The following is a 72,089-nucleotide window of genomic DNA, read 5'->3' on the forward strand; positions in this document are numbered from 1 at the left end:
CGTGCTCGTTCGGCCACATTGATAGAACGACTCTGTGACACCGTGCTCGTTCGGCAACATTGATAGAACGACTCTGTGAAACCGTGCTTGTTCGGCAACATTGACAGAACGACTCTGTGAAACCGTGCTCGTTCGGCAACATTGACAGAACGACTCTGTGAAACCGTGCTCGTTCGGCTACATTGACAGAACGGCTCTGTGAAACCGTGCTCGTTCGGCAACATTGACAGAATGACTCTGTGAAACCGTGCTCGTTCGGCCACATGGACAGAACGACTCTGTGACACCGTGCTCGTTCGGCAACATTGACAGAAGGACTCTGTGACACCGTGCTCGTTCGGCCACATTGACAGAAGGACTCTGTGACACCGTGCTCGTTCGGCAACATTGACAGAATGACATTGTGACATCGTGCTCGTTCGGCCACATTGACAGAATGACTCTGTGACACCGTGCTCGTTCGGCCACATTGATAGAATGACTCTGTGACACCGTGCTCGTTCGGCCACATTGACAGAATGACTCTGTGACACCGTGCTCGTTCGGCCACATTGATAGAATGACTCTGTGACATCGTGCTCGTTCGGCCACATTGATAGAATGACTCTGTGACACCGTGCTCGTTCGGCCACATTGACAGAATGACTCTGTGACACCGTGCTCGTTCGGCCACATTGACAGAACGACTCTGTGACACCGTGCTCGTTCGGCCACATTGACAGAACGACTCTGTGATACCGTGCTCGTTCGGCCACATTGACAGAACGACTCTGTGATACCGTGCTCGTTCGGCCACATTGACAGAACGACTCTGTGATACCGTGCTCGTTCGGCCACATTGATAGAATGACTCTGTGATACCGTGCTCGTTCGGCCACATTGATAGAATGACTCTGTGACACCGTGCTCGTTCGGCCACATTGATAAAATGACTGTGACACCGTGCTCGTTCGGCCACATTGACAGAATGACTCTGTGACACCGTGCTCGTTCGGCCACATTGATAGAACGACTCTGTGACACCGTGCTCGTTCGGCCACATTGATAGAACGACTCTGTGACACCGTGCTCGTTCGGCCACATTGACAGAATGACTCTGTGACACCGTGCTCGTTCGGCCACATTGACAGAATGACTCTGTGACACCGTGCTCGTTCGGCCACATTGATAGAACGACTCTGTGACACCGTGCTCGTTCGGCCACATTGACAGAATGACTCTGTGACACCGTGCTCGTTCGGCCACATTGAGCTCGTTCGGCCACATTGAGAGAAGGACTCTGTGAGATCGTGCTCGTTCGGCCACATTGACAGAATGACTCTGTGACACCGTGCTCGTTCGGCCACATTGACAGAAGGACTCTGTGACATCGTGCTCGTTCGGCCACATTGACAGAACGACTTTGTGACACCGTGCTCGTTCGGCCACATTGACAGAACGACTCTGTGACACCGTGCTTGGTCGACCACATTGACAGAACGACTCTGTCAAACCGTGCTCGTTCGGCAACATTGATAGAACGACTCTGTCAAACCGTGCTCGTTCGGCAACATTGACAGAACGACTCTGTGAAACCGTGCTCGTTCGGCCACATGGACAGGACGACTCTGTGAAACCGTGCTCGGTCGGCAATATTGACAGGACGACTCTGTGACACCGTGCTCGGTCGGCCACATTGACAGAATGACTCTGTGACACCGTGCTCGTTCGGCCACATTGACAAAATGACTCTATGACACCGTGCTCGTTCGGCCACATTGACAGAACGACTCTGTGACACCGTGCTCGTTCGGCCAGATTGACAGAACGACTCTGTGACACCGTGCTCGTTCGGCCAGATTGACAGAACGACTCTGTGACACCGTGCTCGTTCGGCCACATTGATAGAACGACTCTGTGACACCGTGCTCGTTCGGCCACATTGATAGAACGACTCTGTGACACCGTGCTCGTTCGGCCACATTGATAGAACGACTCTGTGACACCGTGCTCGTTCGGCCACATTGATAGAACGACTCTGTGACACCGTGCTCGTTCGGCCACATTGATAGAACGACTCTGTGACACCGTGCTCGTTCGGCCACATTGATAGAACGACTCTGTGACACCGTGCTCGTTCGGCCACATTGACAGAATGACTCTGTGACACCGTGCTCGTTCGGCCACATTGATAGAACGACTCTGTGACACCGTGCTCGTTCGGCCACATTGACAGAAGGACTCTGTGACACCGTGCTCGTTCGGCCACATTGACAGAAGGACTCTGTGACATCGTGCTCGTTCGGCCACATTGACAGAACGACTCTGTGACACCGTGCTCGTTCGGCCACATTGACAGAACGACTCTGTGACACCGTGCTCGTTCGGCAACATTGACAGAACGACTCTGTGAAACCGTGCTCGTTCGGCAACATTGACAGAACGACTCTGTGAAACCGTGCTCGTTCGGCAACATTGACAGAACGGCTCTGTGAAACCGTGCTCGTTCGGCAACATTGACAGAACGACTCTGTGAAACCGTGCTCGTTCGGCCACATGGACAGAACGACTCTGTGACACCGTGCTCGTTCGGCAACATTGACAGAACGACTCTGTGACACCGTGCTCGTTCGGCCACATTGACAGAAGGACTCTGTGACACCGTGCTCGTTCGGCCACATTGACAGAAGGACTCTGTGACACCGTGCTCGTTCGGCCACATTGACAGAAGGACTCTGTGACACCGTGCTCGTTCGGCCACATTGACAGAAGGACTCTGTGACACCGTGCTCGTTCGGCCACATTGACAGAAGGACTCTGTGACACCGTGCTCGTTCGGCAACATTGACAGAATGACACTGTGACACCGTGCTCGTTCGGCCACATTGACAGAATGACTCTGTGGCACCGTGCTCGTTCGGCCACATTGATAGAATGACTCTGTGACACCGTGCTCGTTCGGCCACATTGACAGAATGACTCTGTGACACCGTGCTCGTTCGGCCACATTGACAGAATGACTCTGTGACATCGTGCTCGTTCGGCCACATTGATAGAATGACTCTGTGACACCGTGCTCGTTCGGCCACATTGACAGAATGACTCTGTGACACCGTGCTCGTTCGGCCACATTGACAGAACGACTCTGTGACACCGTGCTCGTTCGGCCACATTGACAGAACGACTCTGTGACATCGTGCTCGTTCGGCCACATTGACAGAACGACTCTGTGACACCGTGCTCGTTCGGCCAGATTGACAGAACGACTCTGTGACACCGTGCTCGTTCGGCCAGATTGACAGAACGACTCTGTGACACCGTGCTCGTTCGGCCACATTGATAGAACGACTCTGTGACACCGTGCTCGTTCGGCCACATTGATAGAACGACTTTGTGACACCGTGCTCGTTCGGCCACATTGATAGAACGACTCTGTGACACCGTGCTCGTTCGGCCACATTGATAGAACGACTCTGTGACACCGTGCTCGTTCGGCCACATTGACAGAATGACTCTGTGACACCGTGCTCGTTCGGCCACATTGACAGAATGACTCTGTGACACCGTGCTCGTTCGGCCACATTGAGCTCGTTCGGCCACATTGACAGAAGGACTCTGTGACACCGTGCTCGTTCGGCCACATTGACAGAAGGACTCTGTGACATCGTGCTCGTTCGGCCACATTGACAGAACGACTTTGTGACACCGTGCTCGTTCGGCCACATTGACAGAACGACTCTGTGACACCGTGCTTGGTCGACCACATTGACAGAACGACTCTGTCAAACCGTGCTCGTTCGGCAACATTGATAGAACGACTCTGTCAAACCGTGCTCGTTCGGCAACATTGACAGAACGACTCTGTGAAACCGTGCTCGTTCGGCCACATGGACAGAACGACTCTGTGAAACCGTGCTCGTTCGGCAACATTGACAGGACGACTCTGTGACACCGTGCTCGGTCGGCCACATTGACAGAACGACTCTGTGACACCGTGCTCGTTCGGCCACATTGATAGAACGACTCTGTGACACCGTGCTCGTTCGGCCACATTGATAGAACGACTCTGTGACACCGTGCTCGTTCGGCCACATTGATAGAACGACTCTGTGACACCGTGCTCGTTCGGCCACATTGACAGAATGACTCTGTGACACCGTGCTCGTTCGGCCACATTGATAGAACGACTCTGTGACACCGTGCTCGTTCGGCGACATTGACAGAATGACTCTGTGACACCGTGCTCGTTCGGCCACATTGAGCTCGTTCGGCCACATTGAGAGAAGGACTCTGTGAGATCGTGCTCGTTCGGCCACATTGACAGAATGACTCTGTGACACCGTGCTCGTTCGGCCACATTGACAGAAGGACTCTGTGACATCGTGCTCGTTCGGCCACATTGACAGAACGACTTTGTGACACCGTGCTCGTTCGGCCACATTGACAGAACGACTCTGTGACACCGTGCTTGGTCGACCACATTGACAGAACGACTCTGTCAAACCGTGCTCGTTCGGCAACATTGATAGAACGACTCTGTCAAACCGTGCTCGTTCGGCAACATTGACAGAACGACTCTGTGAAACCGTGCTCGTTCGGCCACATGGACAGAACGACTCTGTGAAACCGTGCTCGTTCGGCAACATTGACAGGACGACTCTGTGACACCGTGCTCGGTCGGCCACATTGACAGAACGACTCTGTGACACCGTGCTCGTTCGGCCACATTGACAGAACGACTCTGTGACACCGTGCTCGTTCGGCCACATTGACAGAACGACTCTGTGACACCGTGCTCGTTCGGCCACATTGACAGAACGACTCTAAGACACCGTGCTCGTTCGGCAACATTGATAGAACGACTCTGTCAAACCGTGTTCGTTCGGCAACATTGATAGAAGGAATCTGTGAAACTGTGCTCGTTCGGCAACATTGACAGAACGACTCAGTGAAACCGTGCTCGTTCGGCCACATGGACAGAACGACTCTGTGAAACCGTGCTCGTTCGGCAACATTGACAGAACGACTCTATGACACCGTGCTCAGTCGGCCACATTGACAGAACGACTCTGTGACACCGTGCTCGTTCGGCCACATTGACAGAACGACTCTGTGACACCGTGCTCGTTCGGCCACATTGACAGAACGACTCTGTGACACCGTGCTCGGTCGGCCACATTGACAGAACGACTCTGTGACACCGTGCTCGTTCGGCAACATTGATAGAACGACTCTGTCAAACCGTGCTCGTTCGGCAACATTGATAGAAGGAATCTGTGACACCGTGCTCGTTCGGCAACATTGATAGAAGGAATCTGTCAAACCGTGCTCGTTCGGCAATATTGATAGAAGGAATCTGTGAAACCGTGCTCGTTCGGCAACATTGACAGAACGACTCAGTGAAACCGTGCTCGTTCGGCAACATTGACAGAACGACTCTGTGAAACCGTGCTCGTTCGGCAACATTGACAGAACGACTCTGTGACACCGTGCTCGTTCGGCAACATTGACAGAACGACTCTGTGAAACCGTGCTCGTTCGGCAACATTGACAGAACGACTCTGTGACACCGTGCTCGTTCGGCAACATTGATAGAATGACTCTGTGACACCGTGCTCGTTCGGCCATGACGTCTGGTCCGTTCTTGACTGGATACTCACGTAATTATGTATGATTCTGGATATAAATGGTCAAACCCGTACTGAGTGACACGGAACTAGCTTCAAGTCTTAATACACAATCATATATTTAATGTTGACTCATCTCTATATCCGCTTGCACCGGGATGAAATCGGTTTTGTCGTAATTCCATCTACTGATATATATCTCTAAATCACAAAATATAAACGCTAGGCGGCTGAGTGAGACAGATACCGAGCCAAGGTACTGTGCACGAGAACTAGTGCACGAGAACAATATTCCCGCCAAAACAAAACCTGTTCTTTATTCAACAATGATAAATAGAAACAATTAAGAAATAATTTTATTTCACCGTACATATACAACCACTTTGCTGAAAGCACACACTTAAGGTGTTATTGTTTATGCATTATCATGTTAAACTCATTTGACTTTAATAATAAAACAGAAAAGAGCATTTGATAAACAAATATTCACGATATTTTTGCGTTTATTTCACTGGGGAAGTTGTGGCCACGTAGCTATAAAGAATCCAGGTAGATATTTTTATCAGTTCCTAAATCATATGTCTGTTTTGTTTGTTATTATTACAGTCAAATGAGTTAACATAAAAAATGCATTAAATTAAAAAAACAACAATGTTTTGCATCAACCTATTATTGTGCGCCTATCATGCGCCAGCAACTTTCACTGAGCAACTCGAATGTCCTCAAATTGTGTTGATACACTTTGTAATTAGTAAGGACCTGGTTATTTAATAAAACTTCATAATCTTAGTCTTGCAAAGTGAACTGACATGCATTTCACTTCTAACACAGTGTAAAATCCTGTTTTTTTTTACCACAGTGTAAAATCCTGTTTTTTTTTACAAAATAGTTTATTAAGACTTGAAATAAAAGTTGTCGAAGGTGAACGCGGTTCGTTGCATGAAACGTTTAATTTAACACTATAGCACATACATACATGTAGTAGAATACAGCAGAAGATATTCCTGACAATTGTTCTGAACCTACAACATACGACAAGATGTGTGTGTGTGTCGCTATGCGTTCCTGTAGTGAACATTACTGTGATGTGTGTGTCCCTATGCGTTCCCGTAGTAAACATTACTGTGATGTATGTGTGTCTCTATGCGTTCACGCAGTGAACATCACTGTGATGTGTGTGTCGCTATGCGTTCACGCAGCGAACATCACTGTGATGTGTCAGTCGCTATGCGTTCACGCAGCGAACATCACTGTGATGTGTGTGTCGCTATGCGTTCAAGCAGCGAACATCACTGTGATGTGTGTGTCGCTATGCGTTCAATCAGAGAACATCACTGTGATGTGTGTTTGTCGCTATGCGTTCACGCAGCAAACATCACTGTGATGTGTGTGTCGCTATTCGTTCACGCAGCCAACATAACTGTGATGTATGTGTGTCGCTATGCGTTCCTGTAGTGAACATCACTGTGATGTGTGTGTCGCTATGTGTTCCCGTAGTGAACATTACTGTGATGTGTGTGTCGCTATGTGTTCCCTTAGTAAACATTACTGTGATATGTGTGTCGCTTTGTGTTCCTGTAGTGAACATTACTGCAATGTTCATGTCGCTATGTGTTCCTGTAGTGAACATTACTTTGTTATGTGTCGCTATGCGTTCCTGTAGTGAACATTACAGTGATGTGTGTGTCCCTATGCGTTCCCGTAGTGAACATTACTGTGATGTATGTGTGTCTCTATGCGTTCACGCAGTGAACATCACTGTGATGTGTGTGTCGCTATGCGTTCACGCAGCGAACATCACTGTGATGTGTCAGTCGCTATGCGTTCACGCAGCGAACATCACTGTGATGTGTGTGTCGCTATGCGTTCAAGCAGCGAACATCACTGTGATGTGTGTGTCGCTATGCGTTCAAGCAGAGAACATCACTGTGATGTGTGTTTGTCGCTATGCGTTCACGCAGCAAACATCACTGTGATGTGTGTGTCGCTATTCGTTCACGCAGCCAACATAACTGTGATGTATGTGTGTCGCTATGCGTTCCTGTAGTGAACATCACTGTGATGTGTGTGTCGCTATGTGTTCCCGTAGTGAACATTACTGTGATGTGTGTGTCGCTATGTGTTCCCTTAGTGAACATTACTGTGATATGTGTGTCGCTTTGTGTTCCTGTAGTGAACATTACTGTAATGTTCATGTCGCTATGTGTTCCTGTAGTGAACATTACTTTGTTATGTGTCGCTATGTGTTCCCGTAGTGAACATTACTGTGATGTGTTTGCCGCTATGTGTTCCTGTAGTGAACATTACTGTGATGTGTGTGTGTCGCTATGTTCTCCTGTAGTGAGCATTACTGTGATGTTTGTGTCGCTATATGTTCCTGTAGTGAGCATAACTGTGATGTGTGTTTCGCTATATGTTCCTCTAGTGAACATTACTGTTATGTGTGTGTCACTATGCGTAACCGTAGAGAACATTACTGTGATATGTGTTACGCTATGTGTCTCCGTAGTGAACATTACTGTGATGTGTGTGTCGCTATGGGGTCCTGTAGTGAACATCACTGTGATGTGTATGTCGCTATGGGGTCCTGTAGTGAACACTACTGTGATGTGTGTGTGTCGCTATGTGTTCCTGTATTGTACATTGCTGTGATGTGTGTTGCTATGCATTCCTGTAGTGAACATTACTGTGATGTGTGTGTTGCTATGCATTTTTGTAGTGAACATTACTGTGATGTGTGTGTTGCTATGCGTTCCTGTACTGAACATTACTGTGATGTGTGTGTCGCTATATATTCCTGTAGTGAACATTACTGTGATGTGTGTGTCGCTATGTGTTCCTGTAGTGAACATTACTGTGATGTGTGTGTCGCTTTTTGTTCTAGTAGTAAACATTACTGTGATGTGTGTATCGCTTTGTGTTCCTGTAGTGAAAATTACTGTGATGTGTGTGTCGCTTTGTGCTCTAGTAGTGATCATTACTGTGATGTGTGTGTCGCTTTGTGTTCTAGTAGTGATCATTACTGTGATGTGTGTGTCGCTATGTGTTCCTGTAGTGATCATTACTGTGATGTGTGTGTCGCTTTGTGTTCTAGTAGTGAACATTACTGTTATGTGTGTGTCGCTTTGTGTTCTAGTAGTGAACATTACTGTGATGTGTGTGTTGCTTTGTGTTCCTGCAGTGAACATTACTGTGATGTGTGTGTTGCTATGTGTTCCTGTAGTGATCATTACTGTGATGTGTGTGTCGCTTTGTGTTCTAGTAGCGAACATTACTGTGATGTGTGTGTCGCTTTGTGTTCCTGTAGTGAACATTACTGTGATGTGTGTGTTGCTATGTGTTCCTGTAGGGAACATTACTATGATGTGTGTATTGCTTTGGGGTCCTGTAGTGAACATTACTGTGATGTGTGTATTGCTATGGGGTCCTGTAGTGAGCATTACTGTGATGTGTGTGTGTCGCTATGTGTTCCTGTAATAAACATTAATGTGATGTGTGTGTCGCTATGCATTTCTGTAGTGAACATCACTTTGATGTGTTTGTCGCTATGTGTTCCGGTATTGAACATCACTGTGATGTGTGTGTCGCTATGTGTTCCTGTAGTAAACATCACTGTGTTGTGTGTGTGGCTATGCATTCCTGTAGTGAGCATTACTGTGATGTGTGTGTGTCGCTATGCGTTCCTGTAGTGATCATCACTTTGATGTGTGTGTCGCTATGTGTTCCCTTCGTGAACATTACTGTGATGTGTGTGTCTCTATGTGTTCCTGTAATGAACATTAATGTGATGTTTGTGTCACTTTGCGTTCCTATAGTGAACATCACTGTGATATGTGTGTCCCTATGTGTTCCCGTTGTAAACATTACTGTAATATGTGTGTCGCTATGTGTTCCAGTAGTGAACATTACTGTGATCTGTGTCGCTTTGCGTTCCTGTGTTGAACATAACTTTGATGTGTGTTTCGCTATGCGTTCATGTAGTGAACATTACTGTGATGTTTGTGTCTCTATGTGTTCCCGTAGTGAACATTACTTTGATATGTGTGTCTCTACGTGTTCCCGTAGTGAACATTACTTTGAAATGTGTGTCGCTATGTGTTCTGTAGAGAACATTATTGTGACGTGTGTGTAGCTTTGTGTTCCCATATGAACATTAATATAATGTGTGTGTCGCTATGCGTTTCTGTAGTGAACATTACTGTGATGTGTGTTTTGCTATGCGTTCCTGTACTGAACATTACTGTGATGTGTGTGTTGCTATGCGTTCCTGTAATAAACATTACTGTGATGTGTGTGTTGCTATGCGTTTCTGTAATAAACTTTACTGTGAAGCGTGTGTTGCTATGCGTTCCTGTAATAAACATAACTGTGATGTGTGTGTTCCTATGCGTTTCTGTAATAAACATTACTGTGATGTGTGTGTTGCTATGCGTTCCTGTAATAAACATTACTGTGATGTGTGTGTTGCTATGCATTCCTGTAATAAACATTACTGTGATGTGTGTGTTGCTATGCGTTCCTGTAATAAACTTTACTGTAATGTGTGTGTTGCTATGCATTCCTGTAGTGAACATTACTGTGATGTGTGTGTTGCTATGCATTCCTGTAGTGAACATTACTGTGATGTGTGTGTTGCTATGCGTTCCTGTACTGAACATTACTGTGATGTGTGTATTGCTATGCGTTCCTGTGGTTAACATTACTGTGATGTGTGTGTCGCTATGCGTTCCTATAGTGAACATTACTTTGATGTGTGTGTCGCTTTGCGTTACCGTAGCGAACATTACTGTGATGTGTGTGTCGCTATGTGTTCCTGTAATGAATATTACTATGCTGTGTGTATCGCTATGTGTTCCTGTAGTTAACATTACTATGATGTGTGTGTCGCTGTGTGTTCCTGAAGTGAACATTTCTGTGATGTGTGTGTCACTATGTGTTCGTGTAGTGAACATTACTGTGATGTGTGTGTATCGTTAGGTGTTCCTATAGTGAACATTCCTGTGATGTGTGTGTCGCTATGTGTTCCTGTAATGAATATTACTATGCTGTGTGTGTCTCTATGTGTTCCTGTAGTTAACATTACTATGATGTGTTTGTCGCTGTGTGTTCCTGAAGTGAACATTTCTGTGATGTGTGTGTCACTATGTGTTCGTGTAGTGAACATTACTGTGATGTGTGTGTGTGTCGTTAGGTGTTCCTGTAGTGAACATTACTATGTTGTGTGTGTCGCTATGTGTCCTGTAGTGAACATTACTGTGATGTGTGTGTCGCTATGTGTTCCTGTTGTGAACATTGCTGTGATGTGTGTGTCACTATGTGTTCGTGTAGTGAACATTACTGTGATGTGTGTGTGTGTCGTTAGGTGTTCCTGTAGTGAACATTACTATGTTGTGTGTGTCGCTATGTGTCCTGTAGTGAACATTACTGTGATGTGTGTGTCGCTATGTGTTCCTGTTGTGAACATTGCTGTGATGTGTGTGTCGTTAGGTGTTCCTGTAGTGAACATTACTATGATGGGTGTGTCACTATGTGTTCCTGTAGTGAACATTACTGTGATGTGTGTGTCGCTATGTGTTCCTTTTGTGAACATTACTGTGATGTGTGTGTCGTTAGGTGTTCCTGTAGTGAACATTACTATGATGTGTGTGTCACTATGTGTTCCTGTAGTGAACATTACTGTGATGTTTGTGTCGTTATGTGTTCCTATAGTGAACATTACTGTGATGTGTGTGTCCCTATGTGTTCTGTAGTGAACATCACTGTTATACACTTTCGTTATGCCTTCCCGTGGTGAACATTACTGTGTTGTGTGTGTCGCTATGTGTTCTGTAGTGAACATTCCTGTGATTTGTGTGTGGTCTGTGTTCCTGTAGTGAACATTACTGTGATGTGTGTGTCGCTATGTGGTCCTGTAGTGAACATAACTGTGATGTTTGTGGCTCTATGTGTTCATGTAGTGAACATTACTGTGATGTGTGTGTCGCGTTGTGTTCCTGTAGTGAACATTACTGTGATGTGTGTGTCGCTTTGTGTTCCTGTAGTGATCATTACTGTGATGTGTGTGTCGCTTTGTGTTCTAGTAGTGATCATTACTGTGATGTGTGTGTCGCTTTGTGTTCCTGTAATGAACATCACTGTGATGTGTGTGTCGCTTTGTGTTCCTGTAGTGATCATTACTGTGGTATGTGTGTTGCTTTGTGTTCCTGTATTGAACATTACTGTGATGTGTGTTTCGCTATATGTTCTTGTAGTGAAAATCGCTGTGATGTGTGTGTCCCTATGTGTTCCTGTAGTGAACATTACTGTTATGTGTGTGTCGCTATGCGTAACCGTAGAGAACTTACTGTGATGTGTGTTACGCTATGTGTTTCCGTAGTGAACATTACTGTGATGTGTGTGTCGCTATATGTTCCTGTAGTAAACATTACTGTGATGTGTGTGTGTCTATGCATTCCTGTAGTAAACATAATTTGATGTGTGTGTCTTTATGCGTTTCCGTAATGAACATTACTGTGATGTGTGTATCGCCATTCGTTCCCGAAGTGAACATTACTATGATGTGATGTGTGTGTCGCTATGTGTTCCTGTAATGAACATTACTGTGATGTGTGTGTCGCTCTTCGTTCCCGAAGTGAACATTACTATGATGTGATGTGTGTGTCGCTATGTGTTCCCGTAGTGAACATTACTGTGACGTGTGTGTCGCTATTCGTTCATGAAGTTAACATTACTGTGATGTTTGTGTGTCGCTATGTGTTCCTGTAGTAAACATCACTGTGATGCGTGTGTGTTACTACGTGTTCCTGTAGTAAACATCACTGTGATGTGTGTGTCGCTATGTGTTCCTGTAGTTAACATCACTATGGTGTGTGTGTGTGTACGTGTGCGTGCGTGCGTGCGTGCGTGCGTGCGTGCGTGCGTGCGTGCGTGCGTGTGTGTGTGTGTGTGTGTGTGTGTTCCTGTAGTAAACATCACTGTGATGTGTGTTTCGCTATGTGTTCCTGTAGTGAACATTACTGTAATGTGTATATTGCTATGTGTTCCTGTAGGGAATAATAATGTGATGTGGGTGTCGCTATGTGTTCCTGTAGTGAACATTACTGTGATGTGTGTGTGTGTCGCTATTTTTGTTCTTGTAGTGAACAGTACTGTGATGTGTGTGTCGCCATGGGGTCCTGTTGTGAACATTACTGTGATGTGTGTGTCTCTATGTGTTCCTGTAGTGAACATCACTGTGATGTGTGTGTCGCTATATGTTCCTGTAGTGAATATTACTGTGATGTGTGTGTTGCTATGTGGTCCTGTAGTGAACATTACTGTGATGTGTGTGTCGCTATATGTTCCTGTAGTGAACATTACTGTGATGTGTGTGTTGCTATGCGTTCCTGTAGTGAACATCACTGTGATGTGTGTGTCGCTATGTGTTCCTGTAGTGAACATTACTGTGATGTTTGTGTCTCTATGTGTTCCTGTAGTGAACATTACTGTGATGTTTGTGTCTGTATGTGTTCCTGTAGTGAACATAACTGTGATGTGTGTGTCGCTATGGGGTCCTGTAGTGAACATAACTGTGATGTGTGTGTCGCTATGGGGTCCTCTAGTGAACATAACTGTGATGTGTGTGTCACTATGCTGTCCTGTAGTGAACATAACTGTGATGTGTGTGTCGCTATGGGTCCTGTAGTGAACATAACTCTGATGTGTGTGCCGTTATGGGGTCCTGTAGTGAACATTACCGTGATGTGTGTGTGTGTTGCTATGCGTTCCTGTAGTGAACATTACCTTGATGTGTGTGTCGCTATATGTTCATGTAGTGAACATTACTGTGATGTGTGTGTCGCTATGTGTTCCTGTAGTGAACATTACTTTACTGTTTGTGTCTCTATGTGTTCCTGTAGTGAACATTACTGTGATGTTTGTGTCTCTCTGTTTTCCTGAAGTGAACATAACTGTGATGTTTGTGTCTCTATGTGTTCCTGAAGTGAACATAACTGTGATGTTTGTGTTGCTATGCGTTCCTGTAGTGAACATTACTGTGATGTGTGTGTCGCTATGTGTTCCTGTAGTGAACATTACTTTACTGTTTGTGTCTCTCTGTGTTCCTGTAGTGAACATTACTGTGATGTGTGTGTCTCTATGTGTTCCTGTAGTGAACATAACTGTGATGTTTGTGTCTCTATGTGTTCCTGTAGTGAACATAACTGTGATGTTTGTGTCTCTATGTATTCCTGTAGTTAACATTACTGTGATGTTTGTGTCTCTATGTGTTCGTGTAGTGAACATTACTGTGATGTTTGTGTCTATATGTGTTCCTGTAGTGAACATTACTGTGATGTTTGTGTCTCTATGTGTTCGTGTAGTTAACATTACTGTGATGTTTGTGTCGCTATGTGTTCCTGTAGTGAACATTACTTTACTGTTTGTGTCTCTATGTGTTCCTGTAGTGAACATTACTGTGATGTTTGTGTCTCTATGCGTTCCTGTAGTGAACTTTACTGTGATGTTTGTGTCTCTATGTGTTCCTGAAGTGAACATAACTGTGATGTTTGTGTCTCTATGTGTTCCTGAAGTGAACATAACTGTGATGTGTGTGTTGCTATGCGTTCCTGTAGTGAACATAACTGTGATGTTTGTGTCTCTATGTGTTCCTGAAGTGAACATAACTGTGATGTGTGTGTTGCTATGCGTTCCTGTAGGGAACATTACTGTGATGTGTGTGTTGTTATGCGTTCCTGTACTCTTTACAGGCAGAATTATGAACATTAAGTGGTAATTTTACGAATGGCATAGTCATGGGTGAAACATACGGTTTTATTGTTCACGAGGTGATATCATTGCGAACTTACAGTAAAACGAAATATTATTTTTAGTATATACCTTGTGTTATTAATTATTGATTTTTAGAATAGCGCGCGCGCCAAATTCGATGCAAACATTGTGTTATTTCAGAAATGACGTCGGTGAATTTGTGTCCTAGCCCCGTACGATTTGTGTGAGCCGGCACAATTTTTAAAGCAATGAAAAATATATAATAATGTTCATGTGTATTTGAAACAGTGAAATATCATTTTTGTTTCAATGATAACTTTTTTATAAACCACCGAAAGTAATGTAATAAATCATGATCTTACATTAAAACAAACAATCATCCTCTATGTAGTTTCTTCCACAGATTTTGTAAAAAGATAGCAAACGAAAGACATATAGTTATCAAGTGTGTGTTAGTGCGTCTTCCACTCTGACAATTGAGAATGTTTTTAATCTAACCCGTGACTGTAGTAGGAAGTAGGAAGTTAGAATGCATTTAGTTGAGCATCAAGTAACTGTTTCGAAAACGAATGCATGAATAGTTTTATGCTTGCGAAACAAATGTTTATATCGGATTTATATTCAATATTTGATACAATATGTGTGCATTATTACTGGTACTATGTCTCTGCTTTTCAAGCATAGAAGGACAAAAATTAGAACTACGGAAATCTGAAGCAGAGGTCAATGAGTTTGAGCCGTTGACACTGATGTGTGATACGGACTTTTCATTTTTCAATGAAATAGACTGGATCCGAAACAATAAATCTGAATTGTATACACATTATTGGTGTAAACAGAAGATAGAGTCTGTGCACTATAACATCAGTTGCTTACCGCACCAGCAATATGATATGACCATCAACAACGTAACACGGTTCAATCATGGTGATCGTTGGCATTGCCGTGGAGACAATCATTTTCAAAGCAACGATGTACAAGTGCTCGTCAAAGGTTTGTCTTATACGAATACTCTGAAATAGAATAAAACGCAAAATATTCCTTCAATACTTTAACACCTTCTTTAAAAAAAGACTTTTACAAACTTAAAATTACTAGTATGTTATGGCATTCAAATTAAAATGTGTTAAGCACAAATCTGTGTTACTTTGGTGTGTGTTTTATATCGAAATAAAGGAAAACAAATATTGACAACATGTATAATTGGCGTCAATTGCCACCATAGTAGTAAGGAGGAATAATTATGCAATGACGTTTATGTTTTGCCTTTGAAAACGCAATTGTTATTTTTCTTGAAAACGTATATTCGGTTGTGACTGAACAGCAAAAAGATATTTATTTAAATTCTGTGTACTTAATTTATAAATAATTTTGAAAATGCCTTACTTATTTGGAAACCAGCTTGAGTTTACGTCTGTTATTAATTTAACACGAAACGAGTATAATGTACATGACGCTTGTTTGAACAACTTCAACAGTCCTATCACACATAATTGTTCTCATAATTTGTCATTTTGCTAAATAAAAAATCTATTAAATTTTCTATTTTTCAGTACCTATAACGTCTGTTGAATTGACGCAGCCACTCTCTAAGTTTGTGACTGTTTCTGAAGAAGACAAAGTGTACTTCGAATGTGTTACGTCACCTGGATACCCTGCATCAGTTATCACGTGGTGCAAGGTGACCAATGGGAGTGAAGTTATTATAAGCGCAGACGGTTCTTCAATTGGAGAGTTGAATGACAAGACAATCGTAACAACAAGTTGGTTGGCACTGAACTTCAGAATTTCAGACGATTGGACATTCGTGTACTGCACAGCAAATAACTCTGCGAGAATTTTAACTTCGAGAAATCGTGCTGCTGTTCATGTTCACAAACATAATAAAGAAACAGGTAGGCGTAAAGCATTGTATAAACCTATAAAACAGCTTATACTAATCAGAGAGCGGATTGTTTTATGTTTTATACCAGGGTCGGTTCCAGGATTTGACGTTAGAGGATGGCGTAACTTAGGGGCGTAATCTTTTGACTTGCGCCCTTCCCTCAGCACTGAGTTTATTTGGTTTAACTTGTTTGCAGTGGGGTTTGTAAGTTCTTCCCCAAGACATCTTTAACACTTTTTAGTCCGAAATGGTGCATTTTGTGCGCATTTTATTACTTTGTTCGTATATAATGAAATAAAAAGTAAACTTGGTCGATGATAGGGAGGGCACGCGCTATGTGCCCCCGCACACACTCAACGGCGTACCATGATGAAAATAGTGTGAATACAAATGACTTTTCAGTATTAACCTTTTGGTTTTCAGACAACGTGAAAATGGACAACAGCCGTGACGATCCTACCTTAGCAAAGGCTGCGATTACGTTGTCGACTATAACTGGGACAACATTAGTCTTTTTAATTGTTGGCTATTTTGTTATCAAGAAACTGCGTTCGTCAAAAGGTAGGGACAAAACCTTATCATCAACGATGTAGTGGGATAATTAATGTAAGTCTACAACTAGTGTCGGTTTTCTATTATTGCTATATTTCATTCTCATTTTTTCGTCCGTTTAGTTGTGTATGTTATTTTACAAACGCCATTCAGTTATACCAGTAAAGGTTTACATACAACCTTCTTTTTAGTTTATGAATGTTAGCGTGCACGCATCTTTTAAAAGAGGCACAATTTATGTTACTCTTGATAGATGGAATTTGTTTTGTTTTAATGCATTATTATTTTCGCGGTTATACTAGTAAACGTTAGATTAGATATAAACGTAAATTTCAGCCAATCAACGAGAGAATGTACATACCTCAGAAAGCGTGACTCAAGCAAACGGTAACGAATAGCATAGTTTTTGTACATGTTTTCTGATTCCGCATATGATTCCTAGTGGTTTCTAAAATTTAAACCTTGTTATAAATGCACAGTTAATTACATCCCAAAAGTGATGTTTAAATAGTGTGTGTAACATAATAAATGATATTCAACTTGATTAAAACAATGCGTTGTTGCTGTTAATCTTTTATTCTTACTTGTTTGATACAGTTTTGTTGTGGGGGGTTTTCAGACCAACAAACAGACAACACCAAGAGCACAGTGAATTTGAAGTAACCATTTATCTTTTGTTGTTGTTCATATTTATAAATGTATTGATGCCTTTTCTTCGATGCTTTTCTTCCGATTACTCACGTGACATAAAAAATGGAAATCTTTTATTGATGTTCATTTTAGGGCCAGCACAGAAAAACAGCAGCTACACCACGTCACAAGTGTATGAAAACACAACGCAAAGCGAGCCATGCGAAGATAACAACATGGCGGAAGAATCTTAGAAATGTAATTTGTCATACATTGCCTTTGTTGTTCAACTGCGCTCTTAACGTATGATGAGTGAGCAGTTTTACTATGTGCCATCATGAAACTGTTACAACAAACATTGAGTCTTGCTCAGTTTCAGTTTTATTCCGGAACAAAGCCCAAATGGGTAACAGTTTTATTCAAGAACTTAGCCCAAATGGGTAACAGTTTTATTCAAGAACAAAGCCCAAATGGGTAATAGTTTTAATCAAGAACTAAGCCCAAATGGGTAACAGTTTTATTCAAGAGCGAAGCCCAAATGTGCTTATAGAGTCGAACCCCGTTGGCTCGAACGCGTTTGGCTCGAATTCATCGGTGGCTCGAACTGGGGATTTAGGACCCAATTCATTATAATGAAGGTAAGAATTCCCGCTTGGTTCGAATTTTTCGAGGCTCGAGGTATTTTCGACGGTCCCTAGAATTCTTAGCCAATGAGGTTGGACAGTATGTGATATATGAATGAAAGCGCTGCAAGACTGTCGGTGACGTAACTGAAGCAAGCAAACGCTACCGCAAAGTTCTTTCAAATGAAACGTGATCAAATGATTTCATACAAATGATGAACACTCTTTAAGGTAGATGAAGAAGGATAAATGTGATTATAATAAGCACAAATATATTGGCCCTACTTAATCATGTATCCAATGGCCTACAAGATTTTTAATTCAAATTTCCTAATTTTGAACCGCTTTAAATTAGTTAAATGCATATTCATTATGTTAAAATTGCTTCAATTTATGACGTTGCTTATAACAGTTTCAGTAAGCAATTACATTCCTTCATTTCATTAGGGTCTGTTGAAGCCAATGTCTTTAAAATGCAAATACAATACAAACTATACCCAAGATTCAAGGGACATAATAAAAATATAACTTTAAAATGATGCTCTTTCAAGCCTAAAAATGCCTCCCAGAACATCTATCAACAGAGTCCACATATCTACAAAATTTGTGCTCGAGTTACTTTCTTTGATATAAAAGTGAAAACAAATCTGCATGGTGCTGTGGCATCATACCATGAAAAAAACTAATATCTTTAAAATTTGTTTTCTAGTTTGTTTTTATTATAAAAGTGTTAATAAATCTGCATGGTGCTGAAGAAAAAAAAATAATGTCTTAAATTTCAAACCTGCAGCATTAATTAGCGCCATGTTGTCAAGAATATCTGGACAATTGAATGAAATATGCATGGACCGAAATGACAGCTGGTTTTTCATTGACAAAAGATGCCTTTGAGGCAGTTTTAAGATTATGCTATTCAAAGTATGAGGGTAGTTGGTACAGTTTTCACTCATATTCAGATGATGGCTGATATTTGCTGATAAACATGTATCCTCTTAGCAGCAGGGAATAAGTAAATGACATAGTTTTAATGACCAATATTGGAGATGTGACCTTGACCTCCAAATCCAAAGGGGTCATCTGCTGGTCACCCCAAACCTAAATTTCAAGTTTGAAGGCCATGGGTGCAGACTTTGTCGAGTTGTCACATAGGCAAGCTTTATGCGTTCAATGGTCTGTGACAAATCAATAGGGCTCACCTTCTGGTCAGGCCCAACCCCAAAGTCAAGTTGTTCAAGGGCCATGGGTGCAGGCTTTGTCCAGTCATTATTAGTACAACCTTTTAGCATTCAAGGTCACTGTGACCTTGACTTTTGACCCAATGACCCCTTAAATCAATAGGATCTTCTAATAGTCAGAATTAGCCTCCATGTTGAGTTTGAGGGCCATAGGTGCAGGCATTGTCAACTTATCAGTCAGATGTATGGTTTGACACCTTCCTGTTCAAGGTCACTGTGACCTTTGACCATATTACCCCTAAAATCAAAAGGGGTCATCTACTGGTTAAACCAAACTTTCATGTCAAGTTTCACAATAGGTCTAGGAATTGTAGAGTTATCACCCGGAAAAGCTTTGGTCTACTGTCAGACAGACGCACGTAGCGGCCAACATGTGCAAAGCAATATACTCCTCTTCTTTGAAAGGGGCATAATAAATTGAAATTGATTAAATATTTTTGTTTATTATGTTAATTAACTTACACTACATACAACAAGTACCATTTTGATATTTTCGAATGCTCATTTGGGCAAGTACATGGGTTTTGATCTGACTATGAACATGAAACTACATAGTGATGTTCCCTCCTATCAATTCTAAATTTAAATAACCATGAGAAAAAAAGAATGTTTTCACTACACCATGAATAAATATGTCAAACAAAATAAATGTCAAGTTATTCACGATTAATTTAACACTGTTCTTTTGATGATTTCCGTGCATTCCTGACTGCAGGTTTTTCCCATTTTCCCACACAGTTATTTCATATTGGCCTTACAAGGTCAGATCTTGAGTTGGGTCTTCATTGCTGGACACTATCTCTTTATCTCCACAGAAAACACACTGGTGCAAGTTTCACTGCAACAACTGCAAAAAAGTTACATTATATTCTAACTGAACTCTGCATCAATATTCAATTATTTTTTTATTGGATTTAGGAAATGTCTTTGTTTTAAAGGGTTCATATAAATTAATGCATTTTTTTCAATTTAATGCATTTTCATGCTGGACTCTGACATTGATGGTTAAAACAAAGAAGGCATATGATTTGTGTACAGATTAAACATTATTAATTATAAATGTGTTCTTTAATTAATAGATAAGTGGCAACAATTTCCCCAGTTAAAAAAGCTTACATTTGTATATCTGCAGATTTAATCATTTGCATTTCTTTTGCTTTGATCATTTAAGTCAAATGAGTTAGACATGATAATGCATTAAAATAAGAAATATATTTTTGGGCATCAATCTATAGTGTGTGCCTTCAATCTAGAAATAAATTTCTTCTCAACAGATGCTAAATTATAAAACAATATATAAAACAAGATTTTGATTATGACATACCTGCATAGTTAGTGGTCTCCATAACTGCTCAGAAATGCTCCCTATGACAAACTAAGTGCTGGTGTATGGCTGGGTAATAGTGCTGCTCCAACCAATAGCACAATTCTTCCTACAGGTGGACCAGCTCCTCAATATGGTTTCTGTCATGGCAGTGATAACAGTATGTAACATGCCCTTTTCTACTCTCCAGAGAATGAATCTTCCAATCTAAATTACAAATTTAAGAACAAATATATACATATGCACATGTAATGTTGTTAAAAACAAACCATTTAGATCCCACAAAAATATAAGATTTTATATGAAAATTGAGCCAAATCAAAACATTTAGTCATTTAAAGCTGCACTCTCACAGATTTACTGTTTTTACAACTTTTGTATTTTTTGTCTTGGAATGACCTATTTTTTTGCTAAAATATCTGCAAACCAGTGATAAAAGACTACTGACAAAATATTAGATTGCAGACTTCCATATTTCAGGTCGAAAACAAAGGTTTTATGGCTTAAAGCGTTACTATTAACGGTTTAAGAAAAATGCATAAAACATTTTGAACTTAAATATAAACATTTTCTGACAAATTTATTGTCAGCAATCTTATATGAATTGTTAACATGCATTTTCACATAAATTGGCCCATTCCAAGACAAAAAATAAATAAAGTAGTCAAAACATTCAATCTGTAAGAGTGCTGCACTCTCAGTCACAGATTGAAGGTTTTGACAACTTCTTTTACTTTTTGGCTTGGAAAATGTAAAGCAGTATGAAAACTGATGAAATAAGACTGCTGACAAAAGATAAGATCATGTTTTTTATATTTACATTTGTAACTATTGGTTTTATGGTTAAAAGCATTACTAACGCTTTACTAATAATGAGATTTTTGGCACAGAACATCATCTTTTGACTGTATTAAAATAAGAAAACAGCGTTCCAATATTTTCAGTTGTCTTTTTTGACTGAATTAATATAAGAAAGCAGCGATCCCCTTTTTCCAGTTGTCTGTTATGTCCAGTGTTCAGAAATTCATTACAAGACCAAGAAATAAAAAAAGAGTTGGTAAAACAGACAATCTGTGAGAGTGCAGCTTAAACATATGATATGCATTATCAGCCAAGTGCAGACCTACTCACATCCTGGCTACACAACCAGTACATTCATCAGCTTTACTGATTCGAACCAGGCACATTTATATTGGTAGACTAGCATTTTACCATTCTGTGCTGGCCAGTAAAGTTCTCATTTGAATTAGAATTCAAAATGTATATACCTTTGTTCATTTTTTTTGCCAACTCTGTTTCAACTGAACTTCCTAAATGAATGAGAAGTTTCAAAAAATAATTACAATATCTCAGTAAATACCTGCATTTATGTGTTTCTTGTGCAATATGTCAGCTTTGGTAGGCTCAGGTTTCATTTTGTCCACCTCAATACTTGTAATCTTCTAGTCTGATGTACTGCCATATAATTTTTAAGTCAGGTCAGGCAGCCATTTCAGCTTTGTTCCAGTTGATTTTATCAGATGATGTTAACAATACTAGCCTTGTATCCAGGCACTTCTCAATCTGAAAGTTTACAAAAGAACATGGCCTGTAATATTTAATAAAAAAATCATAATTGTTTACTCCTGGATGATGGGTTCTAAAGTAAACCTTTGAGAAAAGATGCTACTGGTATGGTGCTTGAACCCACGACCATGTGAACACTTGCATGGAGATCTGTCAAACTGAGCTAACTGGGTAACTGATTTTTAGGCAGCTCCCAGCTTGGCTTTACAATTGACAGGTGCATTATACCTTATAGAGACAATAAATCAACACTTGAAGCACTAGTCCAAATAATAGTAACTTAACTGATCTTTTTACAAATTTTGAAATGGCATATCCTTCACATACAATTTTTTTTGTACCAAAAGTGGGTAGCTATTCCGATTGGGATTCCGGGTCAGATAATTATATATATCTAAAATATGAGTTATGTACACAAAAAATAAAAGCTGACGAATTATTATGAGTTTGACGAGTGTTTTTCTTCATTTCATACTGTCAAAACATAATGATATAAACTGTTATACATGAAGATCACCTGCAAGGCTGCGGTGCATAGATTTACATAGATGTAAAATGGTTGTGTTTAAATGCATTAAATGCTTGTTTTGTAAAAAAAATCTTTGCACTTACATGGTAATAACTAAAATACGAATATAAACCTTTAATATCTATTTCAAACATATAATACTTATCTAACTACGATTTCAATATCTTTCAACCCCCACCCTGTTTTGCACAAACCCGATTAGACGTAAGGGATTGGAAGAATCCCATATAACACGTCTATTTTTTTAGACTATTGAAGCATATATATATGTTCTTTTTGGATGGTTGAGACGTTTCAGGTTAAGCAACAATTAAAAAGGCGAAATAATTTTAGTGAATAATCAACTCTGAATTGAAAGTAACATGAAGATGTTGTAGTGAAGGATTTGCCATATATATATATATATATATACATTTTTTTTAATCGTAAATAGAGTCCGTCAACGTACAAATATTTAGACTAAGAGATGTAGATCAGCTAGATGTACCTTCTAGTCCAAATAATTGTACGTTGACAGATTTTTTTAAAGATTTTTGATACAGCAAATCCTTCACGTACAAATTGTTTTGTACGAAAAGTGGGTAGTTATTCCGATCAGGATTCCGGGTTAAAGCATATTGCATCTATAACATATCATAAAAACAACAAATATTACCAGATAATGTTATTTTATATAAATTCCGTAACCAAAAAGTAATATCAAGCAAATAATTATGAGTTTGATGGTTTTTTCTTCATTTCATTCTGTCAAAACATAACAATATATACATGAAGGGCACCTGCAAGACCTGCAGTTCACAATTTTACAACAATCGGATCATTTCGGCCATCAATTGTAACAACTCGCCATCTTCGGTAAGCTTCGAGATAGTCAATCCCTGGCTGAGGTGTTCAGATTGTTCGGCCAAGGCCGAGTTGTTACGATTGTATTATCACGAAGATGGTGGAGGTGGCCGAATTATTACGATTGGGTCAAGTTGTTCCACTTGGCATAATCGTTGTCTGTGTCAGTCAACTTTCCTTTTAATGAAAAGGTGAATAATGTGTTTTAATGCATTAAATGCTTGTTTTTGCAAAATAGCTTTGCACTTCCATGGTAAAATATGAATATAAATCTTTACTTTATTATCCATTTTAACCATAAAATACTTCACTTAATACAATTTCAATATTTTTCAAACACCCCCGCTTTTTGCACAAAACCGTTTAGACGTTCGGGATTGGAAGAATCCCGTATAACACGTCTATTATTTCAGACTAATGTACATGTACCTTCGTGTCCGAAATCGATCACTCCCTGGCAGCTCATTTCTGGATTGTCTCCATCTAAATTTAACATTTTTAGACGCATATATTGATGCCATTTTTGCTTCGATTGATGTTAAAGCAATAGCACTAAATACAGGTCGGTTATTTTGTAGAAGAACGTGTTCGAAGTAACATTCAATTTCATTTCCGCATAATCGCCGCCATATTGTGTATGACTTTAAAAACTACACCCTATAGTCCAAAATAACAATAGGCATAACGTTGACACACTGTGATAGCACGGACCTATAAAGCATGGTTTATAGGTCCATGGTGATAGGTATAATCCAAATAATTTACTCAAACAAATACAATAGTTCGATTGCTGCTGAAAAAAAATCATTTCAAACATAAAAGCTATTTCACAAAATTTTACATGACATGAACTCTTTAACCGCGTATGATTTATTTCTTAATAGCTTTCATTCATAAAATAAGTTCTTTGCCGGGGTTTGCCGGGTCAGTCTTGAATGCCGGGATATGTGTGACGTCACACGGGGTGCAAACATGTGGTGTAGCTTACTATTGGATGTAGGGTAAAATGACTTCGTATGTAAATGCTATACTTTCATTATTTTTCATTATTTTGTTCAATAAAACTCACCAAATTGCAACGGTACAACTATACTAAGAGTAACACGCAATGTTTGTCATAAAAAAGGCAATAACGCGTTAAATACACATAAGCAGGTACTTGACGCCCCACATTCACGTAAGTAGTTCTGTTGCTACGCAGGTGGTGTGTATTAATATATTCATGTTCAATATGTCGTGTCAGGCGACTAGTCGCGTTTCTGAAATACCGCTCTCTAAAGACTGTCGGCTTGCAGCCGACAGTCTAAAAACTGTAATTGATAGAAGCTCAGAATATGCAGACGTTGGAAGAAAATATGAATGTATTTAGTGTAATCAACATTGAAAAATATAATGGCATTTATCTCCCAAGATTAGAACTCCGAGTGTTGTTGGCCCTGACATTTGTTTTACTTACAAAATTGATTATTTATTAATACTGGTAAATAATTGATAAATAGGTTGCTTTTGTTATATAAATTGGTTGCCTTTACAACGTAGGTCATATTTGTTTTTAAGCACATTTTTGACTTCTTTGAATGTCCAATAGGCTTAAAGTAAGAGGAAATTATGTCCCCGATATTATATTCTCTATTTTTAGAAGGTCTGGGCTTGTTTTCCATGGATAGTGTTAATCGGTGTATAACCTAAGAAAAAGAATCTTTATACTTTTGTTGTTTGCAGACGTGGTAATAATGGGTCATTCCCCCGAAGACTTGCAAAATAGTTTAAAATTCTTAGATTCATATTGTGTGGGGGTTAATCTTGATAAAAGTAAGGTTGTTGTGTTAAGGAAATACGGTCCTATTACAAATACAGAAAAGTGGTCATATAATGGTTATAACTTAAAAGCTGTTGACAACTTCAACTACGATGGGACTGTTTTTAACTATAACAAGTTTTATACTGATTGAATCAACACTAGCGGGGAAAGGCTTCTATGCTCTTAATGTTCTTCTTTCAAATTTAACAAACAAGCCTCAGAAACTAGTACGATATGTCAATTATTTTACGCATTTGTATCAACAGTTTTGAATTACAGATGTGAAATTTGGGGTTTGGACACATAAAGAGATTGAATGGGTTCATCTAAAGTTTTGAAAATTATTATTACACGTAAAACAGTCAACATCGCCAATGTCAGTATATGGTGAACTTGGTAGATACTCATTATTTATAGCAAGGTGTACAAGACTTTTATAAAATGTTGGTGTAAAACACTCAATAACGATAATGTTATAGTCAGCACAATGTATAATGGTCTTGAAGCAGACTCTACAAAAGGAAAATCCAATTTGGCTTTTAATGTAAAATAATTGCTGGACTCAGCTGGTTTTTAAAATGTTTGGATTAAACCTAGCTGTGTCGAAGTGAAATATTTCCATTAGGTTTTACAGAACGACTTATTAATCAGTTTAAACAATCTTGGTACAAAGCGATGATTAACAGCCCCGTTTTGTGTACTTCTACACTTTTTAAAATATCTTTCGAACGCTCTGGGTATCTCGATAAATTTAGTTCAAAATATTGAATTCCTTTAACTAAATTGAGACTTTCGACTCACCAGTTAAGTTTTGAAACTGGGCTTTATGGCAACAATAAAATTTCCCATAATCAACGCTATTGCACCATATGACTGTTATAGTTGTGATTTTGAAGATGAGTTTCACTTTGCTTTATGTTTGTAAGGTATTTGATGATCTACGTAGAACATATTTGAAATGAAAATACTTTGTTAGGCCTACCATGATGAAATTCATTGACCTTATGCAATATAAGAACTTTTCCATTTAACTTAATTTGTGCAAATTTATTTCTAAAGGTTTCGTAACCATTTTTACTTAGTTAAGGCTTGCGCTTAGAAGTTAACTCTATTATATTAAAATAATATATACACATATATATATATTTGTCATTTGATGATTTTGTATCTCTTCGTGACAAATTGAATCTCAATAGTTTGCTTTACGCTTGTTTGTCCATCCTCAATGTTAATTTAAACAATATTTAATACTAATTTAATGTGTAAAAAAACTGTTTATTAGTAGTGATCATATTATATATGCCGTGTTTCATATTCAAACGCATGTGTTAGAGTTTTATATATGTTATTTGAATTACTATTTTGATCATGAAATGACGAATACATTTGTGTTCAAATTAATTAATAAAAGTGTTTAATCTTGCACTTGAATATAAAGAAATGAGTTTTTACAAGTTCGACTCTGATAAAATTGTACTGTTTGATATACTAATAAAATCGCAAATATAAATTGTTTTTACTTTGTAGATTAGAGGTATTTAAGTTAGCATTTGTATATTTTAAATACTTTTGCAAACCGTTGATTCCAATCTATACAAAGTGGTCCACTTTAAGATTTATAGTGTTTTGCCCCGAAGACCGTAAGAAACATTAACAGAATAGGGCATGCCGGGTAACAGGACACCATTAGGACTCTTAAATATGTAGTTTTCAGGTGGTGTCAGTATTTGAGTAGCATGACGTTTAGTGGGCGTTAACCGAAAACGTAAGTAATATCCTGACACCATGACTGCATGAAGTGTCAGACTCAAGGTGTAACTGTAATACCTGATGCAAGCATAAGAATGAGTGTGTGTCTTTCGATATTGAGGTGAGTCTATTTTGACAAAAAGGTAAGTGATAATAGTCATTCATGAGAAAAAAACACCTTTGTTTTTGTCGAAATAGACTCGCTCCTCAAAAAACGGACGACGAACAACTTGATGTAACGCTAGCGCCAGTGATGCAAGAAATGTGTGTATAGCGCCAGTGGTGAAAAAGATGTCCGTGAAGCGCCGATGGTGCAAGAGAATTGGGTAGCGCCGGTGGTGCAAGAGATGTGCGTGTAGCGCCGGTGGTGCAATAGATGTGCGTCTTGCATTTGTGGTGCGAGAGATGTGAATATTGCAAAGGTGATGTGAGAGATGTGCCTGGTGCATGGATGGTGCAAGAGATGTGTGTTTTGTAGTGGTGGTGCGAGAGATGTGCGTGGTGCAGTGGTGGTGCAAGACATGTGCGTCTTGCAGTGGTGGTGCAAGAGATGTGCATCTTGCAGTGGTGGTGTAAAAGATGAGCGTGGTGCAGTGGTGGTGCGATGGTTATGCGTCTTGAAGTGGTTGTGCGAGTGATGTGCGTCTTGCAGTAGTGGTGTAAGAGATGTGCGTGGTGCAGTGGTGGTGCGAGAGATGTGCGTCTTGCAGTGGTGGTGCGAGAGAAGGGTGTCCGGCAGTTGTGGTGCGAGAGATGTGTGTCTTGCAGTGGTGGTGTAGGACATGTGCGTCTTGCAGCGGTGGTGCGAGAGATGTGCGTCTTGCAGTGGTGGTGCAAGAGATGTGCGTCTTGCAGTGGTAGTGTTAAAGATGTGCGTCTTGCAGTGGTGGTGCAAGAGATGTGTGTCCTGCAGTGATGGTGCGAGAGATGTGCGTTTTGCAGTGGTGGTGCGAAAGAAGGGTGTCTGGCAGTTGTGGTGCGAGAGATGTGTGTCTTGCAGTGGTGGTGTAAGAAATGTGCGTCTTGCAGTGGTGATGTAAGAGATGTGAGACTTGCAGTGGTGGTGCGAGAGATGTGCGTCTTGCAGTGGTTGTGTGAGAGATGTGCGTGGTGCAGTGGTTGTGCAAGACATGTGCGTGGTGTAGTGGTGGTGCAAGGGATGTGCGTCTTGCAGTGGTGGTGCAAGAGATGTGCGTCTTGCAGTGGTGATTTAAGAGATGTGCGTCTTGTAGTGATGGTGGAAGTGGTGTGTGTCTTGCAATGGTGGTGTAATAGATGTGTGACTTGCAGTGGTGGTGCGAGAGATGTGCGTCTTGCTGTGGTGGTTCAAGAGATGTGCGTCTTGCAGTGGTTGTTCAAGAGATGTGTGTCTAGCGCCGGTGATGCAAATGAGGTGCGTCTATCGGCGTTGGTCCAAGAACTGTGCAAGGGTATACGTATAACACGGATGAAGCAGGAGTTAATTGTATATTTGTTGCATAATGGTACAGAGAAACACACAATAAGCGTCCTAGCACATGCGTATGCTTACGCAGGTTTCGTTCTAGACTAATTTGACCCTTTATATATGTTATCAGTAAGTGTATGTGATCAATGTAGTCGTATCAATACCGACAAGCGTCTTATTATCTGAAATGTATTATGTCCTATATAAAAAATAAATTGATCAGGGTGTGCATTATTTACTTTAAAAATAGATTTTATGCATCCACTTATATCACAGATTCAATGAGATTTTAGAAAAGCGCCCGCGCCAAATTGTAAGCAACCGTAACGTCATTTCAGAAATGACGGAGTTGAATTTGTTTCCAAGTCCACGTTCGCGTTTGATTTGAAAGTGAGAGCGGGTAAATTTTTCAAAACAGTGAAAAATATCAAAATATTATTTCTCTACTTGAACCAGTGAAATGTCATTTTTATTTCACTGATAAATCTCTATAAACCATCGAAAACCATATTATAAATCACTATCTTACACTGAATCAAGAATCACCCTCTATGTAATTTCTTCTACCGATTTTGTAAAAAGATAGCAAACTTAAGACATATAGTTATCAAGTGTGTGTAAGTGCGTCTTCCACTCTGACAAATGAGAAAGTTTTCAATTTAACGCGTGACTGAAGTAGGAAGTAAATACAGAAAGTTGAGCATCAAATAATTATTTAAAAAAACGAATGCATGAATAGTTTTATGCTTGATAATTGAATGTTTATATCGGATTTATAATCAATATTTGATACAATATGTGTGCATTATTATTGGTACTGTTTCTCTGCTTCTCAAGCATAGAAGGACAGATATCTATACTACGAAAGTCTAAAGCAGAGGTCAATGAGTTTGAGCCGTTGGCACTGATGTGTGATACGAACCAACCATTTTTTAGAGTCCATGAAATAGTCTGGATCCGAAACAATAAAACTGAATGGATTTCAGATCGATACTGTTCTCATCAGAAAGAGTCGGTGCACTATAACATCAGTTGTTTACCGTATCGACAATATAATTTGACCATCAACAACGTAACACGGTTCAATCATGGAGATCGTTGGCATTGCCGTGGAGACAATTATTTTCAAAGCAACGATGTACAAGTGCTCGTCAAAGGTTTGTTTGATACAGATACTCTGATATTCAATAAAACACAAACTATTCCTTAAATATTTAACACCTTCTTTAAAAAGGTTTCTACAAACTTAAACTCACTAATATGTAATCGCACTAAAATCGAAATGAGTTAAGTACAAATCTGAGTTGTTGTTTTCAACTTACTTTGGTGTGTGTTTTATATCGAAATTAAGAAAAAATAAATAATTACAACATGTAAAATTGGCCCCAATTGCCACCATAGTAGTAAGGGAGAATAATTATGCAATGGCGTTTGTTTTGCCTTTTAAAACACAATGATTTTTTTTCTTGAAAACATATATTCGGTTGTTGCTGTACATCAAAAAGACATTGATTAAAGTTTCGGTACGTTTTGAAAGTAATTTTGAAATGCCTTACTTATTTGTGAACCAGGATTAGTTTATGTTTGTTATTTATTTAACACGATACGAGTATAATTTACATAACGCTTGTTTGAACAACATTAAGAGTCCTTGTGATAGAAAAATGTATTCAATAGTCGGTAAAATATGAGTTCATCAATATCATTGCTACTGTTTACCTGCGTTTCAAGCATAGAAGGCCAAGCATTTATACTACGGATGTCTGGTGCAGAGGTTAATGAGTTTGAACCGTTGAAACTGATATGTTTTACGATCGTCTCATTTTTAATATATACGAGTGGATACGAAACAATGAACTGAAGTGATTTCATATCGATCAACTGATCAACTGATCAACTGATATAACATCAGTTGTTTACCGTATCGGCAATATACATTGACCATTAACAACGTTACAAGGCTGAACCATGGTGATCGTTGGCATTGCCATGGAGACGTTCGTTTTCGATTAAACAACGATGTACAAGTGCTCGTCAATGGTTTGTCTGATAAAATTAATTTTAAATATAATTAAATACAAACTATTACTAAAGTATTGCTACAAAATTCTCCCATGGCTGTGACGTTTCATTAACTAGACTTTTGCAATTTAAAAGTACTTGTAGGTTGTGGCATTCAACGTGAAATATGTAGGGAACAAAACTGAGTTGTTGTTTTTCACTTTCTATGATGTGTATTTTATAAAAAAAGAAATAAAGGAAATTACGTTTATTGTCTTTGCTTTTGAAAACCAAATTGTTCTCATCCTGAAACATATTTAAAGATTTACGCTGAGCACATTTTCAGTACAAGGGTGACAAAAAAAACCTAGTTTCATCAATGCATCTTCCTGTTAACATTATACGTTATACGTCACATTTTCCTGTTTACATTATACGTCGACTTGATTCTTAATTGATAGTTCTAAATCTGGTAACTGAACAGCAAATATTGACTTCATGAAACAACGTTTTCTTATTCATTCCAGTTGCAATTTCCAACATAACTCTTTCAATTAAAGACCCGTTTGTGAATTAATGAAACAACTTTTGACTTTTCGCATTTCAGTTCCTATTTCCAACATAACTCTTTTAACTGAAGACTCGTATCTAGCTGTACCTGAAAATAAAAGTGCGCGTTTGCAATGTGTGTGCCACGGAGGGATTCCGGCTGGACAAATCATGTGGCTCCACGACAATGGAACACCGAATGACGTCAGTGATGATGTCGTAATACCTGAAAATAACAATGAAACAATTACACACAAGGATAACACAATAGCAACAAAGAGTAACGTTACATTCAAAGCAGTCGCTGCGCATATCGGAACTTCCGTCTACTGCAAGGCCACCAACAACAATGTCAACTGGCTGTACAGCAAGTTTATACTGATCACTGTATTGCGTACGTTTTAAAATATATTTGGTCTGGAAATTGTCTAGTTAATCTAACCTGTACTTTAGGAGAACTGTATTTGTTATTTTTTTCAAAACATACCGTACTTACGTTTTATGTGAACGAGTGTATGGTATATAATGTAACTTGTAAGGTCGTCCATATTTTAACTGCAATTGGGTTAAGGCAAAACGTACAAAAGTACATTATATTCGTCTGCTTTGACTGCACTGTCATTTGTTGGATAAGATATATTTGTATATTTTTACTTTGAAGTACCTTCATCTTCTGTCGAGATAACGCAGCCACGAACGGCATCTGTCACTGCTTACGAAAAGGAGAAATGTCTTTTCGAATGTGTGACGTCACCTGGATTACCCGCGTCGACGATCACGTGGTACAAAATAACCAATGGAAGTGAGGTTGTTCTAATCGCAAATGGTTCATCGATTACGAAGTTAAATAATAAGACAATCGTTTCCAGAAGTTGGTTATCACTGGCCTTCAGCATCGCAGAGGATTGGACATACGTTTATTGCACTGCCAACAACTCTGTGAGGACGTTGACCTCGAGACGTCAAGTTGCAATTCATGTCCATAAGCATGCTCGAATAACGGGTTAGTATAAAGCTAACAAAGCCATGCTAAATTGATGATATGTTCAGCGTCATCTCACTTGTAAGATTTAAGCTGACCTGAGCACAAAGTGCTAAGCTTGAGCTTGTGATAGGGTTATTGTCCGTCGTCCGTTTTCGACATTTTCCTTCAACAACTTCTACTCCGCTGGCGCGAATTCAACTTTGCAGGAATTTTCTTTGGGTTGTCCTCTTCCAAACTCCTTCAATAAAAGTGGTTCCATGCAGAACTCTGGTTGTCATGGCAACCAAAAGGAAAAACCATCTCAAAAACCGCTGACCCGATTCCATAATAATTTCACAGAAATGCTCATTAGGTGACACTGTATCAAATTCCTTCACCTCATGTGTATTCGTATAAAAACATGGTCGCCAGGAGGCGGGGCTTCTTTTCACGATATATGTCTTTATAGAAAACTTTGAAAATATTTTCCTCAGAATCCGCTGGACCTATTTAAAATAATTTCACAGAAAGTGTCATTAGATAACCCTCTATTAAATTACTTCACCCCATGTTGATTCATAAAAAGATCAAGGCCGCCAGGGGAGGGGCTAGTTTTCAATATGTGTCTGTATGGAAAACTTTGTAAAACTTCTCTTCAGTAACCATTGATCTGATTATACATGTATATTCCTTCCTCCCATTGTGATTCATGAAAAACAATTCTTCTTATGGAATTGTTATTGTGAATAAGTTCATAAAGTGAAAATAATACCATAAATTATTGTCAAACAATAAAATAATACATTTAATATACATTATTTATATGTAATGAATATTTATTATAACATGTTTTGTGACAACTCAAACTTAAATACGTGAAGTGTAAGAGTTATGGCCCTTTTAAACCGAAGACATATTTTTTATGTTTTTAAAAGCATGTTTAAAGAACGTGACGTATTATATATCAGTGGGTGTGTACCACATGATACATTGCGTCACAAATGCTACATGGGAAGGTGATATTTTACTTCGAATGAAGACTTTAAACAAAGATAACTCCACTATTTCTTCACCATTTTAAATGAAACATAGCGCAGTCTATGCCGCATACGGATAACCTGTCCGATCAATATCTTTAGAACTAATGTGTAGTGAACATCAAAACAAATCAACATTGAAGTTATGGAAGCCAGAACTAATGTGTAGTAAACATCAAAACAAATCAACATTAAAGTTATGGAAGCCAGAACTAATGTGTAGTGAACATCAAAACAAATCAACATTAAAGTTATGGAAGCCAGAACTTATGTGTAGTAAACATCAAAACAAATCAACATTAAAGTTATGGAAGCCAGAACTTATGTGTAGTTAACATAAAAACAAATATATCAACTTTAAAGTTATGGAAGCCAGGACTAATGTGTAGTAAACATAAAAATAAATAAATATCGACATTAAAGTTATGGAAGCCACAACTACCTTTGTCCAATCAGGTGAGCAATATAGACCCATATTAGCCCTCTTGTTAATTTTCAGAATGACATAACAAGAAAATCAGAAATAAATATCGAGATTGATCATAAAATATAATTTTCAGATATTAAAAAAAGAAAACTGATAACAATTAAGTTATTATTTTTTTCCATTTATCAAATACAATGAGAACTTCCAATTCAAGCTGTCGGTGTATCTAATGTTTTCTATATGACTTTCATTGGTAAAATGCGCATGTGTATATTTGTGTTGTTGTTTTTTAAATTTGAACCTTACGCTTACCATTCAATCATTTAGGTAAGGTTATGAATTTTATAATACACGTTAAAATATATAATACAAATAATGATTAATTCGTGTGTATCATCATCGAGGCAAATATACGTGAATGTTTAACCCGACTACAAGTTACGGTGCGCACAACCATTTTTTTCTTTTATGATTTACTTTTTTCTTTCAGAAAGAAATGATGATTCGACTTTAGCGAAGGCTGCCATTGGGCTTTCGTCTGTCATTGGAACATCATTTGTGTTTTTAATTGTTGGATATTGTATGATCAAGAAAATTCGTTCATTAAAAGGTTAGAAATATATCATATCTTAAAATACGGCTTGCGCCTAATTATTTGTATATGTCTCTATCATGAAAAATGGCATACGATTATTTTACGTAACTTGTCTTTATCATTAATTCCAGCACACCGGATAGGCATTTCCGGTAAATTCAGCCGTGCTGGAAAACTCCATCTGGCATCCCCCCATGCCAGATGAGTCACGCGCTGTGACGTAATACTTTCAATTTTTTTTATTAAACACTTAATGTAACCATAGCTATGAGATTTCAATAGATGAGTTCCATTAACATTAATTTTACAAAAATATTCCTTAAAAACAAAACAAAATAACCTTTAAAAGACGTGATAACGAAGGAACTTATTGACGTATGCAGTGAATACAAATTAATGCGCGTCATGACGTCAGTAAATATCATCGCACGCGCTTTTTGGTAAAATGTACAAAAACGCGCTTTCTTATGTATTTTCTTCACAAACATGTAATTTAAGGGATGCTAGAAAAAAAGCCTCGTTACCTGGCAACGCAGGTGCCCTCGGGTCGGATTTTTCTATCCGGAACGGGAACACATGATAGATACTTATACGATGGCATACGACTACTTCATGTAACTTGCCTGTATCATAAACGACGGCATGCGACTACTTCATGTTACTTGTCTGATTCATAAACGGTGGCATACGACTACTTTATGTTAATGGTCTTATTCATAAACGATGGCATACGACTACTTCATGTTACTTGCGTGTATCATATACGATGGCATACGACTCCTTCATGTTACTTCTCTAATTCATAAACGATGGCATGCGATTACTTCATGTTACTTGTCTTATTCATAAACGATGGCATACGATTACTTCATGTCACCTGCTTGTATCATAAACGATGGCATACGACTACTCCATGCTACTTGTCTTATTCATAAACGATGGCATACGACTACTTCATGTTACTTGTCTCATTCATAAACGATGGCATACCACTACTTCATGTTACTTGCGTGTATCATAATCGATGGCTTACGACTACTCCATGTTACTTGTCTTATTCCTAAACGATGGCATACAACTACTTCATGTTACTTGTCTTACTCATAAACGATGGCATACGACTACTTCATGTTACTCGTCTTATTCATAAACGATGGCATACGACTACTTCATGTTACTTGCGTGTATCATAAACGATGACATACGACTACTTCATGTTACTTGTCTTATTCATAAGCGGTGGCATACGACTACTTCATATTCCTTGTCTTATTTATAAACGATGTCATGCGACTACTTCATGTTACTTGTCTTATTTATAAACGATGTCATACGACTACTTCATGCTACTTCTCTTATTCATAAACGATGGCATACGACTACTTCATATTACTTGTCTGTATCATAGACGATGGCATACGACTACTTCATATTACTTGTCTGTATCATAAACGATGGCATACGACTACTTCATATTACTTGTCTGTATCATAAACGATGGCATACGAATACTTCATGTCACTTGTCTGTATCATAAACGATGGCATACGACTACTTCATGTTACTTGTCTTATTCATAAACGAAGGCATGCGACTACTTCATGTTACTTGCGTGTATAATAAAAGATGGCATACGGATACTCCATGCTACTTCTCTTATTCATAAACGATGGCATACGACTACTTCATGTTACTTGTCGGTATCATAAACGATGGCATACGACTACTTCATGGTACTTGTCTTATTCATAAACGATGGCATACGACTACATTATGTTACTTGTCTTATTCATAAACGATGGCATACGACTACTTCATGTTACTTATCTTATTCATAAACGATGACATACGACAACTTCATGGTACTAGTATTATTCATTAACGATGACATACGACTACTTCATGGTAGTTGTCTTATTCATAAACGATGGCATACGACTACTTCATGTTATTTGTCTTATTCAAAAACGATGGCGTACGACTACTTCATGTTACTTGTCTTATTCATAAACGATGGCATGCGACTACTTCATGTTACTTGTCTTATTCATAAACGATGGCATACGGCTACTTCATGTAACTTGTCTTATTCATAAACGGCTGCATACGACTACTTCATGTTACTTTTCTTATTCATAAACGATGACGTACGACTACTTCATGTTACTTGTCTGTATCATAAACGATGACATACGACTACTTCATTGTACTAGTATTATTCATAAACGATGGCATACGGCTACTTCATGCAACTTGTCTGTATCATGAATGATAATATACGACTACTTCATGTTACTTGTCTTATTCATAAACGATGACATACGACTACTTCATGGTACTTGTCTGTATAATAAACGATGGCATGCGACTACTTCATGTTAATTGTCTTATTCATAAACGATGACATACGACAACTTCATGGTACTTGTCTTATACATGGTACTTGTCTGTATCATAAACGATGACATACGACTACTTCATGGTACTTGTCTATATCATAAACGATGACATACGACTACTTCATGTAACTTGTCTTATTCATAAACGATGACATACGACTACTTCATGGTACTTGTCTTATTCATAAACGATGGCATACGACTACTTAATGTTACTTGTCTTATTCATTAACGATGACATACAACTACTTCATGCTACTTATATGTATCATAAACGATGGCATACGACTACTTCATGCGACTTGTCTGTATCATGAACAATGACATGCGACTACTTCATGCTTCTTTTCTTATTCATAAACGGTGGCATACGACTACTTCATGGTACATGTCTTTATCATAAACGATGGCATACGACTACTTCATGTTACTAGTCTGTATCATAAACGATGGCATACGACTACTTCATGTTACTTGTCTTATTCATTAACGATGGCATGCGACTACTTCATTTTACTTGTCTGTATCATAAACGATGGCAAACGACTACTTCATGTTACTTGTCTCTATCATAAACAATGGCATACGACCACTTCATTGTACATGTCGTAATCATTAACGATAACATACGACTACGTTATGGTACATGTCGTAATCATTAACGATGTCATACGACCACTTAATAGTACATGTCGTAATAATTAACGATAACATACGACTACGTTATGGTTCATGTCGTAATCATTAACGATGGCATATGACCACTCCATGTTACTTGTCTTATTCATAAACGATGGCATACAACTACTTCATGTTACTTGTCTATATCATAAACGATGACATACGACTACTTCATGTAACTTGTCTTATTCATAAACGATGACATACGACTACTTCATGTTACTTGCGTGTTTCATAAACGATGGCATACGACTACTTCATGTTACTTGTCTTATTCATAAACGATGGCATACGACTACTTCATGGTACTTGTCTTATTCATAAACGATGGCATACTACTTCATGCGACTTGTCTGTATCATGAACAATGACATGCGACTACTTCATGCTTCTTTTCTTATTCATAAACGGTGGCATACGACTACTTCATGGTACATGTCTTTATCATAAACGATGGCATACGACCACTTCATGTTACTAGTCTGTATCATAAACGATGGCATACGACTACTTCATGTTACTTGTCTTATTCATTAACGATGGCATGCGACTGCTTCATTTTACTTGTCTGTATCATAAACGATGGCAAACGACTACTTCATGTTACTTGTCTCTATCATAAACGATGGCATACGACCACTTCATGGTACATGTCGTAATCATTAACGATGGCATACGACTACGTTATGGTACATGTCGTAATCATTAACGATGTCATACGACCACTTCATAGTACATGTCGTAATCATTAACGATAACATACGACTACGTTATGGTACATGTCGTAATCATTAACGATGTCATACGACCACTTCATAGTACATGTCGTAATAATTAACGATAACATACGACTACGTTATGGTACATGTCGTAATCATTAACGATGTCATACGACCACTTAATAGTACATGTCGTAATAATTAACGATAACATACGACTACGTTATGGTACATGTCGTAATCATTAACGATGGCATACGACCACTTCATGGTACATGTCGTAATAATTAACGATAACATACGACTACGTTATGGTACATGTCGTAATCATTAACGATGGCATACGACTATTTAAGTTCACTAATGTCTTATTCTTTAACGATATCATGTCATTTTAACAGAAAAGTACCAGTTTAGCCTCCCTTTGACTTTTTACCGTTTCTTTTGAGATACATGTGATCATTTCATGTACTCTGTGTTAATTGGCTTCTTTAATTATTTTCGTTTTTCTCGTCTTGCAAAGGTTATTACATAATTTCCTACAGATTTGTTAAATAAACATAAAAAAATATTCGGTATTGTTTTTGGATGAATATGGGATTTTGATCAATTGCCTAAAACTTTAAAAGTCTTTAAGCTATGTAAGTACATTTATATGTAAGAAAATTTGCATTTGAAGTGATTTACACGATTTTAGCTGGGTTACAAATGTTTGCTCAGATGTACAAGTATTTTTCAGCCAATCCTCAAGAGAATGGACAGAATTCAGGATACGCCAATCGAGCACACGGTATTCATTTTGTTTGGTGTTGAAAATTTCTTTTTCCAAAACACGTAGCTTCTGTAACAAAATGCGTTTGCTTTTAATTTTCTCTACGTACTTTCTTCTTCTGGTTTAAAAAATGATTAAATATTAATGCATATTAAATTGTTTTGATAAAATATATTTTTCAGACAAGAAAAATGACAATAACGGTACCGAATCGAAGTAAGTATTGTCATAAATCTTTATGAATTTAAATTGTTAAATTGTTGCATTGAAGTATCGACTACTATGATAATTTATTGATTGATTTTCCCGATTTCCATCATAATAGCAGTCCGGAACTAGACATGAACATAACTTAATGCTATTGGTTTAAGGGCCATCGCAGAAAGCAGCTACACCACGTTAAAGGTGTATGAAAACACCATGCCGAGCGAGGTTTACGAACCCATACAGGCGACGGAAGCTTCTTAGACATGTGATATGTTATACATTTTTTGTTTTTCAAAGTTTGCTGTAACCAAATGATGATTGTGCAGTTTTACTACGTGTTAACATGAAACTGTATTAACAAACTGTTGACACTAAATAACCAGCCTGGGGAAGATTTGGTAAATCGAGGAACTATATATTATTTTCTGCCAAATTGTTCAAGTTATGTTTGAAGTTGCCGATTGCATTGTTTACCATAAACAAGAAATTGGCATTTCATTGTTACTTAATGATCTTTGTTTATTGCAAACTTATATTTATAACTATAAGCTTTTCATTATTTTCTGTCATTAACTGCTGTGTCATTGCACTTTTTTCATATTCGCGCGCTACTGATTTCGAACTTGAACTGATCATAATAAGACATATAGTAAACGCTTAACATGTTGTACATTTAGTCAAATGACTTAAGGGGAAGCTCGATATCACATGGAATCCCTTAAGACATTGAAGTACACTCAAAGTATTGACTCACGGTGGGGTCAAGCCATATTGCAGTCAATAGCGCGAAATTCTATAACAACAAAGCTCTGAACCATTTCCATCATCCTTATATGTTGCCTTACGAAATTATCCTTAAATGGCATCGGAATTGTTAAATTAATTGCTACGTCGTATTAAGATGCTGACAGTTAAGCCCAGGTCACACCAACATTGCGACCAAGATGGGACCTCTTCTTGATGAAAAGTTCATAGGTCTTTGAATGTGCGTGAAGTTAGCAGCATCGCAGCAAGCTGCCAGCCGCAACAGCAGCTAGCTGCTATGATGCTAACAGCTAGCTACTACATTTTAACTATGAATATAGTAATATATATTTACTGTATACTACTTTAGTTTATCGTTGCATGCTTTCTAGTTGTTTATAGGAATATAAATAGGGGTGAGAAAAAAGGAGATTTTACTGTTTTAGCTTAATCGGTAAAATTTTGCTTACGATATGTTTTTTCATAAGCAGCCCACCAATGCAATCATTTTGATGTGAAAGGCCAATTTCACATCGTACAAAACAGGGGCAACGGGACCATACCAACTAAGTAATCTTTATTCATAGTATCGAAATCGCAATGCCACAAATTTTGCATTGTCTGGCGGATAACCATTATTAATATATATGATAAATGTTTAAAATCCCATGCGGACGACCTAACCCCAAAATTCGACTAAGAGGACAATAATGAAAAGTGTAGGGATGAATTAGGCCACGAGGCCTACACTATGAGTTAATTAGATCGCTGGAGGTTTTAACCTGAGTAGCCAAAAATAGAACCTGAAAATTCGACTAAGGTGACATTAACGGAAAGAAATGTTGAGCATGCATCGCTTAATACTTTCTGATGACTCATGTTCTTAGCATTGACACGTTCGCTTGAAATTATCGTGGTTATTACCATTATGCTAGAGTGGTAGGCATTTGGAATCATTTCAACCTCACATATGATATTGTGTTGGGAAAACTCTGGTCTATGCATAAACATTCCTTTATTCATCGCTAAGGTGTTTGAGCACGCACCATAAAATATTATTTCGGTAAATAAAATGTAAATTATTTGTAAATAATGTATTTTAATTGTATGTATAAAAATTTGAATAGTTGAAATTTGGTCAAAATTACCAAAAAAAGAGAGGGAAGAAAACGCATTTAGATAGTATTTATAACTGAATTCCAGGCATATGCAGAGATCTATTCTACTTGTCAATGGAGAACACTGAGTAGGAGAGTGATTAACACCGGCTAGCAGACAACAGGTTTGAAGCTAAGGGACAGATTTGAAATTCTAGCACAGTTTCGAATTAGAATTGCCCAAAATAAAAGAAGCAGTAGGAAAATAGTACTTGTTCAACAAAAACAATAGCTTTATATTTTTAGGGACAGATATTGCCGAAATTTACCTCCGATAGAAATATGAGATCCCCGATTCGCATCTAACGATGAACAAGCTAGTGATGACCAAAGAGGGCTGTTTCAGTACAGTTTGATTATATTTGTTGAACATGTGATCAATACTGTATTAATCTGAAAGTTTATATAGTGTTTGTTACTCTGATACCAAATTATACCAAAATGTTGAAAAAAAATGAATACAAGATTTTTTCTGGTTGCTTGGGTGATTTCGTTTTAATCAATAATGCTGAAATGGGGTTATAGTGCAATTCAAGTTTAAATAAAATTGTTATTTGGCAATAAATTCCTTTTAAATTTTGTAATTAAATCCAGGAAATGAAACACATTAAAAATATCAAGCTGATCATGGATGGATGGAAGGATGGATCTGGATGGAAATAATAATTAGAATAAATCATTAAGTGTCAATCAACTTTATATGTTATGTTTGTTGTATTTGTTACTTTATTTGAGTAGTGTGCGTTTTCATCGTTGTATTTATTACGCAATGTTAATATTGTGTATATTTATTTGAATGTTTACTAGATCTATAGAAATAGAGAAAATGTAGTGTATTTGCAGTATGACACAACTTACTATGATAGGTATTACATGTATCGTTATTATTTTCTTTTCAGAACTGTTTAAACAGTTATTATGTGCCTTCTCTAAATCATGTATGTATATGTATGCACCACTGTAAATATTTCCATATATTGTGTGTGTCCTTATGGGCCGTATGGCTTATTAGATTTTGAAAATAAACATTCTTCCTTATGTTATACAGTCAAACCCCGTTGGCTCGTAATCGCTTTGCTCGAATCCCTTGTTGGCTCGAACTAGATGTAAAGGACCGATTCCTTAATACTAAAGGTAAACACTCCCGCTTGGCTCGAATTTTCGATGCTCGAAATATTTTCGCAGGTCCCAGGGAGTCCGAGCCATCGGGGTTCGACTGTATGTAATGTGCATTACTCTCGTATAAACACTGCGTAGCAGGTATTTGTCGTATTTGCATATTTAAAAAACAACAACAAAATTGTTAGTCTGAATTAAAGACAAGTTACTTCAGGATTATAAATAGTATGACTTCTGAACATTTGAACCATTTTATCTCATTAATATAGAATGTCTATGTGTTAAACGATTTCTTTGAAGCATGTTTAAAATACATTAATTTTCGTACACAATATAATGTTAAATATGCAATTATCAATTAAAAATTATATTATTGGTATGCTATTAATGTGCTGTAATTGCATATATTTGTATGAACATGTACATATGTTTTCTACTTGTCGCGATTTTGTATGATATACGGCCATATCAGTCTATGATCTTCTGGGAAATAAATGTTCTATTCTGTTCTGTTCTATGTTAATAATATCACACAAAAAGAGCTGTGTCCATTGTGGTCCATAAAATATAGTATTGTGTGACATAGGAAGACTTGTTAAATGTTAGATTATCACAGTGGGGTTATCAAGGAAAGACATTGAGTTAAATAAATATACAGATAAAAATATAGAATAGCTAGAATGATGAAATAATATTTAGCTTTGACAAGAAATAATGCCCATTAAGGTCTTACTACCCTAGTATTCTTACCCTTATCCATTGAAGCACATAGTTGAATATATGATATCATAGTATAGTTATATAATACGCCGAACTTTAGTTCCGATCATGTTCAAAGGGAAACCGCGGGGTCAACCAAGAAAACCCCAACAAACAGGAACTTATTTACACCCACTCAAACATTCCCAGTTTAAAGGCCCATTTGAATATAAGATGCAGTTTGTTTTAATATCATCAAATATAAAATCTAAAACAAAATAAAGGAAATACGTTAGCAAGTAAAATTGGTGTTATAATTATTAATATGAATAAAATATAATTCGCTGGCAACAGAATTTGAACTCGAATTCTCTGGGTTTCATTGATGGACACATTCTGTTGCGCCATGCAAGACAGATATGAGGAGGCCATGGTTACTGTATATAAACAAAATTAATAATTCGACATTTAGACGAAGGTTGTCAACATTTGAACGGTTATGTTTATTGTCATGGGTGATTGAACATATATGTTCTATAAGTAAGAAGCGCTCAAACGGCCTAATTCAATCAGTTATTTATGTCTAAACAAATACATAATCAAACCTAGGGAGTTGGGCTTTAACTAGGCAGATATATGTATAATGCTACCTGCCGTTGCCGATCACAAGACATCTGAACGAAAATCAACAACAGCAACAATGCTTCAGTATGTAATACAAAATTTAATTATCCTTTCATTTTCTAGAATATTAATAATTGACAAAGTGCGTGTTATACAGCTTCTCTTTAATGAGGATAGTAAAGTCGACTTAATCAAACGAATAACTTGAGCATGTGACATTTTTGTACGTTCAAAGAAAAAAAACAATTTCAATTTAAATCAACAATGATGGACTTATACGTGTGTATTCGTAAAAGCAACGGAAGTCTGTGTTTAGTGTTTTTCGTAGTGTATATATTATAAGTCACTGTCGCTCTCAGACTCTGGATCTTGCGGTATTTTTTTCGGGGTGAATTCAAGCTCAGTGCAGCCGACGGATGTTTTTGTTGTTGAGACAAAAAATTAGTTTCATATCTATTAAAGTTGAATGTCACGTTCCCGTGTGTTGACGAAGACCCCAGAGGAAATGTCGAGGATGTGCCGGAAGATTCTTTTGAGAGGGATGCAGCGCAGACTTTGAAAGTTTAAAAAAAATGAATTGTTGAACTGATGAATGTAAACTGGAAATTGGTCAAATTCAAAATGCTTGTGCATACATGTACGCGGTTAGAGTTTGTAGGAAGAAATGATCTTTTAACTCTATTACTAGCACATGTGGCCAAGTAAATATTCAACCGATACCTACCAATCGGGTTAATTGTAACAGTATGTTCCATACATAAATAGGTAAGCTTGTTCTTTTTAATAGTTATAATCAATCGCAAAAATATTTGTTTTATTAAAACTATTGCATAATTTGATTTTGACAATTCAATACGATTCGGTCAATGTGTATATATTACTGCACTACAGACGACAACAAACATGTACTTGTGACATACATGTATTTTTTTAAAGTCAAGGGAAGCAATTCTTCTAAAAAATGAAAAAAATAGTCCCGAGTTGTCTGTACAGAGTGGAAGGAGCAAGGGTTATCATTTCACTCGAGCCAGAGTGAAATGATCAAGTTATCGATCACTAATATTTTTCACTCTTTCACCGGTATGCATGAAATAATAGCATAGAATTGAGTTTGAAGAGATGTTAATTGTTTAGCTACTTCTTAAAGAAATTGGTTGTGTAGTGATATTCTGTTAATTAAGATACATTGTGTATGTTTATTGTAATGTATGACTTCATTCAGTGTACTGACAAATAAATGTTAGGATTATTTATACTGTACATGATCATAATTTGTATGTGTGTGTGTGTGTGTGTGTGTGTGCGTGTGTGCGTGTGTGAGTGCGTGTGTGTGTGCGTATCTACGTGCGCGCGCGCGTGTGTGTGTGTGTGTGTGTGTGTGGCGTGCGTGCGTATGTGTTTGTGCGTATGCGTTTGTGTGTTTGTATATGTGTATTATCACTTTATACTGTATGTTCTCTTGCTAATAAGAAAGGCAAATCATGTCGATTGCCAATAAACTTTAAACTTGAGTGAAAATTTATCACCGGTTTTGTTTTCTCTTTTCATTAATGACTTAGAGCTTTATATGTTGATTAAAAACAATCCAAGAGTAAATATGGCTACTTATAATCCTGTAAGTGTATCTCAAACTAGTTGTTCTTTTTGATACGGTTATATTTGCAAATACTGAGAACGATTTTATCAAGTCGACGGAGAATTGTATTAATTATAGCAAATTATGGAATTCAGATATTATTATAGATAAAATAAAGGTACAAATGTACATCATGTATAAGTATTAAGTGATAGACCAAGATGAGTGAACATTTAATCATTTAGGTGTTGTTTTTTTCAAAGAATGTAAAATTTGTAATCGCCTAAAAGCATGTTATTAGTCAAGCTAGAAAAGCTTTATTCAGTGTATATGTTATAGTAAAAATCTAGATTTACCCTTTGACTGTCAATTGATAATACCGTTGCACCCATTTTGTTATATGGCTATGAAGTTTGGGGTTTAAAAAACAGATTATAGGACTCTGGTTGAAATTGACTCACATTAATTATAACTATCTTAGATTTTGTATAAGACTATTTGCAAAGAATTTTCGTAAGAAAAGGCCACATGTATGGTTAGACAATGTAAAACATTTTTGATAAATGTGGGGTTTTATACGGCAAAACCAGTACTACGACGGTACAAAACATTCCTTACTGTACCCACAGTAAATAAGTCTATAGCAAAGTCATTCCATTATTAACAAAATTTAAATGATCGTATGTTAGAACAGATTAAAGAAAATACAAACAATATTTACAGAAAAAGTTTATTTCCCAAAGCAATCGAGCAAGAATATATAAATATACACATGATACACGAATGTACAACAACAATAACAATGCAAAGTACATCAAACAATGTCAACATTTGTATTCACACTGGGCCATAAAGTCTCGCACATGCCTTCAGAAGACTGCTATTTGAAATTTCGTTTGCTGAATACTCTGCCCAAAGCTTCATCAGTCTGCCATGTGTCAAAAATGAAGCTATTGTCGCAGGTAGCGGCACAGGTTCCGCTCCTTTACAAGCTTGCACAGGATTGGGATTTCTCGTGCCTATCACCAGCAGTTAAACGGGAGGTCTCCTTTCTTTACACGGCGATTCAGTCGGGCGTGCCATCCCTCAACAACGTTGTTGGTACGAATTGAGTGGCCGTACACGGACCATGAAGCCACTGGCAACATCTCGCTGTGAATTAACATCGTGTCGACATATCGAATGAAGGTGACCATTCGTCCGTCCTTTGGCCTGGTCGAAGTGGAAGGCACAACCCCGTATGTCTGGATCATCGAAGACATTTCTTAGCCCCTGCCAGATACCGGCCTCAAAGTCAGTCACAAACGTCTGGACCTGGGTCGACGGTAGGAGACGGACGATAGCCTGGAACACCTTCAATACGAGATATTATTATATTTTTTTAGGATTTGTTTCTGCATGTAGACAAAGGTACAGTGTGGACTAATGGTGGCATATACTTAGATTTCTGTGAGAACCAAATACTTAGAAATTTCATGTAATATATTTACACACCTTTTTGTATTCCTTTTTTTACTTTCCTGTCATCAGCACGAAGCACATGGGTAGCTGCTTCATGACGTCGTCTGACTTTACGAACGAGTTGACAGACAGGCGCTGCTTGAACGGCTGACGTATAACTTCGAAGGTCCCGTCAATGGACCACGTCTTTGATTGTTGGAGTAGGTCTAGTTGTTTCTTGGTGGCGAAAACGACGTGACGCCTATCACTAGCCGGGGCCGTTACTCTGTAGAAATCCTCTCCGAGCCCAGCGAGGAAGTCCATATCGATCTGAAAAATAGAATTATTATTATATAGTTTAATTACCAATATAAGTACAAACCTCGCAATCGGGACATCTGTATGTTTGATCTAGAATAAAATGAAATAAGTACACACCTCGAAATCGGGACAATCAGGACCATGTGGACGTAGACAATTCCTCGCTTTGTTGCACATCTTGTGTAAGGCTTCAATCTGGCTGCCTCGGGCTGCTCTGGGCGCTGGTGTTTGTCAGTTATGTACCGCACTAACACGTTCGCCGTCTCAAACACCTGTTTTCTGGCCATCGCTTTTACCTTAAAATACAAAAAAAAATATCAATTATGAGGATGTTTATATAAAACTTATTGTGGCGTTAACAATTGGCTAGAATAAAATGTAAATCATTAATTCAAGGTCCGAATTGCAAAGATGACTTTAAGGCAATATTAGCATAATTTATTACTTTAGAGATCAAAAACCATTATTTTCTAAAGCTGGTTGTTTCTTCTTTACAATAATAGATCTAACAAAATTTATAAAAATGAAAAAGAATTAAACAAGTAAGAGCCTATGCTGTTTTCAACGAAGACTTTAAGACAATATAAACATATTTTTATGAAATTAAAAGCAAAACAAAAAATCTGAAAGCTGGTTGTTTCTTCTGTACAACGATACCAAAATGTATTGAATTGGTAGAGAATGAAAAAAGTTAGACTAGGGTCGTGTTTTTCTTACCTGGGCATAACTGTACTGGTTGAGAAGCAGTTTCCGACGGAAAGCAGTTTCCGACAAATCGCTTTTTCGCGTACCTTCCTTAGATCTTCATAAAGAATGTACTGATATTCAGCTATATGGTAACTAGGCAATCAAAAGTTGAAATTCTTACCGAGACACGTAAGAAACTTTATTATTATTTAATGTTTAATGTTTATTTTTCATTTTGTACACAAACTTGCACGTGGGGGATCTGCACGCGCAGCGTATTGCGCATGCGTGTGAACCTAATTTGCATATCTATGAATAGCTACAAGGTTTTCCTTAATTGACTTATACAAACGATGATCATTGTGCACATATTTGTGAACACTGGTGTCATGCTTGTTTCGCATCCACATTCACTTAAATGTATACAAACACAAGTTTCCATCAGAAATGAATATAAAAATCATTGATATTCAGTCTCTGCCTGATTTCGAGTATGAATTGAATGTCGTAAATTTTAAGGTTTAAATTTTTTGTAAATGCTGAAAAATTAAATAACATTTCTCTTATTACAGTCTTATATTTAGTTTATTAAATAAACGGATAATAAAAACACACAACAGGCACCTCAAATATGCCCCGCATTCAAACTGTCGGAAACTGCTTCTCATCACAAGCTAATCAGAACAACGTAAGTACCCACTTTGCGCCCCTATTAGATACACTATATGTGACGTCACACATGTTAGAAATATATCGACAATAGCAACTTGAGCTGTAGTTATATAAAATGTGAACACTTTCAGTAGATATTTAAACACGTATAAATAATTCAATAAAAACGTTAAAAAACTGTCGGAAACTGCTTCTCAACCAGTAGCGGCGTTACAGTATATAGCTAGATTTAATACATACTCTCAAAATCTCCTTTTCGTTGAATCAGTTTGTACTTTGAAACATATCTATAGTGCCAGTAGAGTTATTCCAAAAAATATGTTCACTCCAAATTTTATTAAAAAATATTACAGAATAAAGAAAAACTTTGAATACATTCAACCGCGGATTGCCGAGGTTTAAACATCTCAAATTATAAATGACTGAACTCCCTTAGATACAATTTTGCCATTTGTATTTTTTTAGGTCAACCAAGCGAAAAATATCGAACGCTGTGCTAATTTTAGTTGAAATATGTACGTACATTGTCTAATCCATTTAAAATAATTTGAGTAAGGTAAAACAATTAACAGAGCCTCTTTATTTTATGACTTGTAAGTTGTGTTTGTCAACGCATTTGACAGGCCAGTGTGAAAATGGTGGGTGGGGCAAGTTTTGACAGATCAAAACGAATGCTCCCGCTAATTCGCCTTCTGCCAAGGCTTTTCTGAAAGCGCAACTTTTTACAGTTCTGAATATTAGCACATTTTTTTAACAATTATTTGCTTTACCTGTTGTAGGGTTTTAAATTATTAACATAATTTAAAACTTAAAAAAAAAAGTGCCCTGTAAAACAAAAAGGCGATAGGAGCTTGAACTATCACTGCAATCTAACATACTGAGGTAGCCGGGCAGCTTGGTTGTTACACAAACAAACAACATCCCTGCCCCTACGAAACCTTAAGGCTGATCCAGCACTGTTGCATTTGTATTTCTGACACCAGTAAAGGAAACCTGGATGAGATATGCGCTGGTTGTGGGCTCAACCCTGAACCACCAAACACAAGCAAGGCACTCATACTTTAGCTAAATGGACTGCTTACCCACATGCACTACACTATCTTGATAGATCCGTTCAAATTTAAATTTTATAAACAGGCAAAGGAAAGCGATAGTTTTGTTATTTGACAGCTCAAAGAGTTACTTATTTAGTGAAATATCATTCATATGTCCTCTTTCATGATTGGAAGAATATACCTATTGACAGTGTTCAGGGTAATAACTAACTTTGCTGTCCTCAGTCTGATTTCCAAATCTGTGCTAGGAAAACTTTCTCACTTTAAGGTATATTTTTTGTAAATTTCAACTCCCTATCTTTGGTTATGAAATAGATTTTATAATAGAATTACTTGGTTTGTGAACTGCCAAAGTTGACACTGTCAAAATTGTACTTCCACAATATTGTGCTAGCACTGTTTAAGGATAGTTCTGTTTTCAAAAATTTCATTTTTATTTTTCAGGCAGATTAACATTATCCATCAACGAGGAGAAAAGTGACCATATCATGATGGGGTTACAACAGTTCACGTATCAGTGTCCATCTGTCTAACAAGTCCATGTAGGGAAACTATTGGTGAAGAGCAGTAGTTGAATTATTATTAGAGAATTATTATAAATTAAAAAATACGAGTGTTAATATTTAAATTAGTCACTATATGAAGACATTTTGTATACGTGTTCCTGAGAGTGTCTAAATGATAACGTTTATGTATATGTACCATTCTTTTAAGGTATTATTCAGCTGTTTCACACTTCTTTCTTGAGAAAGATGTTAGTTTAAAACTTTAAGGAGTGAAATTAAGGCATGCATTAGAACATAACTTCATATCAGAGTGTCTTAATAATTAGTACATCCTGGCAAACTGGATGAGAATGGAGCCTGATTCTGGAATAAAGGTGTCTATGGTACGAACCATCAAGGGTCCGACGTACCTGCGATGTCAGGAGTGTGATAAAGGCTTTACCAGGTCATGGCTTCTTAAGGTAGGATTTTTAGTTGAAGTTTTTACTAATATATATATATATATATATATATATATATATATATATATATATATATAATATATTTAGTTTGATTATATAGACACCTATTTAAGCTGATCAAGATTATTTTGAGGTCCATATCTGAGAACAGAAGCCAGAACAGTGCTTTTTCAATCTGAAAAAAGTACACAATCTAACTGGCTTAATTACGCAAAGATCTCTTAAGATGTACATTCTGAATTATCTGGATTTCCAATTTTGCAGCGATTTGCATAATCACTACATAAGTATATGTATCTGTGACGGTTTTCCTTCAATCCTTTTTTCATTTTTAAAAATCTACTCTGTACACCAGATTGGCACCAAAAAAGTGTGTGTTTTTCTGTTACAAATCTCAGGATAATTATTTAATAAAATGTTTTACTTTTTGATATCATAATTGTAAAAATAATAACAAAATGTAAAAAGAAAATCGAGTCGAAGACTGGGTTCGAACCGGTGTCGCCAAAATTGCAGTCCAGTGTTGTATCCACTGTGCTATGAGGCTAACTCTAAAGGTTGGAATGTTTAATATATATGTATATCTAACTTGGTAATATCACGTGATAACATCGACTAGCCAATCAAGCATAAGGAATGAATTCTACTAGGTAGACATACCTAGTAATCTTTTTTAATGGAAAAATACGAAAAAACTGCGAAAATAAATCAATTGTAAACCATGTGGTACTTCAGTTAGTAAGTTTCAATGCATTGTAATCGATACCAAGTTCATGTCAGTTTTTGACAAAAAATTTTTTTTGCTATTTCATCATACAGATTACAGCCGCTTTAACATATTCCTTCAAGCCATGTTGGGTTTTGAAAAAACCATGGCTGCCAGGGGGCTGGGCTAGTTTCCACTATTTCCCTAAATGGAAACCTTTATATATATCTTCCACTAGGAAAATTATTGCTTGATTTCAATATAAATTGACTGAAATTGTGCCTTGGGTGACACTTTACCAAATATTTCTTCAAACAATGTTTGTTTCATACAAAACAGTTGGCCAGTAGGTCGGGCTAGTTTTTACTATAGGTACAGGGCTTTTTCACCAAAAATTGTGAAGAGGCCTAGCCTTTTCATTTTGGGAAATTTAAACGCGTGAAATTCTGCAAATTGGGAAATTTAAATGTGTAAATGTCTCAAAATGGAAAATTCCACATATGAGGATTGAAGACACTTTTTAAACACGGGTCAAGGTTTCCATATGAACCTTGGAACTCATGTTACAAAAAACAGGCTCATATATTACATGTGAGTCTACTTCTAGCTGGGTTTTTTCAATTATGACCTTTTTAATATGAAATGTGTACATTGACACTCCACAGGGTCAAGCTTGAAAGGTCTAAAATGTATGGACTTCCAATTGATACACATGCAGATCTTATTGGGGGAGAAATCATGTCTTTGACTTCGCTTCTTTAACATGACACAATGACAAGAGAGATTAGTTTTAATCTTCATAGAGTTGATTCTAAATCGAGGGAAAGAATTGATAACAAAATATGGACTAATTGGTCCTCGAATAATGTTTAAATTATACAGCATTCTTCTTATGTAAGCTTAAAAGATAAAAAGAATAATTTGCTCAAACAGAATAAATTTTTATTGTAAATTTTTCAAGTAAGATCTTCCTTTTTTGGAAAAATATCTGGGAATTGTGAAAAAAATATCTGGAAATTGGGAAAAAATGCCAGTTTTCCCAATTGTGAAGTAGCCTCATTTCGGCCCCTAGCAAAGAAGGTGAAAAAGCCCTGAGGTACATGTAGCCCAAGGGACTCCTTTGCTTAAACAGTTAGGGTCTAACATTCTTAATTTTAATACAATTTGCTTGTTATTTAAATTTTACACAGCCAGTCTTTTGCTTTCTATATGAAAGTAATAATGAAAGGATTTGGTTTAGCTGTTGCAGTGTTCCAATGACAGTTTAATAAGAGCTGATGTTTTTTTAAATGTCTCAAAGATACCTGAAGAAACTTTTGATCAATGAAGTAATCAACTTTTATTTTCAGAGAAATAAAATAAGAATGATTTATACTAGCTAAATTATTTTTTTGATAATTGAACAATTAAGATCTACATGTATCTTTCACAGAATCATCAGAGAGTCCATACTGGCGAGAGGCCGTATAAATGTCCGTTTTGTGAGAAGGCGTTTGCGGACAAGTCCAACCTGCGGCAGCACGCCAAAATACACACAACTAAGGTAATCTGTGGAAAGTATAGTAAAGCATCTTTAGCATAAGATGTTTAGTTCATTAAAGATTTGTGAACATTACACCTGTATTTAAATATAAAGATAAACTATCTTGGGACTATATAGGGGTTGCCTTTGTCACGTCTCGTCAGGTACATGTAGCATCCTGAAAATATTTTGTGTTATGTACTATGTATCTCCAAAAGTATTGCACCTTCACACATGAATCTTCAAAGATATGTTGGTCAGCATGGGCTGTTGTCCACCTGTCATTTATGTCACCATTCACTTTAGCCTTCGACTTAAAATGGTCCGAAAAAGCTTGTGACATATGTAGCCCCAAAGTATTGCCATTACATTCATGAAACTTTTAAGGGATGATGGTTAGGATGGACTGTTGTGCACCTGCCTTTCTTTCACATTTCACTTTTTAATTCAACAACATACATGTTTGACATTTAACAAGTCCTGTACTCGGGAGTCAACAGGGGGTATTCATCACAACTTTGAAAGCTTTAGTTAATATTTTTAATTATGTAACTTGAAAATGTAAATCAAAGTTATACTTATGATATAAAGGCTTGTTTAACAAAAGATATGAAAATCAGTTTATGATGACATACCAATAAGAGTCCATGAATGTATCAATACTTCCTTAAATGTTTAAAGATAAAAGGTTATTTAGTTTTGGAAAATCTTGACTACCCCCTGTCACCACCACTTGTAAATGAGATGTCTTTTTAGCTTCTTCATCTAGATGAAAGAGATTCCAGGTATTGTGATAGCCTTTGTGTTGTAGACATCGGCATGCAAAGCTTTTACCATTAGAAATGCTTTAAGATATTCAAATATAGAATACCTGTTGCCAGGGACAAACCTGTGAAGCATGTGCAGCTGGTAACTGGATGGCCCGACAGTTAGAAACTCTTCAACTTTAAGCTTGTCTGTTTTGTAGGATAACATTATAGCCTGGTTGTTGGCCTCAGTCAAGACGTGGTAGTGCTATAATTTTAATTTTTGCCATCAATCAAAAATGGATCAATATTTTCAAAGAAAGTTTGGTGCATATATGTTTTTTAGTTTAATAATTATTGAGTTATGCCTCTTGTACAGATGAGTTTTCACATTCAATTATGGTAATACTTGTTTTACTTAGTTGCTATGAAGATATTGGCCAAGACCTACATGTATATTCAGTTTGTATATTTATCTTGAACTTTATTGTGTATAGATTCCCAAACAGTTGGAACTCAATCTATTATTAGATGGTGTTGCGACTGTCCAGGGCTGAGGCCTCAATATGAATAACCTATGATTTTTTTTTTTTTCAGGAAAAATTGTTTCATTGCTCCATTTGCCAAAAAGCGTTCGCCCAGCGTCGATATCTTATGAAACATGCCACGGAAATCCACCGTGATATAGCCCTTAGTTTGTATGGAGAAGATGGGAAAACGCGGGACATTAAAGTTGTAAAAAAGACCAAATATGTTGTCCAGCCACCGATATTAAAACATGAAATGGCGACGAGTTCTACTGATGATGAAGCAACAGAATCTAGCTCGAAGGCAGAATCAAGTACTAAGGTTCTGCTTGGGCAGAAGAGTGGAAAATCTGCCCTTAAAGCCGAATTAATGGATAAGAAATACAGGTAATGAATATGAATTATCCAGAGAGTAAGTTCATTATTAGATGGTTGATGTATGTTTGTTTCAGTAATATATCTTTTATTTGAACTTCATCAAATGGGGGCAGAAAGGTGTATTGAAGCCAGTGGCACAGAAAACAAGTGAACAATATCAACTTTCAGAGATGAATTATAATTAAAATGATAAATGAAATTAAAATATAACTTAAATTTTATTATTTTTTTATTATTATTATATCTATTCTTATTTGTTTCTTTATTTTATTAGCGCGAGGCATGTCCACTGGCACTGTTGATGGTGTCACACTTAAATTTACAAACTTTATCATAAAAAGGATTTTAATCCCCTGCCGAATGACAATGGTGATATAGAAATAGTATTCGTGTATGTGGGTATATATGTGTGTGTGTGTGCGTGTGTGTGTGTGTGTGTGTGTGCGTGTGCGTGTGCGTGTGTGTGTATCCCAAGCATTTTTGGCTTTCTGTTTGAGGTTTTTGACTTAAACCTTCATATTCAAATAGTGAAAAACATCATATTAAGGAAAAGTACCTTGCAGGAACCATATCCCTTGTTTCCCTCTATTTTGAGAAAGGCCAAAAAAAAATTGTTTGGTTAGGGTTGCATCCTACTGGAAAATAGGTAGAGTAGGTAGGCTTTTTATTTATATTATTTTTTTAATAGGCTTCATAAGAACATTATCGTCATCATTAGAATATGGTGTTAAAGTTATCTTCTGTATAATGCTTTAAAGGGTTAAAACTTCATAACACTAAATTAAAAAAAAAAATTTTTTTTAGGTCTAATTGCCTTCACACTGGATTCTGTTTTCATTCTTAGTTTTTGTACGGGGCATGACATGCACTCCAAAGGTGTTTCAGGATATTTATGCGCTTTTTAGTTGGGAATATGTGCCAACAGAGCAATAAATTAAATACCCCATTTATTAAGGCTAATATTTTTTCAACTGCTCACAAATGGTACGCTTTTTTGTTTTGATCATTAAATTAAATGTCAGAAGATTTGAATGTTAAATTGCATTAAAAATAAACAAATAATTATCTATTAATTGTAAATTTACATTGTGCTCTTAATACTGAAGTTTGATACATTTTTAGCTCGACGATTCGAAGAATAACGAGAGCTATACTACTCACCCAAGCGTCGGGGTCAGCGTCACCCCCTGGTTAAGGTTTTGTGTGCAAGCACACATAGGTTAATATCTAAGCAACTACTTGAGGTATTGCATTGAGACTTTACACAATGGTACTCAATCATCCAACCTACTTAATTAACCATGTTGGATAACTGTAGTTTGCATTTAATGCAAACAATAGGCTTTATTATTTGGCTTAGAAATTCTGGTTAAGGTTTTGCGTGCAAGCACACATAGGTTAATATCTCAGCAACTACTTGAAGTATTGTATTGAGACTTGATACAATGGTACTCAACCATCCAACCTACTTAATTAACCAAGTTAGATAACTCTAGTTTGCATTTAATGCAAATAATTGCCCTTTATTATTCGACTTTGAAAATCTGGTTAAGCCTAAGGTTTTGCGTGCAAGCACACATAGGTTAATATCTCATCAACAACTTGAGGTATTGCATTGAGACTTTACACAATGGTACTCAATCATCCAACCTACTTAATTAACCATGTTGGATAACTGTAGTTTGCATTTAATGCAAACAATAGGCTTTATTATTTGGCTTAGAAATTCTGGTTAAGGTTTTGCGTGCAAGCACACATAGGTTAATATCTCAGCAACTACTTGAAGTATTGCATTGAGACTCGATACAATGGTACTCAAACATCCAACCTACTTAATTAACCAAGTGAGATAACTCTTGTTTGCATTTAATGCAAATAATTGCCCTTTATTATTTGACTTAGAAATTCTGGTTAAGGTTTTGCATGTAAGCACACATAGGTTAATATCTCAGCAATTACGGGATGTATTGCATTAAGACTTTATAAAATGGTACTCAACCATCCAATCTACTTAAATAACCAAGTAAGATAACTCTTTTTTGCATTTAATTCATATAATTACCCCTTTTTGATTAGACATAGAAATTTTGGTTAAGGTTTTGCATGTAACCACTTTTAAGTCAATACCTCAGCGAGTACATCATGTATTGCATTGAAACTTTACACACAGGCTCCCAATCATTTAACCTTCTTATTTTATCAAGTAAGATAACTCTATCTTTCATATTATATAATTTTTGCCCCTTTATTATGCGACTTAGAAATTCTGGTGGAGGTCTTGCATGTTAGCACACATAGGATAATATCTCAGCAACTACTTGATGTATTGCATTGAGACTTTATACAATCATTGTAAATTATGGTATTCAACCACCCAACCTAATTGAATAACCAAGTTAGATAACTGTATTTTGCAAATAATGGCCCTTTATTATTACACTTAAAAATTCTGGTTACAATTTTGCATGTACGGTTACCACATTTATGTTTATATCTCAGTACATCATGTATTGCATTGAAATCTAATCTAACAGTGATCCATGCATGTTTCGCCAAAACTTTTCAATCATCACACTGAAAAGCGGCGGAATAGTCGAGCGCCCTGTCTCTGTGACAGCTCTTGTTATGTACATGTATTATTTCAATGACTGCTTAATTAGATCAAAATGAGTGAATGTAGGAAAGTTCACAATTTGAATCATTTTAATTTCTTTTAATGGCCATAATTACAAGGCAACCAAACCTTTGAATACCGGTAACAGTTTAACCTTTCATTCATTCATTTATCTCTTTTCAGTGAGCAAGATTTAAAAGATTTTATCAAAAGCAATAATAAGACGATGGAGAAAAATGGCTACATCTTTATCAAGCAGAACTTCGATACAATTGATAAGGATATGGAGCCAACACTGACAGAACTTAGTGAAATTCCTGTGTCAGCCCTGTCAGAGTCAGTGAAACCTAGTGGGGACTCCACCGACATTGGCAAAGGGAATCAGCTTTTAAAAGTCAATGGAAAAATGGTGTATCTTCAGATGGACACTAAACCGATGACAAGAGAAGAAGTGCTGAAAACTAGCCAAAGGTTAGATGGAAAAGTTGGTGATAAAGAAACGAATGATAAAAGTGGTCAGACTTCTGTTGTAAAAAGCGTTACTCCTAAAACTGTTTTAACAGGTAAAAAGGTTGCGTCCAAGAACACATTTGTAAGAAGACAGGCTAATATTTTAAAAACTGGTAATGCCAGTACAGGTGTGAAGAAAACAACATTTGGTGTGACAAGTAGTTCTGATGTAATCTTAGAGCAATTAAAACAGCCAACAGTTGTGCAGAACATGGTGAAAAATGTTATGAAGACGGCCAATGCTGTCCAATTCTTAACAATGCCCCCGGCCAAACCCGAGCCTGTAACGTTACTACAAGTCCCAAACGCGCTAGTCATTCCTTTGTCCATGGTTCAGCTGAACCAAGTAAACAATGGCTGCATTCAGGCAATTTCTAAATATTCAGCATCAAACCCTGTGCAGTTTGCGAACAATCTACAAAATATTAAAATAACCAGTATTCCAAACCTCAGTATAGAATCATCAGTGACAAGTGGAACGGAAAATGTTGTTCAAGGAGCATTCCAGAGGCCAGAAGTGGTTGAAATCCAGCATGCTCAAGCTATTGATGAGAAAGGTGCAGTTGGTGATATAGGAGGGACAAGTATTTCTTCTACAACTCCGATTGTGTCTGATGCCCCTTGGCAAGGCGTTCTTAATATCAACTCTGAGCAAGAACTACTTGAGTATATAAATTCACAGTCCAGCTCAAGTTTTGAGACAGATCAGGGTTACACTATTCTGATTCAAAATGTTGACCCATCAAACGGAACTGTGCTGTCCTCCTCATTGGATTCTCAAAATCTTCTGTCCCACTCTGGACACTTGTCTAGTGTATTCAATGATCAAGCAGGCATGATTTCCGATATTTTACCTGTTGTCACAAATGTGGATGAATCTCATGTGCATTCTAACCCATCTGAAGATAGCATCACGATGACCCCTATGCTTCATGAAGATGATGAAATTGGTGAGCTACCAGGTACTGCTATGGACGATTCTAAAGTTGGGGTGGCTGAAATGGAAGTCATAGAAGTGAACAGTGATGCTCCCTTGGTTGGATCTGAAAATATAATCCATATTGAGATTGCCCAAAATGAGCAGTCATGTGAAATTCTTCAAGCCTCTAGTGAGTCTGATTTAGAAACTCATGGTCAGTTGATGCTTGATCAGCCAAAAGTGGAGCATTTGGGTGATACAGATGAGAATCTGGTCCAATCAGGTGAACATTTTGTTCCTGTGGAAGATCAAGAAAATGTTGGTGAGGAGCAAGAGATTCAAATTGAAAACACAGTTTGTAATTTTAAACCTGATTTAGATACAATCAATTCTGTAAATAAACATGTTAACACACAGGATTTTAAAGGAGAGGAAATGGAAGAAAGTTAGGAAATGTTGCTTTATGATAACTTGGATATTTGTGAAAACTGTTAAATGTAAACTTGCAATCTATTGACAACGTCTTTGCATAGAGATTAAAGTTCACTTTTATGGTTTTATTTATAATATTTATTTACAAATATTGATAATTAAATAGTTGCTGACACAATGGGGGCATCTTTTTAAAATCATTGTTAAAACAAATAAATATTTTAGGATCACAAATTTTGATTGAATAATAAGAGAGGGAGAGGAATAGAATTAAGATTCTAACTTGTATGTTTAGATAAGCCATAAGTAAAAGTTCAAGCCAAATTAATTGGTTCAAAACATACCTCATTACAACCAAGACTAAAGGATTCGAACAATTTATAGTATGATACACTTGTTAATAAGTTGGCCCCCTTGTATATGTATACATGTTAAAATGATTTATTAAGCATTTAATTGTGCTTTTTTCATTAATAATTATTTGTAAATACAAATGAATGTTATTGTTCTACATTCTGATATCTTTGTATTACCTCTTTGTAAGTATGCTACAGTTAAATGATGAATATAAGCCATTATTTTTAGACAGTTAGTATATAGTAAAACATTCACTACAAGGTAGTTAATATTAAGTGTTCTAGCAGCATATTGAATGTAATTGTTTTCACATATTGCAGTTCTTGTTCAGCTATGACCAAAAATATTGTATTTGGATTATTGTTGAAGGGACTTGTATACTTGATAGTTTTTATAACCCATGAAATTATTATTTGAAATTATGAGGTAATCTCCATAAATTTTTTACTCAAAATCGATGAAAATATAAATGAAAATCCAATTAAATTATGAGTCAGAACTTCAAAGAAGTTTAAAAAGTTAAGAATTGGTTAGACAAATTTATTAGTATTATTTCCTTTTTCAGTAACTTTGAGTTTGTCTTGGGTTTTTTTATACTTTTTTATTATATTGAGATAACTAAAGTCAATAACCTAAACATGTTGTTTTCATGAAATATTAAGAATGTGTAAACATTCCTTAGTCAAAGTCTCTAGATATTATTTCCTTTAACAACTTCCCATTGATTAAGTTTTGCTGAGATTTTTCATACTCAGTAAACATTAGTCCCTGATTCAATTTTTGAGCCAGGGACAATTTTGAACTTAACTGCATACATGGGACCCCCAAAATAAACATTCAATGAGTGCAAACCATATACTGGGACTAGAAAATCGTACCAGAGATTCCCAATCTGTCAAGCATGAGGGTGACATGACCCGGAGCTGATAATTCTACCAGGAAAACTCTGGTTTGACCAGAAAAACATGATTCTTTGGAACAAGGAACATATCAAGCAAATGTTCCTGTAGGTTTATAGCATGCCATACTCAAAGTTAGAATTTTGAAGAATGATAAAGTTTGAGTAAAGTTATATTGTTCAGAATTTATAATATTGTAACATTTTTCTTCTGTAACTCTTCCTTCTTTCAGTATTGAAGCACGATTATTGTTCATTTATTCATAACATGAAGTCATCCATACATGTATACATTGTTGTTTTACCTGACCAAAAACATTTCTTTTTACAACTTTGTTTATCACAGTAAGTGTGTATATTGGCATGCCTTAGACATTCATTGAAACGACATATAAGTGAAATGTCCAATAACGTGGTATGTAGTGTTGTGTTAGTTATGTTGTAAAATTGTGATTATTAAACTGTTTTAATTGATGGCATGATTATTAAATGTTTAATGAACTATGCTGTCTGAGTCAATGTCTTGGAAATAAGTGGTTGTGTTAGTTCATCTTTGTTGGGTGTGTTTTCTAACCAGGTTTTCACACAGTGATCTTCCCTTAACCATTTGTTTGTAATCGGTGCTTGTCCAGGCCATATCTAAAAAAGGACTAAAAGGATTTTGATGGAACTTAGAATATAGATATAAGGCGATGAGAGGACCATTACCCCGCCGAACATATGACTTTAATTATCTCTCCTTTACCTGATATGTTTTTTAATTTGGTGCTAGTTCAAGCCATATCTTGGAAGAATTTGAAATGAAACATAAAATGCAGATAGATGGCAACAAGAGGAAGTGCAGTACCCAAGAACCATAATGCTGCCCTGCATTTTGAGTTGTCTCCCCTTGAACACTCCTTAACTGAGTTTGTCCGGGCCTTATATGAGAAAATATTAAATGGACTGATAGGTGGCAATGCAAGGAAGTGCATCGCACAAGAACTGTAACCCTGCCCCCTTGCCCTAATTTTTATTGCAGGTGCAACCGACCATATCTTGTAAAGTTCTAAAGGAACTAAATGAAACTTAAAATGTAGATAGATGGCAATATGATGAAGTGCATTACCGAAAGAATAATAATCCTACCCTGCATACTTGTTTAGTTATCTCCCCTTAACCTGATATTTTTCGATAATTGGTGCTTGATCAGGCCATATCTTGGAATGTTCTAAATGTATTCAAATGAAACTTGGTGTATAGATAGTTGGCAATGACATTAAAAAATGTTTGAAGATACATATTTACGCTATCATGCAATGTTACTCTTCTACTGATATTTATGAATTTAAATTCATATTTTCTGCGCACTTCGTGTTATTCCCATCACCTATCGTCAGTCCGTCAACAATTGCTCAAAAACCACATGGATAGATGAAACTTAACTGGGATGTTACTGGGATGGTGCCCTTTCAAAATTGTTCAGAGAAATGAATTCCATGCAGAAATCTGGTTGCAATGCCAACCAAAAGGAAACAATGAGGCCTAGGGTATAAACATTTTGTGTGAAAATCTTGTCTGAAACCACTAGGCCCCAGACACGATATATTTTGTAAGAAGCATCATATAGTGGTCCTTTACCAAGTTTGTTCAGATCATGCCCTTGGGAACAAATTGGCCACACCCGGACCTTCACAAGTGTCATTAAGACTTATATAAGAAACACTTAAAAAATATTCTAATCTGAAACCGCTCGGTTTGTTTTGTCAGTTTATCAAGGTCTGCCCGCGCCCATTGGCTCCATTATGGCTTGACCCCGCCATGACGTATTACTTAAAAATGACATGGTGTAGAGGTGACAGCATTTCGCAGTCAAATCCAGACATTGGAAGATTTGGAAGAAACAGAGTGCGATACAATAAGTACGGATGCGATACCCTAGCTCTTTGCGAAGAGACCACATGTTTCTTTAACGTGCTCGGTGTAAAGCACCGATACACTTTTCTGGGTTTGAACCATTTTCACAGGACTACCCTTTAAATGCCATGCGCTAGGCACGGTGGCTACTGGAACCATATTGTAACGCAGTTCGGTGTGACGCGACTGCGACGTGTTTGAACTTCCTATCATCCGCACCTGAGCTATCGGGGCGGTCTGAAACTGCTAGGCCCAAACCATTGATATGGTGTATGTATATTGTACATGTAGCATCATGCCGTCTGGATGTAAAGCAACTCGGAGGGTGAGTCCACCTGTCTGGATGTAAAGCAACTCGGAGGGTGAGTCCATCTGTCTGGATGTAAAGCAACTCGGAGGGTGAGTCCATCTGTCTGGATGTAAAGCAACTCGGAGGGTTATTCCACCTGTCTGGATGTAAAGCAACTCGGAGGGTTATTCCACCTGTCTAGATGTAAAGTATCCCGGAGGGTGAGTCCATCTGTCTGGATGTAAAGCAACTCGGAGGGTGAGTCCATCTGTCTGGATGTAAAGCAACTCGGAGGGTGAGTCCACCTGTCTGGATGTAAAGCAACTCGGAGGGTTATTCCACCTGTCTGGATGTAAAGCAACTCGGAGGGTGAGTCCACCTGTCTGGATGTAAAGCAACTCGGAGGGTGAGTCCATCTGTCTGGATGTAAAGCAACTCGGAGGGTGAGTCCACCTGTCTGGATGTAAAGCAACTCGGAGGGTGAGTCCACCTGTCTGGATGTAAAGCAACTCGGAGGGTTATTCCACCTGTCTGGATGTAAAGCAACTCGGAGGGTGAGTCCATCTGTCTGGATGTAAAGCAACTCGGAGGGTGAGTCCACCTGTCTGGATGTAAAGCAACTCGGAGGGTTATTCCACCTGTCTGGATGTAAAGCAACTCGGAGGGTGAGTCCACCTGTCTGGATGTAAAGCAACTCGGAGGGTGAGTCCACCTGTCTGGATGTAAAGCAACTCGGAGGGTTATTCCACCTGTCTAGATGTAAAGTATCCCGGAAGGTGAGTCCACCTGTCTGGGTGTAAAGCAACTCGGAGGGTGAGTCCACCTGTCTGGATGTAAAGCAACTCGGAGGGTGAGTCCATCTGTCTGGATGTAAAGCAACTCGGAGGGTGAGTCCACCTGTCTGGATGTAAAGCAACTCGGAGGGTGAGTCCACCTGTCTGGATGTAAAGCAACTCGGAGGGTTATTCCACCTGTCTGGATGTAAAGCAACTCGGAGGGTGAGTCCATCTGTCTGGATGTAAAGCAACTCGGAGGGTGAGTCCACCTGTCTGGATGTAAAGCAACTCGGAGGGTTATTCCACCTGTCTAGATGTAAAGTATCCCGGAAGGTGAGTCCACCTGTCTGGGTGTAAAGCATCCCAGAGGGTGAGTCCACCTGTCTGGATGTAAAGCATCCCGGAGGGTGAGTCCACCTGACTGGGTGTAAAGCACCCCGGAGGGTGAGTCCACCTGTCTGGATGTAAAGCAATTCGGAGGGTTATTCCACCTGTCTGGATGTAAAGCAACTCGGAGGGTGAGTCCACCTGTCTGGATGTAAAGCAACTCGGAGGGTGAGTCCACCTGTCTGGATGTAAAGCAACTCGGAGGGTTATTCCACCTGTCTAGATGTAAAGTATCCCGGAAGGTGAGTCCACCTGTCTGGGTGTAAAGCAACTCGGAGGGTGAGTCCACCTGTCTGGATGTAAAGCAACTCGGAGGGTGAGTCCACCTGTCTTAATGTAAAGCATCCCGGAGGGTGAGTCCACCTGTCTGGGTGTAAAGCATCCCGGAGGGTGAGTCCACCTGTCTGGGTGTAAAGCATCCCGGATGGTTATTCCACCTGTCTGGACTTTACATCCCGGAGGGTGTTTCCACCTGTCTGGATGCAAAGCATCTCGGAGGGTGTTTCCACCTGTCTGGATGTAAAACATCCCGGAGGGTGTTTCCACCTGTCTGGATGCAAAGCATCTCGGAGGGTGTTTCCACCTGTCTGGATGTAAAACATCCCGGAGGGTGATTCCACCTGTCTGGATCTAGACCATCTCGAGCGGTGATTTTACCGTTTTGATGTATAAATCGGTTGCGGGTGGTGATTCGTCCTATCAGAAACCTTCTGCTCTCTAAAGTCCCATTTGCTTCGTTTGAACAGTTGATAAAGAACTAAACATGGACATTAAAAGAATGAGATATATCATGAAAAACTTTAGGTCGGCATGAATAATGCCCATTAATTGTCAATGGTTAGGCACGGCTTAAAAAAGCACAAACGTTTTACATTTACGTCTAAAATAGTTTTCACGAATACGGTTTCAACTCGGCATTTCAAAAGATTTTTACTATCTTTAAAAGTACACTTGCCTCCACCTCGTAAATATGTTGTTCTTGATTTGCTGTGGTTTTAGCTTCAAACACAAATTTTGACTTAATTGAGCAAAATAGAGTCAGACGCATTAGGATTTCTTAATTAGTATCTGTCTAGCCAAATTAATTTTTTTTTTTGACACTTGCATGGAATTCGCTTCAATTAGAACATATTCTGTAAGAACGTACCGTCACACTGAATTAACGTCGATAGAGAAATAATACAAAGTTACAATGTGATATTCGCACAATTGTTGACATTTTTGTTCATTGGCAAGACCAAGCAAACCGCATAAATGTTCTTAAAGTTTCTTGGAGAAGAACGTACTTATGTGTGTAACAGTCCGCTGTAGGCGGCGGATGTGTGTTCATAATAATGTAACGGTCCGCTGTAGGCGGCGGATGTGCGTTCATAATATAACATTCCGTATAGACGGAAGTACGTTCACAGTACGTATGTTAACTTGGTTAATAATATGCAAATTAGCAAAGCCCGGGTTCTGTGGGGATTGAGACTCTACTGTATATAAAGACCAGCGGATGCCTTCAGGGTCGAGCATGCTTTTCTCTGAAGGAATCTGTTGGTGTTTGCTTGGTCTCGCACGTTACATGTGTAAAAAAGAGAACAAATTTGAATTTTGATGTAACAAAAAGTTGGATTTCTCAAGTTTCAAGTTTGAAGTTTTTATTTACATCTTTGGCATATAATATGCATGTGATGATGACATAGAAACAAGTTTGAAACGGTTTAAACAAAACAGTGAAACAAATATCAGTAACTACATAATATAAAACACAGTGAACAGAATGTGTGCAGCACCTAAGTTGAGATCAAATTGAAAATAATGTTTACAGCAAAATACAATAATACAGATTATGACTGTGAATGTGAAAATTAGCGAAAATAATGTTTTAAATAAAACTTCAGCTTAAGAGTCCTTGTAGTAATTGAGAATGAGTCAACAAAAATATTGAGATTAATGGAAGTTTAACTATAAGTATCTTCCATGGCCGAGAGTGTAAGATAGGTTAATTCCGACCTGAGCGTAGGGTGTTTTGCCGAAACGAGGTTTACCGAGTTTCCGCAAAACACCCTGCGCGAGGGTCGGGATGATCCTATCTTACACGAGCGGCTATGGTAGATGCTTTTTCTCCCACCTCAGTTAAACAAAATTTAGTAAAAATGTATTTTTTGCTGGAACTATTTTGTGCTTAGTGAAAATAATTGCGTATGGATATGCGATAGATCGTGGTTGTCATGGATATGCGCGCAGTGATTCAGTTTATGTTAGTAGTCAAATCGGTCTTGAAATAGTTCTAAGAAGAATGAAGCATTATTTATTGATTGGTGCGTGAAAACTGTTTTATGGCGACATTTGAAGCGAGAAATAATTATAATTAGCTTCGAAATATTACCACAAGACAAGATTTCCTTGATGCTACTGACGCCAGTCTTCAACGAGGGAGGTAATTACAATGTGGTGACCATTAAAAAGGAGTTCCATACGGGCATTTTATCTTCGCCCGTGGGCAAGATAAGAATATCTTGCATGATTTAATTATTGGATCTACTTATCTGAGGTGGGAGAAATAATTATCTTACACCATAAAGCAAGTCTAACTAATTGGTTTTCATCTTTATAGTTCATAAGTAATTCAAGTTTTAACATATTTGGATGAGCATAATAATGCTGCGATACAAAGATAGATCTTATATCGTGAAAATGATAACATGCTAACAAAAAGTGGTATTCATCACCAATGACATTTTTATCGCAAAGAGAACAAGTTCTAAGGTTTTGTTCAATATTTAAATGACGCCACTTTTCTATGTGTAAAAGATGATTTGTAGTTCTAAACTTACAGAGTAATTTACAAAGATTATACGGAATAATATCTAGATATTTTTCAAAACAGAATTCACTCTTAAAATAACGGTAAACAGTACATTTTGAAGATTCCTCTACAGTACTTTGCCATTGCTGTAAGAACTGATCTTTCAATCTAGTGTACACAATTTTCTTGAAATGTTCAAGGTAAACAACTTTTTGGTTTAAGAAGTATTCAGATAACCCAAGTTCATCTAGAATATTTTTAACAGAAGATATTCACGGAGAAATAAGAATATTATTTTTTTGTAAAACTAACAAAGTATTGTACAATAATTTACATAATTTACTATTCCTGGCATTTAATATTTCCCCCCAGTAACAAAGCAGTCTGCATTTTGCTTGAATGGAAAGAGGTGTCAAGCCTAGTTCCCCTAACACCATGCAATTTGGAGTACCCTGCTTAAGATTTAATATAATTTTACAAAATTTCAATTGAAATTGATCTATAATATTAAGGCTTTCAAAAGCCCACACCTCACTGCCGTATAACAAAATTGGAGCAATCATAGCATTAAACAAGTTTAATTGCAGGGACACTGGAAGACTAAGCCTTCTTAATTTCTGTACGACTGAAAACCTTTCGTGCTTGCTCAACTATTTTTTTTTAGATTTTGAAAGGTTACCATTAAAGTTAAACTGTACACCAAGATATGCAAAGTCTTCCACTAACTCTAGTTTATTTCCCATTATAAAATATATCAGGAACATTATTCAACTTACGTTTACTTAACAATTTTTGTCTTATCTTCGTTAACCACTAAATTCCACATTTTACAATAACCAAACATGGCATTCAAAGCAATTTGCAATTGAGAATGACTTTCAGCCAACAAAACAGTGTCATCAGCATATAAGAGAAGGAAAATCCTTAAATAAACATCTACATCCTCGTCACTTTAAAATCGTTTAGTATAGCATAGGTATAAACGGTGTCGGGGCTTCCGAGCTCTTCAAGACAGTCTTAGCGGTATGCGCCTGTGTGTTTGTACGGACTGCACCTAGTTAGTGCAGAATGATGGCCCTTTACTTATTATATTGCGTGTGTTATATTAAGTAATTGGTGTATTGTGGATGTCCTGGTGTACTTTTGGTGTGTCATTGAAGCATTTGTGTATAGTGTATGTATTGTTGTATCTGTGTTGTGTCAATGAAGTATTTGTGTATTGTGTATGTATTGTTGTATCTGTGGTGTGTCACTGAAGTAATTGTGTATTGTGTATGTATTGTTGTATCTGTGTTGTGTCACTGAAGTATTTGTGTATTGTGTATGTATTGTTGTATCTGTGGTGTGTCACTGAAGTAATTGTGTATTGTGTATGTATTGTTGGATCTGTGTTGTGTCACCGAAGCATTTGTGTATAGTGTATGTATTGTTGTATCTGTGGTGTGTCATTGAAGCATTTGTGTATAGTGTATGTATTGTTGGATCTGTGGTGTGTCATTGAAGCATTTGTGTATAGTGTATGTATTGTTGTATCTGTGGTGTGTCATTGAAGCATTTGTGTATAGTGTATGTATTGTTGTATCTGTGTTGTGTCACTGAAGTAATTGTGTATTGTGTATGTATTGTTGTATCTGTGTTGTGTCATTGAAGCATTTGTGTATTGTGTATGTATTGTTGTATCTGTGTTGTGTCACTGAAGTATTTGTGTATTGTGTATGTATTGTTGGATCTGTGTTGTGTCACTGAAGTATTTGTGTTACAGTGGTGTTTTGTGGATATAATGGTGAAATAATTTTGTATTCGTGTTATATTGGTGTACTGTTGATGGATAGGGGATGTTTGTGATGTGCCACTAGTATTTGTGTTGTATATGTGTTATGTTGGTGTATTGTAGATGTATTGTTGTATTTGTGTTATGCCAGTATAGTATTTGTGTTGTGTTTGTGTACTTTTGGTGTAGTATGAATGTATTGGCGTATCTGTGTTATGTCAGTGACGTATTCGAGTTGTATTTGTGTTGTATTTGTGTATTGAGGATGTATTGGTGTATTTGTGTTGTGTCAGTTAGTATTTGTGTTTTATTTGTTTATTGTGAATGTATTGGTGTATTTGCTTTTTGTCAGTGTAGTATTTTAGTTGTATTTGTGTTTTGTTAGTGTAAATGTGGATGATTGGTGTATTTGTGTTGTGTCAGTGTATTATTTGATTTGTATTTGTGTTAAATTGTTGTATTGTTGATTTATTGGTGTATTCGTTTTGCATTTGTGTCATACTGGTGTATTTGTTGATGTATTGGTGTTCGCATTCTGTCTATGTAATATTTGTGTTTTATTGTTGTATAGTGGATGAATAAGTGTGTTGGTGTTATATTGGTGTATTCGTCCATGGATGGTGAGCCGTTCTTACACAGGTCCTTGGCGATAGCTCCCCATGGAAGTCCGTTGGGATCGTTATGACTGTATATATGCTCATTCGCAATTCTCAACAGGAATGTAAGACCAACCTCAAAATGTTTTTGGAAATAAAACGTTTTAATGAAACACTAGAAACTACACTGACAAGCTATAAAGCCCCAAACCATTACCAACATCATGTTCAAAGGCACAACGACCAAGATCAAACACTCACTGAAACAGAGACAAGAACGCCATAAGCCAACCAACGCTACACACGATTTAGAATACAAACTACATTTTCAGCCAATGAAATTGCCACTCATCCGATACACGTTCCCTGCGTCAGATCTTGAATTGACAATGTATCAGCCAATGAGGTTGTATTTTAAGTCAGGTAGATGACCTGAAGTAATATTTAAACGATTAAGAAGGGCTCGATCGCTACCCCCACTTCACCGGATCTTAATAATTACGAATTAACATCATGTCATTTAACTATTACATAATATTAAGACATCGTCATATGAAACAGAAACTGTCAACTAGTGTCATTTTCATTTCTATATGTTTTCTAACAACACTGTCATTGCTATTAAAGCTGCACTCTCACAGATTGAGCGTTTTGACAACTTTTTTTTATTTTTTGTCTTGGAACGAGCGAAAATCCATGGAAACCAGTTAAGACTGCTGACAAAAAAAACAGATCGCAGACTTTTATATTTAAGTTGATTTATAATTTTTTTATGCATTTTCTTTAACCGTTAGTAATGGTTTAAGCCATAAAACATTAATTTTTGAACGGAAATATGGACATCTGCGATCTGATCTTTTGTCAGCAGTCTTATATGGTTTGCAGATATTTACGCCAAAAATTGCTCTTTCAAAGACAAAAAATAAAAAAGTTGTAAAATGGTAAATCTGTGAGAGTGCAGCTTTAAGTTAAATCCACCGGTATAGCTAGTGAGTACAGCATATTCATATACATTTTGCGTTCGGAGGCAAATTAAATTTGAAGGAAACTCTTCAGATAATCTTATTTAAATATGCTTAACTCCGTTACGCACCAAAACATTGCCAAATCAAAATCTAGAATTCAAAAATATAATGTTGAAATATTTGGTCTACAAAACAAAACATAAGCAAAAACATGCCTAACCCTATTATGAGGGGCATCGCGATCCAACACCTCGCCATATGAATTGAAACGCGACAACTTTTTGTTACATTTTCGCATTTTTTGCCCAAAGATTTGACATTTACTTATCTAGAGATTTTACTATAAAGAACAGTACATTCGAAAAAGATGCGACATTTTAGCAAACGAATGGCGCGTTGTTTTTTCTTGAACATTTTCAAAAAGCGAGGTGCAGGATAGCGATGACCCTTGTAGGATTCCGTATTTATAAACACCATGTCTTAATTACATATAGGAATACCTTATTCAAATGTTGGCCAAAATCTAGATCACAAAACTGCATACATGTGTTTGTATCGTAATACAATACAAGATAGGGTAGTATTAACGTCTAATTTAACCAGCGCATAGTATATGTGTACATATCTTATGACGAAAATGGTATTATTCGGTCGACATATAAAGCGCTTTGTTAAGTCGACGACACCAGTTGTCCAGCATTTACGACCTCAATTTGTAACAAAAAATGAAACAAACTGTCAGGGTCGCATATATTTAAAATCTGTGACGAAGTAGAATTTTTAACTGCTGACATTGCTTTAAACGGACATGCATTAGATTGAATACTAAAAACTGAATATTCAAGCTGTTAATATTGGGCACGTATGCATAGAAAGTCTTTAAATATGTTAATTTAATTGCAATCAGGCGCGTAGCTGACTGTACTGTACACGAATACGCAGTTGCGTAGTGAAATTTTGACATGTCGAAGTTTTTTTCACACCCAAACCCCTGAATTCGAAATAAAAACCGAAGGGGGGTAGGGGGTGAAGGGGTAAATATGCTGCCCATCAATCAATCTGCGTAATCCTAAATTGGTCCTAGCTACGCGCCAGGCAATAGCTGACCGCGTACATTTCGATTTTGAAATATATTTTGTAGGGAAATGTTTTGAATCACATGACACCCTGCGCTCAGGAAGTGAATACTAAGCATGAGGTAAAAATAGATTCCTGTCACATGAATATTCCATTTTCGCGCCAAGCAAAGCAGTATACGAGGACACTTTAAGTTAGAACAGCTTTGTTATATCATATATTTTCATATTAAAAAAACTGACAACTTCTGCAAGTTTTACGGACACATTTGTGGAGAACATGATTTCTTATACATAAAAAATACGTTAAGTTAGTAAGATTGGTCAAACTAGTTTCAGCCCCCTAAAAGGAGTGTTGTCACGCTGTTGGTTTCTTCCGGTCGGGTGCCTTTAAAATAGATCGCGTTGAATAATTGGGCTGCTGGGCTTGACACTGTTGTTAGCTATGTTGCCCAATTTGGATTCATTCATTTGCAGGTACAGCTTACAACTTTAACTTTGCTATTATTGATAATTGTTTGGGATCTTGTGAGGACTCGAAATCCGGGTTAACATAACCGCTTGAAAGGACTCGCTAATGTTTTGGCACCAAAATGAGTGTCCCCGGTAATGCAACTGAAAACACTTTTCACTCTTTGAAACCGATATAGCAGAAACAATCAAATTTAAGTATAAAAACCTTGTTGTAGTTGGGAGCGAACACGCGCCGGTACAATCAAGAATACAATAGCAACTGTACCTTATCCACTCGCCCACAAGGACGCATACATAAGCTGACGGATATTTTAATGTTTATTGAATACATTGGTATCAGTAGGTGATACTGTCAATCAACCATGTTATGCAACAGTTTGTTTTTTTTGCTGAATCGCGTTACTATCGCTTTTCACATTCGTGGCATTCAAAGAAAATATTTGAGCATATATCAACACTTGATGAAGGGTTCCAGCCGTCAGTATCTCAGTTTTAACACTTCTTATGATTTGCCACACTTTGTTTCGTAAATAACAAAAATCAATCCGAAAAGAAGTGCAATTTACAAACCATGATATAGTTCCTTTAAGACGGTAGCCTTAGCTTATACATATATGTTTATGATATCTGCGTAATTGTCGTGTTACGTTGTGTGCTAAGCGTTCTTTGGCTCTTAGAACCATGCTCAAATGTCTCAATTGCTGCTGGTTTGTTTCGGCTGTAGCCATTATTCTATTGACCGACTCTTTTAATGGCCCTTAAACACTGTGTGGGAAGGGACACCGGATATAGCTCAAAAAGTGATAAGTAAACAGACAATTATGCAGTTGTTTTAATTTACCAGAGGTAAGATCTTGCTGTGTTAACGCATATCAACCGTATCCACAAATGAAGCAAGTGTTTGAACTAATAGCTGAATGCTAAATTTGGCCTATGGTATACTTTAAAGTGCTTACGATTTAGAGGACCTCGTAAAATGTTTCTTCAAATCTGAGATGATCACCTCAAAACTTACTGAATTTCGACAAGTATCGTTATTTTTAGGAAATATATTGAATAAATAAAACATCTGAATCGAAGGATTTCACAAGAATAAGCTTAACTATTTTTATTGTAAGAAATGGCAATGTAACTTTTAAACTGTTAAAAATATGCCCTTAGAAATGTTCACAGTACTGTACTGGGGATAGCCGTATTATGTACTGGGGATAGTTTCAAAGATGAGAAATGTGTGTCCTTGTGATAACATGTAAAATGGGACAAAAATTGATAGTAACACTGTTAATATACATTATACATGTATATGTCTATTTCGAACTTTTAAATAATCAGCAAAAAGTGGGAGTACAATTTGATAAGAAATTATTGAGCAATCTTTAGTTATCATGAGATTAATCCATGCTCTCCTAAATGAACGTATATATATGCAAGCTGCGTAAATATCAGGGTTGTTCACAATACATTCTTTCTCACTGTAGTGAACGA

General features: G+C 37.4%; 2 protein-coding genes, 1 long non-coding RNA gene and 1 pseudogene across 11 annotated transcripts; 2 read left to right on the plus strand and 2 right to left on the minus strand.

Moving 5' to 3' along the window:
- Positions 1-14,938: 14,938 nt before the first annotated feature.
- LOC128206056 (uncharacterized) lies at positions 14,939-42,434 on the plus strand. 4 transcript variants are annotated; one of them, XR_008256375.1, is made up of 13 exons: positions 14,939-15,368; positions 15,929-16,270; positions 16,684-16,821; positions 17,149-17,199; positions 17,432-17,471; positions 17,596-18,080; positions 29,546-29,716; positions 31,168-31,503; positions 31,771-32,112; positions 34,028-34,147; positions 38,671-38,721; positions 38,886-38,919; positions 39,075-42,434. XR_008256375.1 is itself a non-coding variant. In XM_052908188.1 (8 exons), the coding sequence occupies exons 3-8, from the start codon at positions 31,281-31,283 to the stop codon at positions 39,169-39,171; spliced, it is 867 nt and encodes a 288-aa protein (XP_052764148.1). In that variant the 5' UTR covers positions 17,501-18,080; positions 29,546-29,716; positions 31,168-31,280; the 3' UTR covers positions 39,172-42,434. The 4 variants fall into 4 exon arrangements, 1 of the variants encoding a protein (XP_052764148.1); XR_008256374.1 differs by lacking the exon at positions 17,432-17,471 and having other exon boundaries at positions 39,075-39,175; positions 40,858-42,434; XR_008256373.1 differs by lacking the exon at positions 17,432-17,471.
- On the minus strand, positions 19,728-25,254 carry LOC128206057 (uncharacterized). 2 transcript variants are annotated; one of them, XR_008256377.1, is made up of 4 exons: positions 23,992-25,254; positions 21,985-22,187; positions 20,625-20,764; positions 19,728-20,147 (listed from the first exon to the last, which is right to left on the minus strand). It is a non-coding gene; the product is annotated as an uncharacterized LOC128206057 (long non-coding RNA). The 2 variants fall into 2 exon arrangements; XR_008256376.1 differs by having other exon boundaries at positions 20,625-20,831.
- Positions 42,435-45,915: 3,481 nt separating the features above from the next.
- LOC128204754 (uncharacterized) lies at positions 45,916-46,877 on the minus strand (annotated as a pseudogene).
- A 1,503-nt stretch (positions 46,878-48,380) lies between these two features.
- Positions 48,381-60,075, plus strand: LOC128206906 (uncharacterized). 5 transcript variants are annotated; one of them, XM_052909642.1, is made up of 6 exons: positions 48,381-48,464; positions 49,449-49,561; positions 49,837-49,971; positions 52,110-52,220; positions 53,543-53,859; positions 56,648-60,075. In XM_052909642.1, exons 3-6 carry the CDS (start codon positions 49,855-49,857, stop codon positions 58,341-58,343), a joined length of 2,241 nt encoding a protein of 746 aa, XP_052765602.1. In that variant the 5' UTR covers positions 48,381-48,464; positions 49,449-49,561; positions 49,837-49,854; the 3' UTR covers positions 58,344-60,075. The 5 variants fall into 5 exon arrangements, with proteins under 5 accessions (XP_052765602.1, XP_052765603.1, XP_052765604.1 ...); XM_052909643.1 differs by having other exon boundaries at positions 49,449-49,546; positions 49,719-49,971; XM_052909644.1 differs by having other exon boundaries at positions 49,449-49,546.
- Positions 60,076-72,089: the final 12,014 nt, after the last annotated feature.

This window comes from Mya arenaria, chromosome 10 (genome assembly GCF_026914265.1).
Source record: "Mya arenaria isolate MELC-2E11 chromosome 10, ASM2691426v1".
NCBI classification, from domain to species: Eukaryota; Metazoa; Mollusca; class Bivalvia; order Myida; family Myidae; genus Mya; species Mya arenaria.

Coding starts and splice junctions, on each gene's coding strand:
- LOC128206056 (XM_052908188.1), top strand. CDS start 31,281: ATGTGGCTCCACGACAATGGAACACCGAATGACGTCAGTGATGATGTC. Junction 31,504..31,770: donor TATACTGATCACTGTATTGC/GTACGTTTTAAA, acceptor TTTACTTTGAAG/TACCTTCATCTTCTGTCGAG. Junction 32,113..34,027: donor TAAGCATGCTCGAATAACGG/GTTAGTATAAAG, acceptor TTTTTCTTTCAG/AAAGAAATGATGATTCGACT.
- LOC128206906 (XM_052909640.1), top strand. CDS start 49,855: ATGAGAATGGAGCCTGATTCTGGAATAAAGGTGTCTATGGTACGAACC. Junction 49,972..52,109: donor CCAGGTCATGGCTTCTTAAG/GTAGGATTTTTA, acceptor TATCTTTCACAG/AATCATCAGAGAGTCCATAC. Junction 52,221..53,542: donor CCAAAATACACACAACTAAG/GTAATCTGTGGA, acceptor TTTTTTTTTCAG/GAAAAATTGTTTCATTGCTC.